Here is a 72,089-nt window from a genome sequence, read left to right as displayed (position 1 = left end):
GCTGTGTAACTGTGCTCTCTGCTGTGTAACTGACCTCTCTGCAGTATAACTGACCTCTCTGCAGTGTAACTGAGCTCTCTGCTGTGTAACTGTGCTCTCTGCTGTGAAACTGACCTCTCTGCAGTATAACTGAGCTCTCTGCTGTGTAACTGTGCTCTCTGCTGTGTAACTGACCTCTCTGCAGTGTAACTGAGCTCTCTGCTGTGTAACTGAGCTCTCTGCTGTGTAACTGAGCTCTCAGCTGTGTAACTGAGCTCTCTGCTGAGTAACTGTGCTCTCTGCTGTGTAACTGAGCTCTCTGCTGTGTAACTGTGCTCCCTGCTGTGTAACTGTGCTCTCTGCTGTGTAACTGACCTCTCTGCAGTGTAACTGAGCTCTCTGCTGTGTAACTGAGCTCTCTGCTGTGTAACTGAGCTCTCTGCTGTGTAACTGAGCTCTCTGCTGAGTAACTGTGCTCTCTGCTGTGTAACTGAGCTCTCTGCTCTGTAACTGTGCTCCCTGCTGTGTAACTGTGCTCTCTGCTGTGTAACTGACCTCTCTGCAGTGTAACTGAGCTCTCTGCCGTGTAACTGAGCTCGCTGCTATGTAACTGTGCTCCCTGCTGTGTAACTGAGCTGTCTGCTGTGTAACTGTGCTCTCTGCTGTGTAACTGAGCTCTCTGCAGTGTAACTGAGCTCTCTGCTGTGTAACTGTGCTCTCTGCTGTGTAACTGACCTCTCTGCAGTATAACTGAGCTCTCTGCTGTGTAACTGTGCTCTCTGCTGTGTAACTGACCTCTCTGCAGTGTAACTGAGCTCTCTGCTGTGTAACTGAGCTCTCTGCTGTGTAACTGAGCTCTCTGCTGTGTAACTGAGCTCTCTGCTGAGTAACTGTGCTCTCTGCTGTGTAACTGAGCTCTCTGCTGTGTAACTGTGCTCTCTGCTGTGTAACTGAGCTCTCTGCTGTGTAACTGAGCTCTCTGCTGTGTAACTGTGCTCTCTGCTTTGTAACTGAGCTCTCTGCTGTGTAACTGTGCTCTCTGCTGTGTAACTGAGCTCTCTGCTGTGTAACTGAGCTCTCTGCCGTGTAACTGAGCTCTCTGCTGTGTAACTGTGCTCTCCGCTGTGTAACTGAGCTCTCTGCTGTGTAACTGTTCTCTCTGCTGTGTAACTGAGCTCTCTGCTGTGTAACTGAGCTCTCTGCTGTGTAACTGAGCTCTCTGCTGTGTAACTGTGCTCTCTGCTGTGTAACTGAGCTCTCTGCTGTGTAACCGAGCTCTCTGCTGTGTAACTGTGCTTTCTGCTGTGTAACTGAGCTCTCTGCTGTGTAACTGAGCTCTCTCCTGTGTAACTGTGCTCTCTGCTGTGTAACTGTGCTCCCTGCTGTGTAACTGTGCTCTCTGCTGTGTAACAGAGCTCTCTGCTGTGTAACTGTGCTCTCTGCTGTCTGCTGTGTAACTGTGCTCTCTGCAGTGTAACTGAGCTCTCTGCTGTGTAACTGTGCTCTCTGCTGTGTAACTGAGCTCTCTGCTGTGTAACTAAGCTCTCTCCTGTGTAACTGTGCTCTCTGCTGTGTAACTGTGCTCCCTGCTGTGTAACTGTGCTCTCTGCTGTGTAACTGAGCTCTCTGCTGTGTAACTGTGCTCTCTGCTGTCTGCTGTGTAACTGAGCTCTCTGCAGTGTAACTGAGCTCTCTGCTGTGTAACTGTGCTCTCTGCTGTGTAACTGATCTCTCTGCTGTGTAACAGTGCTCTCTGCTGTGTAACTGAGCTGTCTGCTGTGTAACTGTGCTCTCTGCTGTGTAACGGACCTCTCTGCAGTGTAACTGAGCTCTCTGCTGTGTAACTGAGCTCTCTGCTGTGTAACTGTGCTCTCTGCTGTGGAACTGAGCTCTCTGCTGTGTAACTGTGCTCCCTGCTGTTTAACTGAGCTCTCTGCTGTGTAACTGGTCTCTCTGCAGTGTAACTGAGCTCTCTGCTGTGTAACTGAGCTCTCTGCTGTGTAACTGTGCTCTCTGCTGTGTAACTGTGCTCTCTGCTGTGTAACTGTGCTCCCTGCTGTTTAACTGAGCTCTCTGCTGTGTAACTGGTCTCTCTGCAGTGTAACTGAGCTCTCTGCTGTGTAACTGAGCTCTCTGCTGTGTAACTGAGCTCTCTGCTGTGTAACTGAGCTCTCTGCTGTGTAACTGAGCTCTCTGCTGTGTAACTGAGCTCTCCGCTGTGTAACTGTGCTCTCTGCTGTGTAACTGAGCTCTCTGCTGTGTAACTGTGCTCTCTGCTGTGTAACTGAGCTGTCTGCTGTGTAACTGTGCTCCCTGCTGTGTAACTGAGCTCTCTGCTGTGTAACTGATCTCTCTGCAGTGTAACTGTGCTCTCTGCTGTGTAAGTGAGCTCTCTGCTGTGTAAGTGAGCTATCTGCTGTGTAACTGAGCTCTCTGCTGTGTAACTGAGCTCTCTGCTGTGTAACTGTGCTCTCTGCTGTGTAACTGAGCTCTCTGCTGTGTAACTGTTCTCTCTGCTGTGTAACTGAGCTCTCTGCGGTGTAACTGAGCTCTCTGCTGTGTAACTGAGCTCTCTGCTGTGTAACTGTGCTCTCTGCTGTGTAACTGAGCTCTCTGCTGTGTAACCGAGCTCTCTGCTGTGTAACTGTGCTCTCTGCTGTGTAACTGAGCTCTCTGCTGTGTAACTGAGCTCTCTCCTGTGTAACTGTGCTCTCTGCTGTGTAACTGTGCTCCCTGCTGTGTAACTGTGCTCTCTGCTGTGTAACTGAGCTCTCTGCTGTGTAACTGTGCTCTCTGCTGTCTGCTGTGTAACTGAGCTCTCTGCAGTGTAACTGAGCTCTCTGCTGTGTAACTGAGCTCTCTGCTGTGTAACTGAGCTCTCTGCTGTGTAACTGTGCTCTCTGCTGTGTAACTGAGCTGTCTGCTGTGTAACTGTGCTCTCTGCTGTGTAACGGACCTCTCTGCAGTGTAACTGAGCTCTCTGCTGTGTAACTGAGCTCTCTGCTGTGTAACTGTGCTCTCTGCTGTGGAACTGAGCTCTCTGCTGTGTAACTGTGCTCTCTGCTGTGTAACTGTGCTCTCTGCTGTGTAACTGTGCTCTCTGCTGTGTAACTGAGCTGTCTGCTGTGTAACTGAGCTCTCTGCTGTGTAACCGTGCTCGCTGCTGTGTAACTGTGCTCTCTGCTGTGTAACTGAGCTCTCTGCTGTGTAACTGAGCTCTCTGCTGTGTAACTGAGCTCCCTGCTGTGTAACTGAGCTCTCTGCTGTGTAACTGTGCTCCCTGCTGTGTAACACGATGCGCGATGAACGGACATCGCGCAACAATCACCAGGCAGGAATGTTCCCTTCCAGTCGGGGAACACTTCAGCAGTCAAGGGCATTCAGCCTCTGATCTCCGGGTAAGCGTTCTCCAAGGCGGCCCACAGGACCCGCGACAACGCAGAATTGCCGAGCAGAAACTTATAGCCAAGTTCCGCACACATGAGTGCGGCCTCAACCGGGACCTGGGATTCATGTCACATTACATTCATCCCCCACCATCTGGCCTGCAAAATCCTACCAACTGTCCTGGCTTGAGACAATTCACACCTCTTTAACCTGGGGTTACCCCATCTCTGGATCTGTAAAGATTTAATCACCTGCTAATGATCGCATTCCTAGCATTGTTTGGCATCTTTGAATTTGTCTATATATGTGTTTCTGGAACAGACCTCTTCATTCACCTGAGGAAGGAGCAGCGCTCCGAAAGCTAGTGACATCGAAACAAACCTGTTGGACTTTAACCTGGTGTTGTAAGACTTCGTACTGTGCTCACCCCAGTCCAACGCCGGCATCTCCACATCATACATATTTGAGGAACGTAAATGACAAAGCCAGGAAGAAACCTTCTCGAGTTAGGAATAAACCGAAGTATCAAATGATTACTGAGCAGTGAAACCTTCGGTCACACATCTCTGACTGGACATGAGGCCTGGACACCAGCTGATGGATGATCTGAGTTCTCCACGGGACGTGTACTACATGATGGATATTTTAAGGGTCACGGCAGACAGCAGCGACTGACGAGGAACCCCCACAGTTTACGAGACAATAGTATTAAGACATTTTTGTTTGTTTGAGCTTGATGTTGCGGCGGGAAATTTACAACCAATGTATTAAACGAAGTTCCCTTGAGGCATCATGATAGTTATTTTTAAAAATGTTGTGTATCTTATTAAGAATTGTTATGTATGCATGAAAAATAATTTGATATGGCTTGAGATAACAGATGCCAACTGATAAGGAACAAATGCTGGATTTTGGTAGTTGATTTTAGTTAGAGGGAGACTTACAGCACTAAACTACAACAGGCGGCAGATAGCTGGGCAATAGAACAATTGGAACTAGGATAGCATTGGATGCTGTCAAAAGCATGAATTATTCTAAAGAACAAGTGACATCTACAGATACAATTGACATGCTTAGAACTAAACGCAACAGCACAGAATCTGACAGAGTTAATTAGAACTTGAGACAGGAGCACAACTTGTCATACAATAGCGAAAACCAGCAGGGAATCTCAGTATGTCTGATGATGACGGAGCTAAAGCTGCTCATCAGTTTAAACACATCTTGTTTACTCAACAATCACAAAGGGTGAGAGTTTTCTGTAAAATTGGACTGTTTTAATACAAATGAGTTAAACAAGGGTTCACTTAAAATGTAGTAAGGGTAATCTCGTGGGTAATTTACCAAAGTACCAGCACATATCATATCACGGGGAATATTGATGTTGCTAATACCATGTGTGATTCATATACTCACATTATTGGTCACAATTGCTGGCTTACAAAGCACTCTGTTAAACCAGGAAAGGATGTGTTGATATTATATTTTGTCTTTCAAATTGTGATTGCTAAAACATATGTAAAGCTGTAACACACAAACTGTTTGTGTGATTAGTTGCAATTCAAAGTGTTAAGATAAGGCTTCCTTCTGTAACTTTGTACTTGACAACAGGGAAGAATAATGTTTATATGGAAGCCGATAAAGTGATAATTCGATGTGAAGAAAGTGGGCTCAATTGAGTTGGACCCCCACCAGTTGGATGTATTAAATGTGTTGCTCCTTATAATAGAAACAGGGTTGCCAACTACTCTTGGCTGGTTAAGTGGCGACTGTTATAAGGGCAAATATACGCTTCATGTGTTTCAAGAGATGATATCGGAGGAAAGGGATTTTGAAGAGACATGGCAGTCAGTTACAATAGCATGTCTATATTAATGTTTCCGGACGTACTTGGTTCAGGGGCATGTTAGTTACCCATGGGAGAAAATCAGGGTTAGAAGTGGGGTCAAAGACACCTTTTAAATTGATGATGCACGGGAGTAAGTGGTTAATACATGATATAGTCGTTTACGATACCAATGAGGAACATAAATATATTAAGGTAAAAAATATTAAGGTAGATAAGTCCCCAGGGCCTGATGGGATCTACCACAGAATACGGAAGGAGGCTGGAGAGGAAATTGCTGAGGCCTTGACAGAAATCTTTGGATCCTCGCTGTCTTCAGGTGATGTCCCGGAGGACTGGAGAATAGCCAATGTTTTTCCTCTGTTTAAGAAGAGTAGCAAGGATAATCCAGGGAACTACAGGCCGGTGAGCCTTACTTCAGTGGTAGGGAAATTACTGGAGAGAATTCTTCGAGACAGGATCTACTCCCATTTGGAAGCAAATGGACGTATTAGAGAGAGGCAGCATGGTTTTGTGAAGGGGAGGTCGTGTCTCACTAACTTGATAGAGTTTTTCGAGGAGGTCACTAAGATGATTGATGCAGGTAGGGCAGTGGATGTTGTCTGTATGGACTTCAGTAAGGCCTTTGACAAGGTCCCTCATGGTAGACTAGTACAAAAGGTGAAGTCACACGGGATCAGGGGTGAGCTGGCAAGGTGGATACAGAACTGGCTAGGTCATAGAAGGCAGAGAGTAGCAATGGAAGGATGCTTTTCTAATTGGAGGGCTGTGAGCAGTGGGATCAATGCTGGGACCTTTGCTGTTTGTAGTATATATAAATGATTTGGAGGAAAATGTAACTGGTCTGATTAGTAAGTTTGCAGACGACACAAAGGTTGGTGGAATTGCGGATAGCGATGAGGACTGTCAGAGGATACAGCAGGATTTAGATTGTTTGGAGACTTGGGCGGAGAGATGGCAGATGGAGTTTAATCCGGACAAATGTGAGGTAATGCATTTTGGAAGGTCTAATGCAGGTAGGGAATATACAGTGAATGGTAGAACCCTCAAGAGTATTGAAAGTCAAAGAGATCTAGGAGTACAGGTCCACAGGTCACTGAAAGGGGCAACACAGGTGGAGAAGGTAGTCAAGAAGGCATACGGCATGCTTGCCTTCATTGGCCGGGGCATTGAGTATAAGAATTGGCAGGTCATGTTGCAGTTGTATAGAACCTTAGTTAGGCCACACTTGGAGTTCAATTCTGGTCGCCACACTACCAGAAGGATGTGGAGGCTTTAGAGAGGGTGCAGAAGAGATTTACCAGAATGTTGCCTGGTATGGAGGGCATTAGCTATGAGGAGCGGTTGAACAAACTCGGTTTGTTCTCACTGGAATGAAGGAGGTTGAGGGGCGACCTGATAGAGGTCTACAAAATTATGAGGGGCATAGACAGAGTGGATAGTCAGAGGCCTTTCCCCGGGGTAGAGGGGTCAATTACTAGGGGGCATAGGTTTAAGGTGAGAGGGGCAAGGTTTAGAGTAGATGTACAAGGCAAGTATTTTTATGCAGTGGGTGCCTGGAACTCGCTACCGGAGGAGGTGGTGGAAGCAGGGACGATAGGGACATTTAAGGGGCATCTTGACAAATACATGAATAGGATGGGAATAGAGGGATACGGACCCAGGAAGTGTAGAAGATTGTAGTTTAGTCGGGCAGCATGGTCGGCACGGGCTTGGAGGGTCGAAGGGCCTGTTCCTGTGCTGTACATTTCTTTGCTCTTTGTTCTTTGTTCTATAAGGCAATTTGGATGCAACAGGAATGGGACACTCGACTGCCAGTGACAGATAAACAACCTTTTTGGTTACTGATGTATTGAGTGGCTTACTGATCCTAAGGGACATGAGGCAGCTTGTACGGTGCTGCTATCCCAAGGAGATAAAATGCTTTGGAGATAGTGTAATACACGAAAAATAGCTATTGTGTTACCTTTCTGAACAGCTGCCACTATAGTCCACGGTGATTACAATTAAGGAATGACCTGTCTGTCAACAGTGGTATAAGCGATGGATAAAATCACACGATGGGGTTGGGACACGATTTGAAAACAGGAAAATTGAATATTGATAACAGAGATTATGGGATACGATGGTGTAACATGAGTTGGGTGATAATAATCAAAAGAATGGGGCCATGTTTCAAATGCCAAGAGGGGGTGTAATGCAAAAATTGAAAAATATGTCCCTTGAACCATGAAAGTAAGCCTGGAAAAGCCTGAGATTTTAAAAGAAAGGGAAAGGTCCGACAATGGGTTAACAGCCGCAGCTTGTTTGAAATACAGATAGCTTCACAGGCATTAAAGAACACAGCTAGGGCCAACTCATCCTGTTTTTCAAGTGAAAAAGACATTCAATCAATTTAAATGTTTAAGTTATCTAAAAGGGAACAGTATTTCACACTTCTTTAGAAGTGCATTATTTTACAGAACAATTCAAAAAGGAACAGCCAGGATCTTAGGTTTAAATTGAGGGGTAAATGTTAGGCGTGAAACCCTGCTGACGCCAGTTAAATATGAGACAACTGCTTTCCAGCACAAGAAACACATGAGGTGGCACGTTTATACCATAATTTACACATTTTTGACGGTAAAAACCTTTTAGCAAGTAATCAGCTATAGGGTATAGGTCCAAGACAGATAAGGTTAGAATTACAGAGGGCGGCCTGCCTTTGACACCAGCTGACCCGTAAAAGTGCAGAGGCGAACTGCTTCGTTGAACACGAGTTCATAACCAGTATTGAGACTGAGAAAAACATCACTGGAGACAAATATCAGAGTAGTTGCTGACGAAGAAACAAATAAATGTATTACCTGCCAAACAAATGTATTACCTGTCAAGCAAAATAAGCCTGGGAGCTTGCATTAGCTACCGTCGGCAAGCAGCAGTTACATTTCAATAAAGGTCATGTAGAAAGTTAGGCTGCGCAAAGGGCTCTATGAATGGTAATAATTCAGCATCCAGCGAGTCAGCTCTCAGAGCTGCCCTCGGTCATGGAAAGGACTGAACACGGAAACCGAGCAGAACAGCGACTCCATCAGGAGAAAACCAAATGTTAAAGAAGAAAGATTGTCAAGGCAGTCCTGAAGGCCTAACAACTGACCAGGACGGTCCAAAGAAAAGGTCTTATTACTTTTCTGTAAAACAGTGATTTTATCTTTTAATTTGAAATTAAAACGAACTTAAATTGAGAACGTGAAAGAGTGGTTATTAGAAAGGTTACTTTACTCCACTTAGAAAAGCCGGACCCGTGAGTGAAGCTACTGAATGGAAAGTAAACAGAATCTTCTCTGAAGACATGGGTTATACCGGCGGATAACTTGAAACCCTAGTTTGACCCGAATAACACCCAGCTAAGTCTGCACAGGATTCAGAGAGTGAGAATCCCTGTTCACCTGTTAGAATATCTTGACCCTTTTCTGGTATAGGGGGAATTCTAAGAATAGTGATGAGGTTTTCAGATCGCTCAGATCTTAGACTCTCAATATCTTCGTGTGAGGAACAGGTAGATCTGGAATTCGGTTCTCCTTGATTGGAGCAAACTGTCAATGCAGCAATGAGAAGCTCCTTAACCCCCAGAGGCTTGGCGAGGGATAGCACTCAGGTACAGGACTCTGGCTGGGGATTCAAAATAGGCAAAGCAAACCTTGTTTGAAATGAAATGACGATAAGATAGAATTTAAGTCGATTTGTGCACGGATCTTTTCTTCGACGCCAACGTGTTAGGGTGGCTGAGCGGTCTAAGGCGCTGCGCTCGGGGTTGTAGTCTCCTCTGCAGGCGTGGGTTCGATTCCCACTCCTGATATGAAGTTTTCCTCCACGAGGTTAAATTTCTGTAGCAAGATTTCCAACCCGAGGAAGATCCAATATCTTATATTCAATGTAAAAGCGTTGGGCTCAAGGACAGGAGATTCCTGCTCATATACGCACAGCAAGACCCCACAGGCAAAAGCCCAGTTAATGACTCGATAATCAGCCTCAGTGACTCTGATTGAGGAATTAATATTGATCCCAGGACTCCGGGGAAAATTCGTCTACTCTTGTTGTAAAAAGTCTGGCTGGTTGGATGGTTCACATCCGGCCGAGAGGGGAAGTTGGGAACTTGGTTTCTATTATGATTTATTGCTCGATAAAGTTTTATTTCCTTATTGGCCCCCTGTGAGGTATTACTGGATATCGTTATATATCTATATTGCCCCTCTGTGGGGTACTACTGGATAACGTTTCCAGTCCAGCTTTGACAAAGGGCCATCTGGACTCGAAACCTTAGCTCTTTTCTCTCCCTACAGATGCTGTCAGACCTGCTGAGATTTTACAGCATTTTCTCTGTGGTTCCTTACTTGTGAGCTTTACAATGTTGTAATGTGTCGTGCTGTCTCCTTCATTCCTGGGACAAATGTCGGGATGAGACTGCAAGAAATATTCTGATAGGTATTTGCTGCAAAGCAAACAGGAACGTACGTTATGTTTACTTTTGGTCTGAGGGAGAATGTAAATAGCAGAGAATACCCTCGATTCCTCGACCTGGGGGCAATGGCCCAGCACGCTTCCGCTGCGGCACTCTGCTCCTTAAACCAGGAGGTACGTCATTACTGCCCTGCGGGAACCACACAATTATTCACTTCCTCATTTTTCTTTCAACAAGAACACACGTTTGAGCTCACTGATTCTGGTCAGCATAGTTCAGATACTTTACTTTCGTGCTGAATGGTTGTCTTGTGAAGCTGGTGTGATTTCTTCTGTGACGTTGTTCTGATGGGAAAGTGGGGAGTGACTGGAATCACCTTTATTCGGGGCGGCAGTTTCACCTCTCTGGGAACATTGATCAACCTGTGTTATAAGCTGCCTGCTTACACTGTCATTAGACCCCATTAGGCTGGGGTCTAATGACAATCCCACAATCCTGTGGGTGTATGAGCTTCGCCAATGAGGGGGGGGGGGGGGGAAGAAGTCATTAGCAGACTCCCTGTATAAATAAAGCTGGCCAGTTTGGAACCATCAGGAAAAAGTAAGCAGCAAGCGAGGTTGCTGCTGTTGTGTATGTATATGTTATGTAAATAAATGTTATTTCTTTGTATCCTTGAAACTCGTGTTGGATTCTTCGTGGCCCTCACAAAACTGGCGACGAGCGTTAAAGTGAATAGCTGTCTACACTGCTGAAGCCACCTCCCTGGATTTTTGATGGATACAGGTTGGAAGTTGTTTTCTAATGCACCATGCCTCTGTGCGGACGTTTGGATGTTTTTGATGCTGCGCTGGAAAGCTGGAACCAGTACGCACAACGGATGCGTTACTCTTCCCGGGCAAACAACATCACCGAAAACGAGCGCCAGGTGGTCATTTTGCTCACCGCCTGCGGGCCGCATACGTTTGGGGTGATTAGGAGCCTTACGTACCCAGCTGCGCCGGACACCCAAACCGTTTGATGAACTTGTGAATTTAGTGGGGCAGCATTTTAAGCCAACCCCGTCCACGATAGTCCAACGTTACCGGTTTAATACCGCTGAGAGGACCCCAGGAGAATCCCTTGCCGACATTCTATCCATGCGATGCAGGATTGCGGAGTACTGTGACTATGGTGAGACCTTGTCCGAAATGTGACGCGACCGTTTGGTTTGCGGTATTAACAATGCGGCCACCCAGAGAAAGTTGTTAGCTCAGCCAACATTGACTTTTCAACAGGCCATTCAAATAGTATTGTCCCGAGAGAGCGCAGAACGAGGAGTGCAGGAGATACAGGGAATGGAAGTGCATGCCTTGGGGCGCAACACCTTCTGTCCAAAAACGTCCCCCTGCACTCCTGCCGTACCTTGGGCGAGACGACGTCCGGATCGACGCCAGTGGCCGTTGGACATTCCTCCCCGAAGGGAGCCTTCTCCAGAACCAATGGATGAGGAGCCATGTCCGTGTCAGACTTGTAGGCGCCAACGCCGTCGCGGATGCCGGTCCTGGGGGCACCAGAGGCGCCGTCGTTCTGACCGAAACTGGGACCAGCCCAGGGGACCTTCCATGTGGATGAACCTGTGGCGACTACTCCTGAGGACGTGGAGACAGAGGACCACTGCCTGCAGCTGCATTGTGTGGCAGCTCCCCGTGTGGCCCCCATTAAGGTGACAGTACGGGTCAATGGTCACCCGCTTGAGATGGAGTTGGACACTGGCGCAGCGGTCTCCTTGATCGCCCAGAGGACATTCGACTGCATCAAGCAGGGTATACAGACCCTTGCATTAACCGACACACAGGCCAGGTTGGCCACCTACACGGGGCAACCATTGGACATGGCAGGAACTACGATAACCCCTGTTGTTTATGGACGCCAGGATGGGCGTTTCCCACTTATCGCAGTGCACGGCAATGGGCCCAGCCTGTTGGGTCGGGACTGATTGCGCCATTTGCGGTTGCAGTGGCAGCACATCTTCCAAATAGTTTCTGGAGGGTTGACTGAGGTGCTAGGACGATACCCAGATGTATTCCAGCCCGGTTTGGGGAAAATAAAGGGGCCGTAGCCCATATCCAAGTCGAACCAGGAGCCACGCCACGCTATTTCCGGGCGCGCCCAGTGCCTTACGCCTTGCTCGAGAAGGGAGAAGGAGAGCTCACTCGTTTGGAAATTTTGAGTATTATCAGGCCCGTCCGTTTCTCTGACTGGGCAGCACCCATTGCGCTTGTAATGAAGCCAGATGCCACAGTTTGCTTGAGCGGCGACTATAAACTTACAGTAAATACGGCTTCCCGACTCGACCGATATCCAATGCCTCGCATAGAGGATCTCTACGCAAAGCTTACAGGTGGACTCTCGTTCACAAAATTAGATATGAGTCACGCCTACCTACAGTTCGAGCTGGACCCTGCCTCCCGACCATATGGAATGATTCATACGCACCGGGGCCTGTATGAATATACACATTTGCCCTCTGCCTTGGCTATTTTTCAACGCATTATGGAGGGAATTTTGAGAGGTTTACCGCGTGTCGCTGTCTACTTAGGTGACGTTTTGATCACAGGGACATCGGAGCACGAACATTTAGAAAATCTGGAGGCTGTCCTTAGACGCTTTTCGGAGGCTGGAGTCTGTTTACGTTGCACAAAGTGCGTCTGTCAGGTGAAGGAAGTAGTCTACCTGGGGTATCGGGTGGACTGCGAAGGTTTGCACCCCGTCACAGAGAAGGTACGCGCGATTCAACATGCCCCCACCCCGACTGACACTTCGCATCTTCGTTATTTTCTTGGCCTCGTAAACTATTACGGGAAGTTCCTCCCCAATCTGGCAACTACGCTGGCCCCTTTGCACCTTCTGCTAAAGAAAAATCACACCTGGGTTTGGGGTCAGCCACAAGAAACCGCTTTCCGGCGGGTAAAGCAACAATTGTCGTTGTCTGGGTTACTAACCCACTATGATCCTGGAAAGCCTTTGCTCGTCACATGTGATGCATCCCCGTAAGGTATTGGGGCCGCCCTGTCCCACAAGATGGAGAACGGGGCCGAGCAGCCAATAGCTTTCGCCTCCCGCACATTGACTGCAGCGGGAAAAAAGTATGCGCAGATCGAGAAGGAGGGCCTGGCAATGGTCTTCGCGGTGAAACGTTTCCACCAGTACCTGTATGGCCGCCACTTCACTATCGTGACAGATCATAAGCCTCTGCTGGGACTTTTCAGAGAGGATAAGCAAATACCGCCCATTGCTTCCGCACAGATCCAGCGCTGGGCTTTGTTGCTCACTGCATACGAGTATTCACTGGAGCACAAACCAGGTACGCAGATAGCGAATGCCGACGCACTGAGCCGATTGGCGTTATCGACCGGCCCCATGTCGACCCCCACAACCGGTGAGGTGGTTGCAACCCTAAATTTTATGGACACCTTGCATCACAGATCCGCGAGAGGACCCAGACGGAGCCAGTCCTGTCAAAGGTTTGACACATAGTCCTGTATGGTGGGCAGCATAGACAGCTCCCAGGCGAATGTCAGAATTCAGCGTGGAAGACGGCATCCTCTTGTGGGGGACGCGTGTGATTGTCCCGGAAAAAGGACAGGAGCTGATACTAAGAGACTTGCACAATGGGCATCCAGGTGTGACCAAAATGAAAATGTTGGCACGGAGTTATGTTTGGTGGCCAGGCCTCGATGCCGACATTGAGAAGGTGGCCCAGAACTGCTCCATTTGCCAGGAGCATCAGAAGCTTCCGCCGGCCGCGCCCCTACATCACTGGGAATGGCCAGGGCAGCATTGGGCGTGCTTGCATGCGGATTTCGCCGGCCCTTTTCAAGGATCCATGTTCCTTTTATTAATCGACGCCCAGTCTAAATGGCTAGAGGTGCATAACATGCTAGGCACAACGTCCTGCACAACAATTGATAAGATGCGTTTGTCTTTTAGTTCACATGCCTCCCCGAGGTGCTGGTCAGGGATAATGGCACTCCATTCACGAGTGAGGAGTTTGCTAGGTTTACAAAGATGAATGGCATCCGCCATATCCGCACTGCCCCTTACCACCCGGCTTCAAATGGGTTGGCGGAGCGCGCAGTGCAGACGTTCAAAAGAGGCCTAAAGAAGCAGTCTTCCGGATCAATGGACACGAGACTCGCTCGCTTTTCGTTTTCGTATAGGACCACCCCCCATGCGGTGACTGGGGTAGCTTCCGCAGAACTCCTAATGGGCCGGAGACTTCGCACCCACCTTAGTATGGTTTTCCCGGACATTGGCGCAAAAGTATGCTGCACAACAAGAACGGCAGGGACAGGGTTTTTCTCAGCATCGGCCGATTTGGCAGTTTGCGCCCGGTGACCCAGTGTTCATTCGGAATTTTGCTGGCGGTGCCCAGTGGGTCCCTGGTGTAATCTTTCACCAAACGGGCCCTATATCTTACCAGGTGCAAGCCCAGGGTCGACTCCAGTGCAAACATGTAGACCACGTTCGGTCCAGAAGACTATACCTTCCAAAGAGCCTCTACAGCCTCAGAGACCAGACGCAGTGGAAAGTATTCCTCACAATCTTCCTCTGGTGCCTCACTCAAACCCTGCACAGGTCGTTACAGAACCGCGTGGAGATAGAGACGCCGAGATGACAGAGGCAGCAGGCTCTGACTCCGTGATGGAGACACAGGACGCATCAGAGGGGGAATCCTCGGGCCCACGGGCCGTGGATGTACAACCGTTACGTCATTCATCACGGAATCGCCGGTCTCTGCCTCGTTACACGCTGCCCGATCCAGCGCCTCGAGCAAATCGTGTACGGCCTGGTGCAAAACGAGTCCGACGCCCTCCTTCACCAGGGTCTTCGGTGGATTCCTTGGACTTTGGGGGTGAGGGATGTTATAACCTGCCTGCTTACCATTGGCTGGGGGCTAATGACAATCCCACAATCCTGTGGGAGTATGTCCTTCCCCAATGAGGGGGGCGGAGAAATCATTAGCAGACTCCCTGTATAAATAAAGCTGGCCAGTTTGCAACCAGCAGGAAGCTGTAAGCAGCAAGCGAGGTTGCTGCTGTTGTGTATATATATGTTATTGTAAATAAATGTTATTTCTTTGTATCCTTGAAACTCGTGCTGGATTCTTCGTGGCCCTCACAAAAACCTGTTACTGATTTTGCCTCACATCCGACCCCGGTGGTCACTGAAAGCTTTGTGATGATTCTGATATGCAGACGTTTTAAACGAAACTGTGAAACAACATAATGATTTGATCCACTCAATAACAATAGCTGAGATTGGGGCATTGTATGTGTGTGTCAGTTGTCTGCCAGTGTCCGTTAAAATGTCTGCATGTCAGAATCAACACAAACCTTTCAGTGGCATTGTGCATTGTCTGTGTGTGGAGGAGAGGGTGCATTTCGGCGTTTGGGTGTAAATAAATCTTCAACTGTCAGTCTCTGGTGTGACATGTGAATATTGGATTAATTCTCTATCTGCAGTCTCTGTTGCTGTGTGTGGCTGTGTTGTATCATTCTGTGAATCTCACCCTGGTGCTCTCTGTGAATTTAAGGTTGCTTTATTTGGTGTACGATAAATTCAGAGACACACGGCACGGTCAAACAATCTTTCAATCTCGTGTTCGTTTCTTCACGTGTGCTGTAGTGAGATATTCTCTGAATTAATTTCTCTGGAGCTCCAAACGCCTCCCAATTTAAGTCAATGTCACCATCTCGATCGCACAGATTTTTAAAATGGTGCTTTGCGAAGCTTGCCCGGGATTTGGATCCGGGACCTCCCTCACTTTAGAGAAATGAAATCTTCTAAGCGAGAGTTACACCCCGAGACCAACAATCGACTCGATGGTTGCATTTCACTCCATGCAAATTATCATTGCCTCCCAAAGGCCAACGTCCATATGTTCCCCACACAATTATAAATCAGAAATGTGAATGAACAATGTGACATTTATCTCTTTGTTCTGGTGACGATCAGAAGCAGTGATGTCTGTTTGCACCACTCGACAAGTCGGTCTGTGGTTGCGCGTCGGCAATATCGTGTTTATGTAATTCTGCCAGTCAGTGGGTTCAGTTGTCATTTTAGGAGAAATTCGAAGTCATCATGACTTCACCAGTGGCCTCATGGTTAAGGTGTGAGTGATATTAATCATGATGTGATCGAATGAGTGTCTATTTCAGTCTTTCCGCCCTGCGTTTTCATACTGCGGAGAAACGTGTTGGACATGGTCTGGGAATGTTTCACACCGGTCCATTCCCAACATTCCCTCACCTGATGGCATGGGCTTTTCCTTCCAAACGTTGCGGCACACTTTATTAATGTTGATTCATTATCAGTTATCAAGAATTGTTTTAGATATTTAATTTAGTTTATTTTTAAAATGATAATTATCATACGGGAGAAATGTTTTCTTTCATTCCCCAAACAGCCAAATTAGGGGGAAACTATCAATGAGAGGCAAAAGGAGAACCGTGGTCAGTGGTTTGTTTATGGAACTGAGTAAATATTCTGGATCAGAGCCACTGCGAGGGGGGTTCGAAACTGCACAGGGAAACCCGGTGCGACTTTTGGGTGGAACACGTTACCCACTCGGCCGTCACCGTCTTTTTACCTCCTCCCTTCTCAATATCCAAGGCCCCAAACACTCTTTCCAAGTGAAACAGTAACACACTAGTTTTTTTTCAGTTGAATCCACTGTATTTGCTCCTACATTTTGGTCTCATCTACTTCAGCACACCAAATCGCAGACTGGCTGCCCGCTTGGAGACATCTTGTTTAGTCCGTAAGCCTGACTCCGAACTTCCTCCCACTTGTCATTTCAAATCTCCATTGCTCCCACTCTGCCATTTCTGTCCTTGATCTGTTACAGTGTTCCAGGAAGGTTACGTCATCTGTAACTCAGCACGCCAGAGATTTCTAGACACAACATCGAGTTCAATAGTTTATTGAATCGTATTGCATTCCTTCCCTTTTCAGTTGGTCGGCGGAGAGGTATTTGGAGATGTTTCGGAAATGAATTGAAGATCTAAAGTCTCAGCCAACTTGAAACGTGGCCGCCATTGGCGGAGAAATTAAAGTGTAACTGAGCAATAGGACAGGGGTGGATGCAGAAAGAGAAAGGGAAATGTCTGGGAATGGAACCGGAACTCCAGTCTGGTAAGTGAGAAATCTCCCCCTGAACTACTGACAATTACACAGCCGCTCATTCCATGTGTCCAGTCGGAAACCTGTCTGAAGGAACATGCAGTTTAACAGAGCGCCTGTGATAACCCTCCACTGCCATGTGCTGTTCATTAAAGCTGTGATAAACGTGTTGGTGTTAGCATTGAGTGGTGAAGATTCACATCATCCTTGTTTGCAGCTGTCTATCAGAAACAGTCTGGAAACTTGACTGAACAGTCAAGCTGATGTGTGTGTCCAGTTTGCAATCTGTCAGGTCAACAGCTTTCAAAGATTTTATTTTTGTCCTGAATGGGTGTTCCGAGAAGGTGATGAGTTTTCTTCTGTGACGTCATTCTGATGGGAAAGTGAAAAGTGACTGGAGCCACATTTACAGAAGGGGTTCGACTGGAATGTCTGTCGCTCTTTTCACCACAGGACGGCCCAAACATTTACAGACAATAAAGTACGTTTACAGTGCACAGGTTAATGTCCAACAGTTTTTTTTCAAATCACCACAGAACATAGAACATTACAGCGCAGTACAGGTCCTTCAACCCTCGATGTTGCGCCGACCTGTGAAACCACTCTAAAGCCCATCTACACTATTCTCTTATCATCCATATGTCTATCCAATGACCATTTGAATGCCCTTAGTGTTGGTGAGTCCACTGCTGTTGCAGGCAGGGCATTCCACGCCCTTACTACTCTCTGAGTAAAGAACCTACCTCTGACATCTGTCCTATATCGATCGCCCTTCACTTTAAGGCTACGTCCCCTCGTGCTAGACATCACCATCTGAGGAAAAAGGCTCTCACTGTCCACCCTATCCAATCCTCTGATCATCTTGTATGCCTCAATTAAGTCATCTCTTAACCTTCTTATCTCTAACGAAAACAGCTTCAAGTCCCTCAGCCTTTCCTCATAAGATTTTCCCTCCATACCAGGCAACATTCTGGTAAATCCCCTCTGCACCCTTTCCAGTGCTTCCACATCCTTCCTTTAATGCGGCGACCAGAATTGCATGCAATACTCCAAATGCGGCCGCACCAGAGTTTTGTACAGCTTCAACATGACCTCATGGCTCCGAAACTCAATCCCTCTACAAATAAAAGCTAACACACCGTACACCTTCTTAACAACCGTCTCAACCTGGGTGGCAACTTTCAGGGATCTATGTACATGGACACAGATATCCCTCTGCTCATCCACACTGCCAAGAATCTTACCATTAGTCCAGTACTCTGTCTTCCTGTTATTCCTTCCAAAATGAATCACCTCACACTTTTCTGCATTAAACTCCATTTGCCACCTGTCAGCCCAGCGCTGCAGCTTATCTATGTCCCTCTGGAACTTGTAACATCCTTCCGCACTGTCCACAACTCCACCGACTTTAGTGTCATCTGCAAATTTACTCACCCATCCTTCTACGTCCTCTTCCAGGTCATTTATAAAAATGACAAACAGCAGTGGCCCCAAATGGTTCCCTACCGGGCAGAATGAGAGCATTCGGTCCAAAACGTCTGCACCAAACCTCCGACGGAGCACCACAGCTCGGCCCTATCCATGCCCTACCCCCAAAGCTCTAACTAATGTTTGGAAAATAAGGGTCAATTAAACATGGCCCATCCACTTAACCTGCAGATAGTTGGACTGTGGGAGAAATCCGGTGCAGTACCGAGGTCCAACTGCCTGATCGCTTCCCATTCTACTCATCCTTCAGCCTCTGATTTGAGCAATAAAGTAATATCCAGGAATTTTACTCATTACTTGTCTGCAGGACAGAGCTCCAGGCACAGCTTTTCTGTGGTCTTCTCACAGACAAGTCCACTCTTCACTTTTTCACAAGGAAAATCCAGGTGATCTGTTGCATAGCGGAAGATAGCTTCGATCCATTGACTTCTGGATCATGCGATCAGTCCGCTCCGCTGCGCTATTCTGCTCAGGACCAAGTTGCTACAGTCGGTACTGCTGTACGGTAGCCAGGCAACAAAGACAAGACATACCTGTTGCCGAAGCAGTGGCACCCATGTGAAACTCCAGTGAAAGCACGACTGGATTATACTTCGTGTGAGTGTAAATGATTCACTCTGTATCAGTCATTCTCTGCTGTGTGAAGGTTGGATTACTTGCTAATTGTGTCGGTCGGTTTCTTCAAACCAGCCCCTCCACCCGCCCACCAAGGTCTCAGGTAGTTTAAGTGTTTCTCTCGAATTCGCAAGAAGAGGATCACAGTGTCTGTGAGGGCATATAAGGGTTTAATCCACACTCACATACAGACTGATAATGAGGGACTGACACACAAACACACACACACACATCCCGCCACGGCAGATGGTGAAATATGAAATCAATAAAAATATCTGGAATTAAAAGTTTGATGACCATGAACCGATTGTCCGAAAGCCCAACTGGTTAACGGATGTCCTTTAGGCAGAGAAATCTTACCTGGTCTGGCTGTACATGTGACTTCCCAAGCCGCTCAGTTCACGGCAATTTGTGATGGGCAATAATTTCTGGCCAAGCCATAAATGAATTTAAAAGTTCGGAAATGCAGAACGAGGAGATACAGAAACTCGTTTCCAGTACCAGAGATTGACATATACAAAATTAATTCCAAACTAATTTACAGTCCGGAATCTGGCAATCAGAACAAATCGCTTGTACATGCACGGTTCCACCGACACAATTAGCAAGTGATCCAACCTTCACACAGCAGCGGGAAATGCAAAAACAGTCTGAATATTACACAGATATATTGAACCAGAGAATGACTGATACAGAGTGAATCATTTACACTCACACGAAGTATAATCCAGTCGTGCTTTCACTGGAGTTTCACATGGGTGCCACTGCTTCGGCAACAGGTATGTCTTGTCTTTGTTGCCTGGCTACCGTACAGCAGTACCGACTGTAGCAACTTGGTCCTGAGCAGAATAGCGCAGCGGAGCGGACTGGTCGCATGATCCAGAAGTCAATGGATCGAAGCTATCTTCCGCTATGCAACAGATCACCTGGATTTTCCTTGTGGTAAATGTTTATCAGACTCCCCTCAATCGACTAACAATCTCCAGAGTCATTTTTATTAACAAATTGACGCGAGCAGTAAGTGCTTCAAAAGCACACCCGCCGAGGATTTCCCCTTTCAGCCCATTTCAGGCCATACTCAGAATTACATGGAGCATGGAGTGCCGCAGGAGGCCACTCGGCTGATCGAATCTGCACCCACCCACTTCCACCCTGCCCCCGTAATCCAACAGCCCGTCCTAACCTTTTTGGACACGAAGGGCAATTTATCATGGACAATCCATCTCACCTGCATGTCTTTGGACTGTGGGTGTAAACCGGAGCACCTGGACGAAACCAACGCAGACAGGGGGGGACGTGCAGACTCCGCACAGACAGTGACCCAGCAGGGAATCGAACCTGGGACCCTGGCGCTGTGAAGCCACAGTGCTTGTGCTACCGTGCACCCTAAGGCTATTGGCCAAGTGCTGGGACATTGGATTCGGTCGCCAGGTCACGTGTTTTTCATGCGTGGTGTGGATTCGATGAGCCAAAGAGCCTCTTCTGCATGTATAATTCTGTGATTCAGTGACATCGAGAAGGAGAAGAGGGTCAGCACAGCGGAAACAGCATCACTTTAAATACACAATTAATAAGTATTTGACGACTTCCGGGTGCGGCGATGACCAGCTAAGTCGCACGTTTCGGCAGCTCCCGGTGGAACGGACTTTTGGGCTCTTGAAAGGAGCCCCAACGGCAATTTTAACGGCTGAAAACACCGTGCGGTAAACCAGAAGGGTGTTCCCCCTGGACACGGATGGAAAAAGGAGAGGAAAGTGGCCGGATTGCAGCGGATCCTTTGGAACAACGGCAAGGAAGGCAAGCAGAAACCAAGATGGCGTCGGAAGGTGGCAGTTTCATATGGGGCCCTGAACAACAAGAGTTTTTGAAACGCTGTGTGGAGGAGATAAAAAAGGAAATGAAGAAAGAGTTGTTGGCCCCGATATTACAGGCGATTGAAGGGCTGAAAGAGGAACAAAAGACCCAGGAGCAGGAGCTTCGGGTCGTGAAGGCGAAAGCAGCAGAGAATGAAAACGATATACAGGGCCTGGTGGTGAAGTCGGAGATACAGGAGGCACACCAGAAACGATCTGTGGAGAGATTGGAGGCACTGGAAAACAACGCAAGGAGGAACAACTTGAGGATTCTTGGCCTTCCTGAAGGTGTGGAGGGGGCGGACGTCGGGGCATATGTGAGCACGATGCTGCACTCGTTAATGGGAGTGGAGGCCCCGACGGGTCCGTTGGAGGTGGAGGGAGCATACCGAGTTATGGTGCGAGGATTGAGAGCAGGAGAAGCTCCCAGAGCCATAGTGGTGAGATTTCTCCGTTTTAAGGATAGAGAAATGGTCCTTAGATGGGCGAAGAAAACTCGGTGTAGTAAATGGGAGAACGCGGTGATCCGCGTCTATCAAGATTGGAGTGCGGAGGTGGCGAGAAGGAGGGCGAGCTTTAATCGGGCCAAAGCGGTACTTCACAAAAAAAAGATAAAATTTGGAATGCTGCAACCGGCAAGACTGTGGGTCACATATCAAGGGAGGCACCACTACTTTGAGACGGCGGATGAAGCGTGGACTTTTATTGTAGAAGAAAAATTGGAATGATTGGACTACGAAAATGAACGTTTGGACAAAGTGGTGGGACGAGTGGGGGGGGGGGGGGCGAAGAGGGATTGTATGATTAATCCTGCGGTATGGTAACTTTTCTTTCTCCCACAGGTGGTGATGGGGGAGGTGGGGAGGGAGAGGAGATGGGGCGTTGGCCATGGGAGGCGGGGCCGAGGGAGAGGCGCGGGCTTGGTTCCCGCGCTATGATAATTATGGCGGGAATAGAGAAGCAGGAAGGAGGGGGCGCCGCACGGGGCGAGCCGTGATCACGGGGGGAAGCCGAGGTCAACCAGAGTTTGCTGACTTCTGGGAGCAACATGGGGGGAGTAATTACGCTAGCGGGGGGTCTAGCGGGGGGGGGGGGGGGGAGGGGGGAATTACTGGGTTGCTGCTGCTGGGGAAAGGGGGGAGTGGGTACGGGAAAGGATGGGCGGGGGGGGGCACCGTCTGGGAGAAATACAGCTGCGTGGGAACTGGGCGAGAAGCTGGGAAAAGATGATGGCTAACCGGCAAGGGGGGGGGGGTGGGAAGCCCCCCAACTCGGCTGATCACGTGGAACGTGAGGGGGCTTAACGGGCCGATAAAGAGGGCACGAGTACTCGCACACCTTAAGAAACTTAAAGCAGATGTGGTCATGTTACAGGAAACGCACCTGAAACTGATAGATCAGGTTAGGTTGCGCAAAGGATGGGTAGGGCAGGTGTTCCATTCGGGGCTGGATGCGAAAAACAGGGGGGTGGCTATATTAGTGGGGAAGCGGGTAATGTTCGAGGCAAAGACTATAGTGGCGGATAACGGGGGCAGATACGTGATGGTGAGTGGCAAATTACAGGGAGAGATGGTGGTGTTGGTAAACGTGTATGCCCCGAATTGGGACGATGCCAATTTTATGAGGCGAATGCTAGGACGCATCCCAGACCTAGAGACCGGAAAGCTGATAATGGGGGGAGACTTCAACACGGTGTTGGAACCAAGGCTGGATAGGTCGAAGTCCAGGACTGGTAGGAGGCCGGCAGCAGCCAAGGTGCTGAAGGATTTTATGGAGCAGATGGGAGGGGTGGACCCGTGGAGATTCAGTAGACCTAGGAGTAAGGAGTTCTCGTTTTTCTCCTATGTCCATAAAGTCTATTCACGCATAGACTTTTTTGTGTTGGGTAGGGCATTGATCCCGAGGGTGAGGGGAACGAAATATACGGCTATAGCCATTTCGGATCATGCCCCACACTGGGTAGACTTGGAGATAGGGGAGGAAACAAGAGGGCGTCCACCCTGGAGAATGGACATGGGACTAATGGCGGATGAGGGGGTGTGCTTAAGGGTGAGGGGATGCATTGAAAAGTACTTGGAACTCAATGACAATGGGGAGGTTCAGGTGGGAGTGGTCTGGGAGGCGTTGAAGGCGGTGGTTAGGGGGGAGCTGATATCAATAAGGACACATAAAGGGAAGCAGGAGAGTAAGGAACGGGAGCGGTTGCTGCAAGAACTTTTGAGGGTGGACAGACAGTATGCGGAAACACCGGAGGAGGGACTGTATAGGGAAAGGCAAAGGCTGCATGTGGAATTTGACTTGCTGACCACAGGCACTGCAGAGGCACAATGGAGGAAGGCGCAGGGTGTACAGTATGAATATGGAGAGAAGGCGAGCAGATTGCTGGCACACCAATTGAGGAAAAGGGGAGCAGCGAGGGAAATAGGGGGGGTGAGAGACGAAGATGGAGAGACGGAGCGGGGAGCGGAGAGAGTGAATGAAGTGTTCAAGACATTTTATAAAAAATTGTATGAAGCTCAACCCCCGGATGGGAGGGAGAGAATGATGGAGTTTTTGGGTCGGCTGGAAATTCCCAAGGTGGAAGAGCAGGAAAGGATGGGATTGGGAGCACAGATCACGGTAGAAGAAGTGGTGAAAGGAATTAGGAACATGCAGACGGGAAAGGCCCCGGTACCGGACGGATTCCCAGTTGAATTTTACAGAAAATATTTGGACTTGCTCGCCCCGCTACTGACGAGGACCTTTAACGAGGCAAAGGAAAGGGGACAACTGCCCCCGACTATGTCAGAAGCAACGATATCGCTTCTTTTAAAGAAGGAAAAGGATCCGCTACAATGCGGGTCCTACAGACCAATCTCCCTCCTCAATGTAGATGCCAAGGTCCTGGCCAAGGTAATGGCAATGAGAATAGAGGAATGTGTTCCGGGGGTGGTTCATGAGGACCAAACTGGGTTTGTGAAGGGGAGACAGCTGAACACGAACATACGGAGGTTGTTAGGGGTAATGATGATGGCCCCACCAGAGGGTGAAACGGAGATAGTAGTGGCGATGGATGCCGAGAAAGCATTTGATAGAGTGGAGTGGGATTATCTGTGGGAGGTGTTGAGGAGATTTGGGTTCGGAGAGGGGTATGTTAGATGGGTGCAGCTGTTGTATAGGGCCCCAGTGGCGAGTGTGGTCACGAATGGACGGGGATCGGCATATTTTCGGCTCCATCGAGGGACAAGGCAGGGATGTCCTCTGTCCCCATTACTGTTTGCACTGGCGATTGAGCCCCTGGCGATAGCGCTGAGAGGTTCCAAGAGATGGAGGGGAATACTTAGGGGAGGAGAAGAACACCGGGTATCTTTATATGCGGATGATCTGTTACTATATGTGGCGGATCCAGCGGAGGGGATGCGAGAAATAATGCGGATACTTGGGGAGTTTGGGGATTTTTCAGGGTATAAATTGAACATGGGGAAGAGTGAGCTGTTTGTGGTGCATCCAGGGGAGCAGAGTAGAGAAATAGAAGACCTACCGTTGAGGAAGGTAACAAGAGACTTTCGTTACCTGGGGATCCAGATAGCTAAGAATTGGGGCACATTGCACAGGCTAAATTTGACGCGGTTGGTGGAACAGATGGAGGAAGATTTCAAGAGATGGGATATGGTAGCATTGTCAATGGCAGGGAGGGTGCAGGCGGTTAAGATGGTGGTCCTCCCGAGATTCCTCTTTGTGTTTCAGTGTCTCCCGGTGGTGATCACGAAGGCTTTTTTCAAAAGGATAGAAAAGAGTATCATGGGTTTTGTTTGGGCCGGGAAGACTCCGAGAGTGAGGAAGGGATTCTTACAGCGTAGTAGGGATAGGGGGGGGGGGCTGGCACTACCGAGCCTAAGTGAGTATTATTGGGCCGCTAATATTTCAATGGTGAGTAAGTGGATGGGAGAGGAGGAAGGAGCGGCGTGGAAGAGATTAGAGAGGGCGTCCTGTAGGGGGACCAGCCTGCAGGCTATGGTGACAGCCCCATTGCCGTTCTCACCAAGGAACTATACCACGAGTCCGGTGGTGGTAGCTACACTGAAGATTTGGGGACAGTGGAGACGACATAGGGGAAAGACCGGAGCACTGGGGGGGTCCCCGATAAGAAACAACCATAGGTTTGCCCCGGGGGGAATGGATGGGGGATATGGAATGTGGCAAAGAGCAGGTATAACGCAATTGAAAGATCTATTTGTGGATGGGAAGTTTGCGAGTCTGGGAGCGCTGACCGAGAAATATGGGTTGCCCCAAGGAAATGCATTCAGGTACATGCAATTGAGGGCTTTTGCGAGGCAACAGGTGAGGGAATTCCCGCAGCTCCCGACACAAGAGGTGCAGGACAGAGTCATCTCAAAGAAATGGGTGGGGGACGGTAAGGTGTCGGATATATATAGGGAAATGAGAGACGAAGGGGAGACTATGATGGACGAACTAAAAGGGAAATGGGAAGAAGAGCGAGGGGAGGAGATTGAGGAGAGGATGTGGGTAGATGCCCTAAACAGGGTAAACTCGTCGTCCTCGTGCGCCAGGCTAAGCCTGATTTAGTTTAAGGTATTACACAGGGCACATATGACTGGAACACGGCTCAGTAAATTTTTTGGGGTGGAGGATAGGTGTGCGAGATGCTCGAGAAGCCCAGCGAATCATACCCATATGTTTTGGTCATGCCCGGCACTACAGGGGTTTTGGATGGGGGTGACAAAGGTGCTTTCGAAAGTAGTAGGAGTCCGGGTCGAACCAAGCTGGGGGTTGGCTATATTTGGGGTTGCACAAGAGCCGGGAGTGCAGGAGGCGAAAGAGGCCGATGTTTTGGCCTTTGCGTCCCTAGTAGCCCGGCGCAGAATATTGCTAATGTGGAAAGAAGCCAAGCCTCCGGGGGTGGAGACCTGGATAAATGATATGGCGGGGTTCATAAAGTGAGAGCGGATTAAGTTCGTCCAAAGGGGGTCGGCTCAAGGGTTTACTAGGCGGTGGCAACCGTTCGTCGAATATCTTGCGGAAAGATAGATGGGGGAGAACAAAGAAGGCAGCAGCAGCGGCCCAGGACTTGGGGGGTGGGGGGGGGGAGGGATGGGGGGGGGATGGGGGGGGGGTGTGTGGCCTGAGACAAGGCAGTTGCCAATTAGGGCTAGTTTTTTTTTTCTTCTTATTTAATATTTATTTATTTGTTGTTGTTTTTGTTTAAATTAAAAAAGGTCATTATTATCTGTATTGTTACAATGTTGTGTAAAGGATGCACAATGTACTGTGTTGGTTGACCAAAAATTTTCAATAAAATATTATTTAAAAAAAAAAAATAAGTATTTGACAAATATGATCGTTCCTCTCAATCACTGGTTTAAATTTGGAAATAAATCTCCAAGTTCACCATGAGCAATTTTCGTATCTTGAGGTTTACATGAGAAACATATATTAAATCATTCTGTGGGTGTTTCTGGTTGATGAACTGATGATGCTCGGAGTTCCCAGCGTTTACTCATTGATCCTTATAACAGTTCATCCAGTTTTAATTTTGACTTGTTCTCGGGCAGAGGATAGTAACACATGTCAGTGAGCATCCACATTTATGGATGATGCCTCAAAACCCTTCACGGCTCACGGAGTGAAGAATATTATCGACATGGAAAATGACCAAGTTTGGCAGCTGGAGCTCCCCTTGTATTTTCTGGGATCTGGGTGACAGCGGATCATGAAAACTGAAAAAGCGTTGCAGCCGTTGGCCGCGCGGCCGAATGGATAAGGCGTCTGACTTCGATGATGTCAGAAGGTTGCAAATTCAAGTCTTGCCGCGGTTGCTTTGTACCGAAATCCAGTCCACCTTGCTGAAGTTTTTCCTCGTCAGCTCAAAGTTCCGCCTTTCCTTCCAAACATTGCAGGGCTTTTCTCAGAATGTATTTCCTTGTTATTTTGTGCATTCAATTCTCTTTACTCGTTGTACTTTGTTTGGCTCCGAACGAATCCACAATATATGTTTCACCCGGATAAAGTATTGATGCTGCCAACTAGAACAAAATGCTTTGTCTCAATCGATTTAATAAAATCCTGTGGAGGGAATTCCTTTCTCCTCAGGAACGAGCTGAATTACCTGTTTATTTGTTCACGGGGGTGAAAGCTTATGTCACCGCTTATCATCGTTGTTGCTTTTTGATTGTTATTTCACATGCAGCTGTTATTTTTTTAATAGTTTTAAATCCTGCTCTCGTGGCAGCGGCCTGTGGAGCAGGTGGCTGTGGCCCCAGCAGAATATTCAATCCCCAACTCATTGGTAAAGGTTTCACATGCACATTTCTCCCTAAGATTTTCGAGATTGCCAAACAAGATTGTATTTTTTCATCTGTTCTTTGGTTTGTCAAGTGAAACACGTGTCTGTTGAGTTTAAGATTCTTCACCGGAAGACAAATATTTTCTTGCTTTTTTTGAATTACTTCTGGGGTCCACTTTCTCCGCCTCCATTTGAAAAACAAACGATCCAAACTTCTGGCTGCCATCGGAACCCGCTAAGTTTAGAAATGTGACAACTTGTATCTTTATTGACTTGTCAGAGACACCACAGTAAATACGCCACTCCTGCACGAACTGCACCTAACTGTACGCAATGTGGTGGTCAGACACAAGTGGGTCATGTGGGGAAGTCCTTGTGCCGTACATCCCACTCCTGACACCATGTAGATCAGCTAATTTCACAAAGACTGGCGACCAAGGACTTGTAAGAAACAACAATGCGCGGCAGGAGCACAGTGGTTAGCACTGTTGCTCCACAGCGCCAGGGTCCCAGATTTGATTCCCCGCTGGGTCACTGTCTGTGCGGAGTCTGCACGTTCTCTCCGTGTTTGCGTGGGTTTCCTCCGGGTGCTCCGGTTCCACCCCACAAGCCCCGAAAGATGTGCTTTTAGGTGAATTGGACATTCAGAATTGTCCTTTAGTGAACCCGAACAGGCGCTGGAGTGTGGCGACTAGTGGTTATTCGCACTAACATTATAACAGTGCTAATGTAGGCATGCTTGTGGCACTAAAGAAAAGGGCAGCACAGTGGCGCAGTGGGTTAGTTCTGTTGCCTCAGGGCGCCGAGATCCCAGGTTCGATCCCGGCTCTGGGATCCCGTCTGCGTGGAATTTTCACAACCTAAAGTGGTGCAGGGTAGGTGGATTGGACATGCTGAATTGACCCTTAATATAAAAAAATATAATTGGGTACTCTAAATTTCAAAAAAGGAAAAGTGGCTGAAAGCGAGTTGTGCAACAAGGCAACGATGTATTCATAACCCGTTTGAATTGCATTGAAAAAACATCAACTTAATAATCATCTTTATCAGTGTCGTAATTCCGATTCCGTGATGATGCTGTGAAAATCCCCTAGTCGTCACACTCCGGCGCCTGTTCGGGATAACTGAGGGGAATTCAGAATGTCCAATTTGCCTAACAAGTACATCTTTTGGGAGGAAACCGAAGCAGCGAGAGGAACCCCACGCAGACACGGGGAGAACGTGCAGACTGCGCACAGTCAGGGAATCGAGCCCAGGTCCCTGGCACTGTGCAGGAACAGTGCCAGTCAATGTGGTACAGTGCCGCCCAACATGGCTTTTAGCGGTTAACATTATTGTAAAATACCAATTAATCATTATTAAAGCCCCAGACATCTGCTTTCTGACTGAGCGAACCTGCTCATCCCGGTCTGTCAGAAAATGTAAGACTTCCATTCCAGCCATATTGTTGCAAAACAATCTAATCTCTGATTTAATCCATTATCCCGGTTCATTGCTTGTGTATTCGTTTTATAAATACAGAGGGGGTGACATAGCCTGGTGAAGGATTATGGTAAAGTGGTGTCTGTCCGAACATTTGCCACAGGTTCAGTTCCTGGCTATCACAGTGGTGAATTATTGAATTAGATATCGCAGGTCAGGACAGAAAATGAGGGGACAGTCCTCAAATAAAATTCATAAAATATTCTCATCATCTAATTTAATCTATCCAGTTACCATTTGTTTTCCGTAGAAACTTTAGTAAACAATAGTAAATAGAAAATTGAAACATTAGTAAAAGGGTGGGTTAATCGGGTCAAAAAAATGACACAATCAAAGTTCAATTTACAAACTGTGTTATGGATACTCCTGGGGCCAGATTAAATTAGCAACTAAATTATTTACATAATAAACAATAATAAAACATATATGATCCGTGGCTCTATGGAGCAAGTAATACAGTGTAGGACTTGTATTTCGTGTTCTGCTGAGACGTTCTGACGTTATTGGTACGAATTCCGCCAGAGTCGGCTTTTTAAAATAAATTTAGAGTACCCAATTCACTTTTTCCAATTAAGGGGCAATTTAGCGTCGACAATCCACCTAGCTTACACATTTATTTTGGGTTGTGGGGGCGAAACACACGCAGTCACGGGGAGAATGTGCAAACTCCACACGGACAGTGACATAAAGCCGAGGTCGAACCTGGGACGCGTGGTTAGCGCGTGAGACCACAGTGCTAACCACTGCGCAAGAGTGCTGCCCAGTGGAGTCGGCTTTTGGGTGGGACCCAGGCACAGTGGTTAGCACTGCTGCATCACAGAGCCAGGGATCCGGGTTCAATTCCAGCATTGGGTGACTGTGTGCGGAGTTTGCACGTTCTCGCCATGTCTGCGTGGGTGTTCTCTGGGTACCCTGGTTTCCTGTCACAGTTCCCTCCGCTTACTCAATTCCTGAGATTGACTGGCCCGGCTAAATTGCCTCAGGTGAGGTTCCAGGGGGAGGTTAGGGTTTTGGACCAAGGTACAGTGCTCATTCCGAGGGTCGGTGCCGATTCGAAGACCCGTGTTACCCCGGAATTGAACCCGGGTCCCTGTCTCTGTGAGGCAGCAGTGCTAACCCCTGTGCCACGGTGCCGCCCAAGAGCAGACTCTTGTGGAATTCGAACCGATAACGTCAGAATCCACTGGAGGGACTGTAGATTACTGAATAATGGTGAAATACACAGGATCAGGACAAGGTTCGGTCTCAGGCCGGAGTAAGAGTCCTATGTCAGAACACACAGAACATCGGAATTCAATTGCATAAATATATTTATTGCGGACTCGGCAATTCTTCTGGCTGAGCGGGAGCCGTGCGACAAGGACACTTTCATTCAGGAGCATATTAAATTGGAGTAAAATAACAGAAGCCTCGTACGACTTTTTTACATGATGTGGAGATGCCGGCGTTGGACTGGGGTGAGCACAGTACGAAGTCTTACAACACCAGGTTAAAGTCCAACAGGTTTGTTTCGATTCAAAACAAACCTGTTGGACTTTAACCTGGTGTTGTAAGACTTCGTACTGGACTTTTTTACAAACAGTTTATCAAACAAATGCCAGGTACCAAAAGGACTCAGGCAGTGAGCGGCGGTGGTACAGTGGTGAGCATAGCTGCCTTATAAGCAGTTCAACCGAGATTGAATGCCGGCCATCGCAGTAAAAATGTAATCGTAAGCTTTTGCGCGACATTGTGGGTTTCAAAGTGAAGAAGAGAAACAGTTTCTAACTGTGACGTTTTACGCTGATATCTACTTGAGGTGTATAAACTGCAAAACGGTCAGGATCAAGTATATGTGGAGATAATGCTTCCTCTTTTGCGGCATTCTCAAACCAGAGTTCTTAAGCTTAGAGTAAGAGATAGCAAATTTAAAAAACATTTGAGGAAAAACTACTTGTCCCATCGCAGTAATAGTTGTAACGGATGTTTTTGCGCGACATTGTGAGTTTCAAACTGAGGAAGACTGGCCAACAGTTTCTCATTCAGAATTGATGCGCAATTCTGTAATTGAGGTGTATAAGATGTCAAACGGTATGGATAAAGTAAACGTGGAGTTGGTGCTTCCTCTTGTGGGGCATTCTAAATTGCGAGGTCAGAATCTTACAATAAGAGATCTCAAATTTAAAAAAGATTTGAGGAAAAATATACTTTTCCCAAAGGCTTGTGATTCTGTGGAATTCGCTACCCCAGAGTGCTGTGGATGCAGGGACAGTGAATAAATTTAAGGAAGAGTTAGAGAGATTTTTATTGGTATTGAGTGGAAGGGTTATGGAGAACGGGTGGAGTTGAGGCCAGGATGGGATCAGCCAAGATCTCATGGAAGGTGTTAGGCTCAGGAGGCTAAATACCTCCCGCTCCTAGGTCATGTGTTATAGTGAGGACGTATTCTAGCTGAGATCAAACACCCTCTTCATCTGTAACATTGTAGGTAGCAGATGAGGAATACATCAGCCATGATAGAATGGCAGGGTAGACTCGATGGGTCTAATGGCTTAATTCTGAACTTATCTTTTGCGCGACTTTGTGAGTTTCAAACTGAGAGGAAGGAACAGTTTCCAACTCAGAATTTATGCGCAATTAGGGCAGGGAGTGAAAAGTAACTTTCTCACCTTTTTATAGTTTGGTTTCACCATGGACAGTGTTCGACTATTCACCGCCCGCCAATCCCTTTAACAAAAGCTAAAAATCACAGCCTTTTTCTATATCCTCATGAAGTGGACGAAACAGAGATACAACAGACACGTTACAGACAAGAATGGGATTTGAATCCACGTGCGCAGAGTACAATGGAGTATTGTGCCTGACCTTAACCACGTGGGTACAACCCCTTTACGTCATGGAACTTTAATATCTGATCTTGTCACAGACAAGTAGCCGAAGCACCCCACCAATGTACAATCAGGAGGACGTTCATCCACGAGAGGTGGCAGAAGGTAATAATGGGAGAAGTGAACCCGGTAACCTCGATTGCACAGTGGGGAGCCGAAGAAGACGTGGTGGCAATGTGGGGTTAAGCCCCAAACACGTCTGCCTCCGTTCGTCCCTCCTCTAACCCAACTCGATGCAACTGGCTTGGCAACTTTGTCACAGCAGTGATTGCAGATCCATCGTGGAAAAATGAGTCCAACTTCCGAGAAACAGTGAACGAAAAATCGACGAGGATGGGATTCGAACCCACGTGTGCAGAGCACAATGGATTAGCAGTCCATCGCCTTAACCACTCGGCCACCTCGTCGCACAAGTTTTCGCATCAATACGTTTCAATTCGCTTTGCATCCATGAACTGATGGAAATTATCTGCCTCTTTCTATTCAACCCCGTGTTCAACGGGGGAAGCGCAGCGATGGTGGTACAGTGGTGAGCATCGCTGCATTTAAAACCGTTGATTCCGGTTCGATTCGCGGCCATCGCAGTAATAGTTGAATCGGATATTTTTGCGCGACATCCTGAGTTTCAAACTGAGGAAGACTGGTCAACTGTTTCTCATTCAGAATTTATGCGCAATTCATAGAATCATAGAAGTTTACAGCATGGAAACAGGCCCTTCGGCCCAACCAGTCCATGCCGCCCAGTTTTTACCATTAAGCTAGTCTAAGTTAACTAAGTGAGGTGTATAAGATGCGAAAAGGTGTAGATATAGTAGACGTGGAGCTGATGTTATCTGTTGTGGGGCAGTCTAAAACGAGAGGTCATCATCTTAGAATATGAGGAGGCAAATTTAAAAAAGATTTAAAGAAAAACTACTTCTCGCAAAGGGTTGTAATTCTGTGGAATTCACTTCCTCAGAGTGTGGTGGATGCAGGGACAGTGAGAAAGTTAAGGAGGACTTAGAGAGACTTTTATTGGTAATGAGTTGAAGGGTTCTGGAGAACGGGCAGGACGGTGCAGTTGAGGCCATTATGTTTGATCAGGCAAGATCACATGGAAGGTTTTACGCCCAGAGTGAGAGTCAGACTGCAGTCACCTCGTTCTCTCTCAATCCCTTTATCCCAGAACCACCTCACAACCAGGAATGGAACTTCTCACAGAGCCAAGAAAGGAATAGTTTGTCGATTCTTCCACTGATTCAGGCCCGTCCATCGCCAGGACGTATTCGTCCAAAAGAGTTGGGATGAGATGGGGCTGAGTTTCACTGTGTATCCAATCAGTCCCCGGAGAAGCACAAAAACAGTGAGGGAGGGAGAGGGAAAGAAACAACGAAACAGATAGAGAGACAAAATATGTTCCATTTCTACCACGATCTTTTTACACAGAAATCCGTTCACCTGAATGAAAGCAAACCACGTTTCCATTCGCTGCCGTTGCTGCTTCTCCTTCCAAACGTTGCAGGAAACCTTATTATTTATTGATTGTTGTTTTGAGTGCGAGCTTCTTTCTGTTTCGTTCAGTTTCCAAAAAGAATGTTAAATATCTGACTGAACTCGATATAGGTTCATACCATTCATTCACAAACATCCCGGTTCAGTCTCGAGTCAGCGGCTTGCGCGGGGAGGTCAGCAAACATTTCGAATCACAGTCGCTGCGAGCAGGGCTCGGACCCGCGCGGGTAAACCCCATTGCATTGCAAGTCCAACGCCTTAACCACTCGGCCATCGCAGCTGTGTCTAGTGTGTCATTTATTAGTGATTTGGTCGATAGAATACATTCTAAAACCAGCCTGGAATCAGTCCAGGAAGTTATCGCATTCAAACGATCAACAGAGCTTTGGGGTTTATGTGAGGAGGGGTTGAATCTTCGTGGCAAATGACCATTGGATTTGGAGAGAAGCCTTGAGAGACTCGAAATTTTCAGCTCCCTAAATGCACAATTCCACTGATTAAATAGTTTGTGTAACAGCATCAGTTACATTGGAAACATATTAGAAATTCTGGAAGAAAATTAAAATGATGAAATCTAGAAATTACAGCACAGAAGGAGACCTGTGCAGGCCGAACGGTCACATGATGACCTGGTGACGCAACTAAAATGGTCACGTGTCGGGATTCCGGCGGTTCTCCCCGGATCGCGGTCAGAGCACAAGCCAGGTGGAGCTGCTCAATTATTAAGTCAGTGATTTTTTATTACATGTCCTTGGTCGCCAGTCATTGAGAGACCAGCATTTCTACATGGTGTCAGGAGTGGGCAGTATGGCAGAAGGACTTCACCGCATCAACATGCTTGTATCACAGAATCGTAGAATCTCCAGCTCAGAAGGAGGCCATTCGGCCCCACGAGTCAGCACTGAGCCTCCGAATGAGCACCGCAGCAATTCTCTTCAAGAAGAGGTTTACCAGCTAGCGTACCAGCAGCCCGGCTAGCTCAGTCGTCGAGCATGGGACTCTTAATCCTAGGGTCGTGGGTTCGAGCCCCACGTTGGGCGCTTTCTTGTTATTATCTGAATATATTGATGCTGAATGAACTGTCTTCATAACAGGAACCTTGACTGGGAATCCAGAGGTCTAAACTAATCTTTCGTGACAAATTTTAATAAATATGGAATTAAAATTTCGTCTCAGTAACGGCGCAGAAAGGTTCTGCTTCAGACGGAATCTTATTTCCACAACTGGGAACACATTACACAACAGGGAATAATTTGACACAACGACAGTGAAGATCTGTTCCACGACAGAGAGAACAGTTACATAACAGAGAGCTCAGTTACACAGCAGGATATACATTTACAAACAGGGCCTCTCTGTGTGCAGCAGAAGATGTGCAGGTTAGGTGGATTGGCCATGACAAATTGCACTTAGTGTCCAAAATTGCTCTTAGTGTTGGGTGAGGTTACTGGGTTATGGGGACAGGGTGGAGGTGTTGACCTTGGGTAGGGTGCTCTTTCCAAGAGCCGGTGCAGACTCGATGGGCCGAATGGCCTCCTTCTGCACTGTAAATTCTATATTAAAAATCTATGATAAAATCTAAGACACATTTTCCCAAATAACCAGTTTCTCTATCTCGGCACCTTTTCTGAGTTGTCATTGTGTGTGTGTCCTGGTAGTCTCTTCTTGATTTTTTTTGTGTGTCTTTCTCTGTCTGTTACAGCAGTGCTGATGTTATGTATTAATCTCACTTTTCCCAAACCGTAATTGTGATTGATAGATACAGAAAGATTTCCACACTGACATTCAGTACCAATGTCTGATAGAGACTGAAACCCACCCTCATATACAGTACCAGACATTGACTCATAATGAAGGAATCTTGCTCTCACAAACTGTCCCAGAGACTGAGGTGCAGAGTGTTCCCTCCACTCGCGAACACTACCTGTGATTTACAGATACAGAACAAATCTCAGTCAGGTGAGTAGCAGAGTTTGATGGGTACGACATGTATTCCACAATTACCTTCTCTGCGCCAGATAATCAGATGCAGACGACATGCGGCGTCTGTGTTGGTTTAACAAGGGTTTTACCCAAGAACAGGAACACATTTACACAATATCAGGGTATAAGAGGTAGGAGCAGAAGTATGCCATTCAGCCCATCGAATATGCTCCGTATTTCAATGAGATCATGCTTGATCTGATATATGGCGTGTTATGACCTCATACGGTGGCACGTTGTCACAGTGGTTACCTCACAGAGCCAGTGATCCGGGTTCAATTCCAGCCTTTGGTCACTGACTGTGTGGAGTTTGCACTTTCTCTCCGTGTATGTGTGGGTTTCCTCCGGGTGCTGTGATTTCCTCGCACAGTCCAAATGTGTGCGGGTTAGGTGGACTGTCCATGCTAAATTGACTCTTAGTGTTCAGAAAGTTGGGTGGTGTTACAGGTATGTGGTGGGGACACAGGGGCTGTTTCAGAATATCGTTGCAGAGTCGATTGGCAGAATGGCCTCCTTTTACATTTTAATGATTTCATGATAATCCCCATGTCCACTTTCCCGGCTTTTTATCTCTAGATTTCATGATGAACCTTTAAAACCAACATTCCAACCAAGCCTCAGGTAGCGGTAACTCCTCAATGGTCGTTAATTTCCCGGCTGTCAATCATTTGGTCATCTGAGGGAAGTCACATCCTGGAAATGTCATACATTGATCCAGTTCTAAAGTAAATTACGTCGCTCTAGTCCCTGATGACCAGAGGCCCTTTGAGGGTAAGATCTGACTGGTGGTGATTTAACCTGAGGATCACCATACCTCAGGCGAGGAGCAATAATAATAATACTAATAATCTCTTATTGTCACAAGTAGGCTTCAATGAAGTTACTGTGAAAAGCCCTGTAGCCATGTAAAATGGCTAACTCCCGATTAGAATTGCCAAACCCCGATTTAGAATGGCGAACGGAAGCTACATAGAATTTACAGTGCAGAAGGAGGCCATTCGGCCCATCGTGTCTGCACCGGCTCTTGGAAAGAGCGCCCTACCCAAGGTCAACACCTCCACCCTATCCCCATAACCCAGTAAACCCCACCCAACACTAAGGGCAATTTTGGACACTAAGGGCAATTTACCATGGCCAATCCACCTAACCTGCACATCTTTGGACTGTGGGAGGAAAACGGAGCACCCGGAGGAAACCCACACACACACGGGGAGGATGTGCAGGCTCCGCACAGACAGAGACCCAAGTCGGAATCGAACCTGGGACCCTGGCACTGTAAAGCAATTGTGCTATCCACAATGCTACCGTGCTGCCCTAATGGGGTCCTAACGATGGCAAATCAGCCAACAGGACTCAGACAGACATCTGCAGGTAAAACAGTGTATTCGTCTCTGGGGAAGCCAGACCGAATCGATACCTGCAGCGATGAACATAACAACACCCCAGCCATCTGCATATTAATCAGCAATCCCCGGGAACAATTGATACAAAATAGACACACAAAGCCAACCCAGACCTTTCGGCGCCAGCAGGAGCTGACACAAAGAGAGGTAAACGACCACCCCCCGATCAAGGAATCGCTCCAGTATTGGAGAATATCGAACCAAGTGATTGGGACCAAGTCCAATCACTTGGAACCAGGAACAAGGCCCGCCCGAGAGGCGGGAAGCCCCTGGGGACTATAAGAATAGGGGCCAAGTTCAAATCGACCCTTCTTCTCCTCCCCGCACCCTTCAAGACCCTTCTGCAAGAGAACGTATGTTTTACTCCAACGATCGCTACCAGATAGACACTCCTGACTATCGACCTGTACCAGCTTTTGAATCCCGCAGGCTCAGAACCCATTCGAAAGGCCATTTGTTTCCCTGACCTGGTGGGCCATTTCCAAAGTTAAGTATTGGCCTGTTAGTTATAGGAAGTAGCTTAGAAGTAGAATTAATGTATAAGTATTAATTGCTGTATATAATAAATGAGCGTTGATTTAACTCTTACTAAGCGGTGTGTTGGATTATTAATCATTACTCGGACTTGAACCACATGGTGGTATCAGAAAGATACCTGGCGACTCAAGAGCGAAGGTGACAGAATAAGTGCAATTAAACTAAGGATAAAACGAGCATCATGTTGGCGACATCCTGATGGGAACCGATCTAGAAGTGGAAAACCACTCCGGGAGAACCCCAGAAATTTGAATTAGAAACCCAATTGGAAACAGAAAACCACAAGCGTTCAAGCAGTTCTGATCAATAGTCATAATTCGGAAGTGTGTGTATGCATGCGTAACGAACAGGGCTATAAGGTAAAACTGATAGATTTTTGTTGCGTCAAAACTGTCGGAAGTCTGTATTTTCGGAAAATAGCGAAAGCCGTACCCGCATCTACAACACCGCCTTAGCCACCAGTCCCCAATTTAAACAAAGCAGTCGGATAGGAGAGATGGCCATGCAGGCAATGCAGCGCCTCATGAACCCTGAGGAATTTGCGGTTGCAGCGACCAGCAGCAGTAGAGTGGGACAGTTTCCCATTTGGGAGGAGGAAATCCGGAAATTTCTCAAAGGCAAAGGATGGCCCCTGTGGAATGATTTCTGCGGTAACGACGAATCAGGTCCCGGAAGTATAGGGCATACTTGGTGGGAGAACGTGAGCGAGATACACAAAAAGAGCTTGGGAAGCCCTGTGTCCTGTTTGGCACAATTGCAAGGCACAGAGGAGGTCGTCAGGACGCGCCACAAAGAAGTTGAGGGCATACATCGGATGAGTAAAGTCGATGTAAGCGAAGTTGAGAAAGAGAATTTAGAGTTAAGGAGGAAATTGGCAGCAAAGGATGAAATAGTGGCTGACGCCAAACGGGGTCACCAGTCTTGTCTGGCGCATTTAAGCAGTTTCCAGTCACAGTATGAAAAGGCCTAGCACGACACGCAACGTGCATTCCTGGTAAGAGAAGAGACAGAGAAACAGGTAGAGACGCTACAGAAACAGTGTAGTGATCTCAACGCAGCCTCAAGAGCACTCCACGCTGCCACCACAGAACAAAGACAGAGCACCATAAATCATGCAAAGTGCTGGAAGCAGATTGCAGAGCTGCAATCACTGCTTTCTGTTCAGAAAGGATTTCAGGAAACCTTTGGGGAAAAATTAGACCAGGAAGACCGCCCTGATTGGGAAGAGTTACAAGGAACAGCGCAGAGATATGTTCAGGGAACATGTGCGCAGGGGAAAGCCCCAAAGGAGAAAGGCAGCCCAACCCCCCCTCCCCCCCCCCCCCCCCCCCCCCCCCCCACACACACACACACACACAGCAGGTTGTTCAGGCTCCAATGAACCCTGTAACCACCCTCCGCACAGCCACACCAGACGATGCGGAATATCTATATTCCACGCCCTTAACAGTGACCCAATTACGGGACGCATGCGAGAAGATCACACCGTTCCTCCCCAGCTCAGGCCCCCACCATTTCTTTGCCACAGTTAGACATCAGGCGAACATGTACGGCCTGGATGAGAGAGAGCATGTAAAGCTCATGGTTTTAAGTTTAGATCCATCGGTAGCAGCAGCCCTTCCTGACCCACAGAACATAGGAGGAGGCACCCTTGCAGAAATGCATACCGCGATCCTGGATGTGATCGGGTATAACCGGGGTGACCCCGTAGATGGCCTAAATAAATGTAGGCAGAAGAAATCTGAGCACCCCATAGCATTCGCTGGACGCCTGTGGATTCACTTCGCAGCAGTCTTCGGAGATGTAGACTGTGCCCATTTGTCCCCAGACAACATGGCCAAATGGACCCGCACCCTTATCTCCCATGTCAGAGATGCAGGACAGGAAGCCTGTACTAGTTATGATCCCTCAGAGGAGGCCCATAACGAGAAGTGGGTAGTTAAAAGATTGTCTCGCGTTTGGGAGCAATCCGTTCAGAGTAAACCCACAGTTAAAAACACAGAAGAAAAGCAGGCCACCGCAGACATGCAGGCAGTAAAAGCATCACAACCCCGCCTGGGTAAATGAGGGAAAGAACAGTCCCCCACCCAAGTCACTAGAGTGTTACAACTGCGGACATTTGGGACATTTCGCGAAAGAGTGCAATGCCCCTAAAAAGCCACAGAGAGCCCAACAAACAGGCACTCTGATTAAGAAAAAGACAGAGCCCATCCATAGCGTTAGCGCCCTTTCGGATCAGATGGACTTGACCGGAACGGACTGACTGTGTACGGGCTCCCCCAGTTGGGTCTGTGACACCCTTTGGGAGCAGGACAGGACGACCCGTAGTCGCAGCGAAAATTCGGGGACAGCCTATCGAATTTCTTTGGGACACAGGAGGGTCCCGCACCACCATAAATTCCTCCACCTTATTTCAAAAAGACACGTGGCCCACTACAGCCACTATCACCCTCAGCGGCTTTACAGGCCACTCACAGCAGGGACAGATCACAGCCCCTGTACCCATTCAAATCGGAACCATCACCACCAAACACCCCGTAGTTTTAGTAGACCTGCCCCACACAGCAGAACACATTCTGGGAATTGACTTCATGAATTCCCACCACCTTTCATTCGATCCAGTCAACCAGTGTGTCTGGAAGATGGCAAAATCCGCTAGAGCCCCCGCCACGCTCAACGTAGGCGAATATATGAACAAAATTAGCGCAGTAGGCGAATTTTGGTTCAACCCGACCACACTTAGTACGGACAAGCAGGTTAGGACAGTCCTGCAAAAGGACAGGGCAGCATTCGCGACCCACAAGCACGACTGTGGACGGATGACTGGCTCCGTACAAGTGACAGGACCTGACCCTAAATCCCCAAAACAGTACGGATTTCCCCTAGAGGCAGAGGGAGAAATCTCAAAAGTAATAGAGAGCTTATTAGAGTAGGGCGTACTTAGATCAGTAGCCTCCACTAATAAAGCCCCGATTTGGCCAGTGAGAAAGCCCGATGGATCATGGCGACTGACCATCGATTACCGGGAGCTCAACAAAGTCACCCCCGCAGCAGCCCCCACCGTAGCAACAAGTCCCGAGACCATGCTCAAGCAAGGACTCAATTCCCGCTCCTTCACGGTTTTGGACATCAGTAATGGATTCTGGTCCATTCCATTGGCAAAGGCGTGCCAGTACAAATTTGCCTTCACCTTTAAAGCACAGCAGTACACGTGGACATGTCTGCCACAAGGATTCCACAACTCCCCCTCCATTTTCCACCGACAGCTGGCAAATGGATTAGCAAAATTTTCTCGCCCGGAATGTCTGGTACAGTATGTAGACGATCTACTACTGCAGACAGACACTAAGATAGAGCACATTGAGCTTCTGTCCGAACTCCTGGAATTGTTACATTCAATTGGTTGTAAAGTCAACCCCAAAAGGGCCCAGATTTTGGAAGAAAAAGTGGTATATATGGGAACAATTATCACGCACAGTAAACGCGAGATCGAGCATAAAATAATTGACTTGATCGCTAAATTTCCCCTTCCCCAGAATGTTTCAGCCCTCCGGTCGTTTTTAGGACTGGTCGGCTACTGCCGAAACCACATTGACGGTTTCGCCAGCAAGGCAGCGCCCCTCTCAGACCTCCTAAAGAAGGGAGCCCCCTGGGAATGGCTTCTGCAGCATACGGATGCTGTGGAATCGTTAAAACAGACACTCATAGACGCCCCCGCACTACAAGTTCCTAACCCGCTTTCCCCTTACGCCATAGAGGTAGCGACCACGGACTGCACCCTTTCAGCCATGCTCCTCCAGGAACGGCACGACCAGCTAAGGCCCATAGCTTATGCCTCCAGACTTTTAGATGCTGTGGAGCAGGGATTTTCGGCCTGTGAGAGGCATCTGCTCGCAGTTTTCTGGGCAGCCCAGTACTTTTCATACATTACCAGACTGAACCGCATCACAATTCTGATCGAACACACCCCCACCCAACTTTTACTGGACGGACGAATCAAGGACGGTACAGTAAGCCAAATAAGAGCAGCCAGATGGACCCTTCTCTTGCAGGGACGGGACATCACAGTAAAAAGGACAAAGACACACACCTACTTAGCCAATAATTTACAGTACCCCTTTACAGTACCCCGGAACCCCCCATGAATGTGAGATTATCTCTCCACACCACATTATCCTTTATCGCTAACCCCCCCCCCCCCCCAGAAAGATAGGAAATTCATCTCAGAGCCCCTGCACACGGACACGTGTGAGCTCATGAAGATTTATGTGGATGGATCATCCACAGTCTTAGATGGGAAGCGCATAACAGGTTGCGGGATCTATGTCGAGGACGCGCAGGGACGCGCCCTTGAGGAAATAGCGTTGAAACTACCCGGACACTTAGGCGCGTAGGCAGCAGAGCTTGCGGCCATTGCATACATAGTTGAGCACCCAAATTCCTTCCCCAGCCCAGCAGACATATACTCGGACAGCCTCTATGTATGTAACAGCCTCACGGAACTCCTGCCCCTGTGGGAAGCAAGAGGATTTGTTTCCGCAGATGGGAAACCCCTCCCCTCAGCCCCATTACTCCGCCATATTTTAGAAAAATCCCAGAACAGGACTTTTGGGATCATAAAAGTCCGCAGCCACCATCGTTCCTCCCCCCCCTGGAAATGTAAAAGCCGACGCACTGGCTAAGGCAGGTTCCAGACATGGGTATTTTTGGAAACCCCCCGAAAGCGTGCCAGTGAGTGCAGTTCAGGTCACACAGACTAGAATAGAGGATCTAGTAGAGGCCCAGAAGCAGAGATTGTAAAAGGAAAGTATCCCGTCTTCTACGAGAGGTTTAGAAATACACTGACCACGCATGACGGTGTGGTGTTAAAGGACACCCTTTATGTGGTTCCTGAACAGGACAGGAACCAATTGATTTGTTTGTTCCATGACGGTCATGGACATCAGGGAATCGATCCCACTACAGCCCATCTCAAACAGCTTTGTTGGTGGCCAGATTTGAAGGAAGATGTAAGCCATTACAAAGAAAATTGTCTTATCTGTGTGCAGAATAACCCCGACAGCTATGCCAAAAAGGCCCAACTCAGCCACACCCGACCAGTTAATGGCCCCTGGACTAACCTCCAGATTGATTTTATAGGTCCATTGCCCCCTTGCAGGAATGACTATAAATATTTACTTGTGGTCATAGGCACATGTACAAAATGGATGGGAGCATTTCCAACCCGCACAAACACTGGAAAAACCACAGCCGAGATCCGAACCCACCACATCTTTACAAGATGGGGTCTCCCCCGCAGTCTTGGATCGGACCAAGGTTCTCATTTTACGGGACGTGTCATGCAGAACGTCCTCACGATATTTGGCATCACCCAAAAATTCCACATTGCACACCACCCTCAGTCGAGTGGTATCGTGGAGCGCATGAATCGGACACTAAAAACCACCCTCAGAAAAATGGTCCAGCAGAACAACACCAAAGAACAAACAAAGAAAAAGAAATGTACAGCACAGGAACAGGCCCTTCGGCCCTCCAAGCCCGTGCCGTCCATGCTGCCCGACTAAACTACAATCTTCTACACTTCCTGGGTCCGTATCCCTCTATTCCCATCCTATTCATGTATTTGTCAAGATGCACCTTAAATGTCACTATCGTCCCTGCTTCCACCACCTCCTCCGGCAGCGAGTTCCAGGCACACACTACCCTCTGCGTACAAAACTTGCCTCGTACATCTACTCTAAACCTTGCCCCTCTCACCTTAAACCTATGCCCCCTAGTAATTGACCCCTCTATCCCGGGGGAAAGCCTCTGACTATCCAATGACTTGCCAATTCTTATACTCAATGCCCCGGCCAATGAAGGCAAGCATGCCGTATGCCTTCTTGACTACCTTCTCCACCTGTGTTGCCCCTTTCAATGACCTGTGGACCTGTACTCCTAGATCTCTTTGACTTTCAATACTCTTGAGGGTTCTACCATTCACTGTATATTCCCCACCTGTATTAGACCTTCCAAAATGCATTACCTCACATTTGTCCGGATTAAACTCCATCTGCCATCTCTCCGCCCAAGTCTCCAAACAATCTAAATCCTGCTGTATCCTCTGACAGTCCTCATCGCTATCCGCAATTCCACCAACCTTTGTGTCATCTGCAAACTTACTAATCAGACCAGTTACATTTTCCTCCAAATCATTTATATATACTACAAAGAGCAAAGGTCCCAGCACTGATCCCTGTGGAACACCACTGGTCACAGCCCTCCAATTAGAAAAGCATCCTTCCATTGCTACTCTCTGCCTTCTATGACCTAGCCAGTTCTGTATCCACCTTGCCAGCTCACCCCTGATCCCGTGTGACTTCACCTGTTGTACTAGTCTACCATGAGGGACCTTGTCAAAGGCCTTACTGAAGTCCAGATACACAACATCCACTGCCCTACCTGCATCAATCTTCTTAGTGACCTCCTCGAAAAACTCTATCAAGTTAGTGAGACACGACCTCCCCTTCACAAAACCATGCTGCCTCTCACTAATACGTCCACTTGCTTCCAAATGGGAGTATATCCTGTCTCGAAGAATTCTCTGCAGTAATTTCCCTACCACTGAAATAAGGCTCACCGGCCTGTAGTTCCCTGGATTATCCTTGCTACCCTTCTTAAATAGAGGAGCAACATTGGCTATTCTCCAGTCGTCCGGAACATTACCTGAAGATAGTGAGGATCCAAAGATTTCTGTCAAGGCCTCTCAGCAATTTCCTCTCCAGCCTCCTTCAGTATTCTGGGGTAGATCCAATCAGGCCCTGGGGACTTATCTACCTTACTATTTTTTAAGACACCCAACACCTCGTCTTTTTGGATCTCAATGTGACCCAGGCTATCTACACACCCTTCTCCAGACTCAACATCTACCAATTTCTTCTCTTTGGTGAATATTGATGCAAAGTATTCATTTAATACCTCGCCCACTTCCTCTGGCTCCGCACATAGATTCCCTTGCCTATCCTTCAGTGGGCCAACCCTTTCCCTGGCTACCCTCTTGCTTTTTATGTACGTGTAAAAAGCCTTGGGATTTTCCTTAACCCTATTTGCCAATGACTTTTCGTGACCCCTTCTAGCCCTCCTGATTCCTTGCTTACGTTCCTTCCTACTTTCCTTATATTCCACGCAGGCTTCGTCTGTTCCCAGCCTTTTAGCCCTGACAAATGCCTCCTTTTTCTTTTTGACGAGGCCTACAATATCTCTCGTTATCCAAGGTTCCCGAAAATTGCCGTATTTATCCTTCTTCTTCACAGGAACATGCCGGTCCTGAATTCCTTTCAACTGACATTTGAAAGCCTCCCACATGTCAGATGTTGATTTACCATCAAACATCCGCCCCCAATCTAGGTTCTTCAGTTTCCATCTAATATTGTTATCATTTGCCTTCCCCCAATTTAACACATTCACCCTAGGACCACTCTTTTCCTTGTCCACCAGCACATTTAAACTTACATTTAAACAGTGTGGTCACTGTTCCCGAAATGCTCCCCTACTGAATCTTCTACCACTTGGCCGGGCTCATTCCCTAATACCAGGTCCAGTACAGTCCCTTCCCTAGTTGGACTGCCTACATATTGTTTTAAGAAGCCCTCCTGGATGCTTCTTCTAAACTCTGCCCTGTCAAATCACGTAGCACTAAATGAGTGCCAGTCAATATTGGGGAAGTTGAAGTCTCCCATCACAACAACCCTGTTTTTTTTACTCGTGTCCAAAATCTGTCTACCTATCTGCTCCTCTATCTCCCGCTGGTTGTTGGGAGGCCTGTAGTAAATCCCCAAAATTGTGACTGCACCCTTCTTATTGCTGATCTCTGCCCATATAGCCTCGCTGCCCTCTGAGGTGTCCTCCCATAGTACAGCTGTGATATTCTCCCTAACCAGTAGCGCAACTCCGCAACCCCTTTTACATCCCCCTCTATCCCGCCTGAAACATCTAAATCTTAGAACGTTTAGCTGCCAATCATGTCCTTCCCTCAACCAGGTCTCTGTAATGGCAACAACTTCATAGTTCCAAGTACTAATCCAAGCTCTAAGTTCATCTACCTTACCCGTAATACAGATTGCATTAAAACATGTGCACTTCAGGCCACCAGACCCGCTGTTTTCAGCAACATCTTCCTGTCTGCTCTTCCTCAGAGCCATACTGGCCCTATTCCCTAGTTCTCCCGCAATGCTTTCACCTTCTGACCTATTGCTCCGGTACCCACCCCCCTGCCATACTAGTTTAAACCCTCCCGTGTAACATGAGCAAACTTCGCGGCCAGGATATTTATGCCTCTCCAGTTTAGATGCAACCCGTCCTTCTTATACAGGTCACACCTGCCCCAGTGGTCCAGATAATGGAAATCCTCCCACCTACACCAGCTGGCTAGCCACGTGTTGAGACATTCTGGATCCTGGCACCAGGGAAGCAAACTACCATCCTGGAGTCTCTTTCACCTCTACAGAATCGACTATCTGTGCCCCTGACTATAGAGTCCCTATGACTATTGCTCTTCTGCGCTTTGACCCTCCCTGGTTAACATCAGAGCCAGCCGTGGTGCCACTGCACTGGATGCTGCTGTTTTCACCTGATAGGCTATCCCCCCGACAGTGTCCAAAGAGGTAAACCTGTTCGAGTGGAGGACAACCACAGGGGATTCCTGAGCTGACTGCCTGCCCCTTCTGGTGGTCACCCATTTCTCTCCCTGCACCTTGGGTGTGACCACATTTATATAACTGCTATCTATGACGCTTTCCGCCACCTGCATGCTCCTAAGTGCATCCACCTGCTGCTCCAACCAAACAATGCGTTCTGTGAGGAGCTCTAGTTGGGTGCACATTCTGCAGATGAAGCCATCCGGGACGTTGGAAGCCTCCCGGACCTGCCACATCTCACAGTCAGAGCACTGAACCCCTCTAATTGATATTGCGTCAAATAATTATTAAATTAAATTAAATTTAAACATTTTTTTAAAAAAAGGTTACTGTTAACTATATGTTTCCTGGAATTAGATTTCTACTATAAATGTGAAAGGTAAATACAGTACTCTCCGATCTCTGGCTTAGATACCCCTCTAAATCATAATTAAGTAATTATGTAATTAAGTAATTATGTTTAATTAGTTTATCAATGCTTAATTTTTAAATTTAGTGTAGATTCCCAACCAGCCAATCAGGTCACACGTTTACTGTGATGTCACTTCAGTTTTCCCCTCCCTGCCCCACACAATTTGAAAAGGTAATAAAAAGAAAAATAAATAACAATCACTTACCTTCCCAGGTCCTCAGATACTCTCTAATTCTCTCCCTGTAGATTAAAGGTTACAGGCCAGAAGACAGAGATAGAACAAAACAGGAGGGAAAAACACCTTCTCCCGCTCTGCACCGAATAACCTCACTGCACCAAGTTACCAAGTTCCAATTCCCCATCTGGGTATGTCTCACTCACGCAGGATGTGTCTCCTTGACCTGAGCAAAGCTTACTGAGTGCGCTTTCTGTCTGTCTTTTATACAGATGTCAGCTAACCAGGGTGACTCACACTCCTTCAACTTCAAAGAGAAGAATACAATGTGCACCTTTGTGCCACTAAACAGGCCTCAGGTGACTGACAGATGACTGCCTCTCAGCAAGTAGGATGGGGGCAGCTTCAGCAAGTCATATGCTAAGCTAAACATTGCACCTTTAACTGAGAAACAGCAGAATTTGACTTACCACTTACCTTTCCTGATGTCCTCACTGCACAAAATTACGAAGTTCCAATTCCCACTCTGGATGTGTTTCACTCACGAAGGATGTGTCTCCTTGACCTATGCAAAGTCAGATGTGCATTTCCTATTTTTCAACTTCAGCCAGAGTCCGGTATCTGAGTGCCATACTTCTCCAAGCCGCTGGGGGTTAAGGATCTTCTCATTGATACATTGATCAGTTTGCTGCAAACAACAAAGTCCGAACTGCCGCCGACCTGTTCCTCACACGAAGGTATTGAGAGTCTAAAATCTGAGCGGCGTGAAGGATCCAATTAGACAGTTGCATCCTGGCGACTGGAATCTCTCCCAACAGCTGCTTCTACTGTTGCTTTCACAGACAAGTAGCCAAAGAACCCCTGTAGTGTCCAAACAGGAGGAAGTCCATCCAGTAAAGGCTGCAGAAGAAGATTCTGGGAGAGGTCAACTGAGTTACCTCGACAATCCAACCAGCCAAACTATTCACAGCAAGAGAAGAGGAAATTTACCCGGAGTCCAGGGATCATTATTAATTTATCAACCAGAGTCACTGAGCATATTATCCAGTCATTAAATGGGCTTTTGCCAGTGGGGTTTTACTGTGCCAATTTAAGCAGGAATCCCACGTCCTGAGGACACCGATTCCCCATTGAATGGGAGATATTGGATGTTTTGTCGTTGAACATTTTGCTGGAGAAATGTCACCTTGTGGAGGAAAAGTTAATGTTAGAAGTGGGATTCGAACGCGGGTCTCCAGAGAAGACTGCGTCCGCGACCTTAACGCAGCGCCTTCGACCGTTCGGCCATCCTGACGCGCTCTGTCAAAACGCATGCTCCGTGCTCAAACCGATTTAAATTCTATCTTCATCGTCATTTCCTTTCAAACAAGATATGCTTTTCCTATTTTTGAACCCCAGCCAGAGTCCTGCATCTGAGTGCGATTCTTCTCCAAGCCGCTGGGGGCGAAGGAACTTCTCATTGCTGCATTGATCAGTTTGCACCAATGAACAAAGTCCGAACTGCCGCCTACCTGTTCCTCACACGAAGGTATTGAGAGTCTAAGATCTGAGCGGCGTGAAGGATCCACTTAGACAGTTCCATCCTTGCGACTGGAATCTCTCTCCACAGCTGGTTCTCGTGCTGCTTTCACAGACAAGTCGTCAAAGAACCCCTTCAGTGTCCACATAGGAGGAAGTTTATCCATTAAAGACGGCAGAAGAGGATTCAGGGAGAGGTCAACTAAGTCACCTCAACAATCCACCAAGACAGGTTCTTTACAACAAGAGAAGATGAATCTTACCCGGCGTCCTGGAATCAATATTAATTCCTCAACCAGACTTCTTGCGCAGTTCATCCAGTCATGAACTGGGCTTCTGCTGTGGGTCTTGCTGTGCGGGTTTAAGCAAGAATCTCATGCCCTGAGGCCACCAATTCCCCATTGAACCAGAAGTATTGGGCCTTCCTGGGGTTGAACGTTTTGCTGGAGAAACGTAACCTGGTGGAAGAAGAGGCAATGCCAGAAGTGGGATTCGAACACACGTTTCCAGAGAAGACTGCGACCACGTCGCAGCGCATTCGACCGCTCGGCCATCCTAACGCTTTGTGACAATATGTGCGCTCCGTGCACAAATCGATTAAAATTCTATCTTCATCGAAATTTCGTTTCAAACTTGATGTGCTTTTCCTATTTTTGAATCCCTGCCAGAGTCCTGTATCTGAGTGCCATTCTTCTCCAAGCCGCTGGTTTAACGAGCATCTCATTGCTGCATTGATCAGTTTGCTACAATCAACAGAGAGAGATTCCAGTCGTCAGGATGCAACTGTCGAATTGGATACTTCACGCCGCTCAGATCTTAGATTCTCAATACCTTCGTGTGAGGAAAAGGTAAGCGTCAGTTTGGTCTTTGTTGATTGGAGCAAACAAATTAATGCAGCAATGAGAAGCTCCTTAAACCCCAAGTGCTTGGAGAAGGATGGCACTCAGACACAGGACTCTGGCTGGGTTACAGAATTAGGAAAAGCACATCAAGTTTGAAAAGAAATGCAAACCAAGGTAGAATTTCAATCGATTTGTGCACGGGGCATATCTTCTGCCAGATCGCGGCGGGATGGCCGAGTGGCCGAAGGCGCTACGTTCAGATCAGAGTCTCCTATGGAGGCGTGGCTCCGAATCCCACTTCTGACATTAACTTTTCCTCCACGAGGTTACGTTTCTTCAGCAAAACGTTCAACTCCAGGAAGATGCAATACCACCGATTCAATGGGGAATTGGTGGCCTCAGACCTCCAGATTAAACCTCCTTAAATTGGCACAGCAAAACCCCACAGGCAATAGCCCAGTTAATGACTGGATAGATAATCTGCTCAGTGACTCTGGTTAAGGAATTAATAATGATCCCAGGACCCCGGGTAGATTTCGTCTTCTCTTGTTGTAAATAGTCTGGCTGGTTGAATTGTCGTGTTGACTCAGTTGACTTCTCCCAGAATCCTCTTCTGCCGCCTTTATTGGATGAACTTTCTCCTGTTTGCGCACTCGAGGGGTTATTCGGCTACTTGTCTGTGAATGTGCACCTGAAGCAGCTGTGGAGAGAGATTCCAGTCGCCAGGATGCAACTGTCTTATTGGAACCTTCACGTCGCTCAGAACTTAGTCTCTCAATACCTTCGTGTGATGAACAGGTATGCGGGAATTCGGTCTTTGTTGATTGGAGCAAACTGATCAATGCAGCAATGAGAAGCTCCTGAAACCCCAGCGGCTTGGAGAAGGATAGCACTCAGATACAGGACTCTGGCTGCGGTTCAAAAATAGGAAAATCACATCAAGTTTGAAAAGAAATGACGATGAATATGGAATTTAAATCGATTTTTGCACGGAGCATATCTTTGCCGCAACGCGTCAGGATGGTGGAGCAGTCGAAGTCGCTGCGTTAAAATCGCAGTCTCCTTTGTTGGCGTGGGTTCGAATCCCACTTCTGGCATTAACCTTTCCTCCACGAGGTTACGTTTCTCCAGCAAAATGTTCAACCGAAGGAAGATCCAATACCTCCCATTCAATGGGGAAGCGGTGGCCTCAGGACATGAGATTCCTACATAAATTCGCATAGCAAGGCCCCACAGGCAGAAGCCCAGTTCATGACTGGATGACCTGCTCAGTGAGTCTGGTTGAGGAATTAATATTGATCTCACGACTCCGTGTAAAATTCATCTTCTCATGATGGTTTCCGCTGCGGCACTCTGCTAGTGGATGCATCTCTCCGGGTCGTACTTGAGGCAAAGTTTGAAGAAATCAGTCACAAGTTGATCAATGTTCCCAGAGAGATGAATCTGCCGCCCCGAATTTCCTTCTATAAAGCTGATTCCAGTCAGTCCGCACTTCCCATCAGAAAAACGTCACAAAAGAAATCACATCACCTTCACAGAACAACCATTCAGCACGAAAGTAAAGTATCTGAACGATGCTGACCAGAATCAGTGAGCTCAAACGTGTACTCTTGTTGAAAGAAAAAAATGAGGCAGTGAATAGTTGTGTGGCTACCGCAGGGCAGTCATGTCGTTGCTCCTGGTTTAAGGAGCAGAGTGCCGCAGCGGAAGCGTGCTGGGCCATTAGCCCGAGGTCGAGGAATCGAGGCGCTTCTCTGTAATTTACATTCTCCCTAACACCAAAAGTAAACATAACGCACGTTCCTGTTTGCTGTGCACCAAATACCTGTCAGAATGTTTCTTGCAGTCTCATCCCGACATTAGTCCCAAGAATGAAGCAGACAGCATGACACATTACAACATTGTAAAGCTCACACATAGGGAACCACAGAGAAAATGCTTTAAAGTCTCAGCAGGTCTGACAGCATCTGTCGCGAACGAAAAGAGCAAACGTTTCGAGTGCAGGTGACCCTTTGTCAAACCGGAAACGTTATCCAGCAGTACCCCACAGAGGGGCAATATAGATATATAACGATATCCAGTAATAACTCACAGGGGGCCAATAAGGAAATAAATCCAATTGGAGAGTTGCATCCTGGCGACTGCAATCTCGCTCCACAACTGCTTCCGGTGCAGCTTTCACAGACAAGTAGCCGAAGAACCCCCTCAGTGTCCAAACAGGAGAACGTTCATCCAGTAGAGGCGGCAGAAGAGTGTTCTGGGAGAAGACAACTTAGTCACCTCGACTGTACTGTGGCTAGCTGAAGAACAGGTGTCAAAGAGCGGATCAGACTGAAAGCAAAACATTTATACGAATAAAGAAAAAGGCAGATGTGCTGCTGGGTGACAGCGACTTGTTCGCTTTTGGTGTGCGTGAGAAAATAAATAGCAGAGGATGGTGTAGATCCATCGACATCTGTGTTATGGCCCCAGCACGATTCCGCTGCGCCACTCTGCTCGTGGTTGACGTTCTCAGGGGTCGGACTTGAGGCAAAGTTTGAAGAAATCAGTAACAGGTTGATCAATGTTCCCAGAGAGGTGAAACTGCCGCCCCGAACTTCCTTCCATGAAGGTGATTCCAGTCACTCCCCACGTTCCCATCAGAACAACGTCACAGAAGAAATCACATCACCTTCACAGAACAACCATTCAGAACGAAAGTAAAATATCTGAACTATGCTGACCAAAAGCAGTTGAGTCGGGTTCGATTCCCAGCCATCGCAGTAATAGTTGTATCGCATGTTTTTGCGCGACATCGTGAGTTTCAAACTGAGGAAGACTGGCCAACAGTTTCTCACTCAGAATTTATGCGCAATTATCTAATTGAGGTGTATCAGATGCCAAAAGGTCAGGATAGAGTTGACACGGAGCTAATGCTTGCTCTGGTGGGGCATTCTGAAACGCGAGGTCATGATCTAAGAATAAGAGATTGCAAATATAAAAAAGATTTGACGAAAAAACACTTCTCCCAAGGGGTTATGATTCTGTGGAATTCCCTACCCCAGGTGCGCTGAATGCAGGGAGAGTGAATGAATTCAAGGAGGAGTTAGATAGATTTTTATTGGTAAGGAGTTGAAGGGTTATGGAGAACGCGCAGGTGGAGATGGGGCCAGGATGGGATCAGCCAAGATCACATGGAAGGTGTTAGGCTCAGGAGACGAAATTGCCTACTCCAGCTCCGAGGTCATGTGTTCTCGGTAGGAGGTGCTCTGGCTGATATCGCAATCGATGTCTTAGTCTGTAACATTGTCGGAAGCAGATGAGGAACATATTAGCCATGATAGAATGGCTGGGCAGACACTTTGGGTCCAACGGCTTGATTCTGTTCCTATATCTAATGTACTTATCTTTTGCGCGAATTCGTGCGTTTCCAACTGAGGGAAAGAAACAGTTTCCAACTCAGAATCTATGCGCAATGAGGGCAGCGAGTGAAATAATCAACTTTCTCACCTTTTTATAATGTGGTTACAATATGGACAGCGTTCGATTATTCACCACCCCCAAGCCCTTAAACAAAAGCTAGAAATCACAGACGTCTTAATTTATTTTGCACATATGAACTGATGGAAATTATCTGCCTCTTTCCATTCAACCCGGTGTTCAAGGTGGGAAATGCAGCGATGGTGGTATAGTGTTGAGCATGGTTGCCTTCCAAGCAGTTGACCCGGGTTCGATTACCAGCCAGCGCAGTAATAGTTGAATCGGATGTTTTTGCGAGACATCGTGGGTTTCAACTGAGGATGACTGGCCAACAGTTTCTCACTCAGAATTTAACAATTATCTAATTGAGGTGTATAAGATGACAACAAGTATCGAAAAAGTGGACGTGGAGCTATTTCCTTCCTCGTGTGGGGCATTCTAAAACGCGAGGTCATAAGAGATTGCAAATTTAAAAAAGATTTGAGGACAAACTACTTCTCCCAAAGGGTTGTGCTTCTGTGGAATTCGCTACCCAGAGTGCGGTGGATGCAGCGAGAGTGAGTAAATTTAAGGAGGAGTTAGAGAGATTTTTATTGGTAAGATGTTCAAGGGTTATGGAGAAGGGGCAGCACGGTGGAGTTGAGGCTAAGATTACATGGAAGGTGTTAGACTCAGGAGGCTAAATTGCCTACTCCCACTCCGAGGTCATGTATTCTTGGGAGAAGGTGTTCTGGCTGATATCATAATCGATCTCTTGGTCTGTAACATTCTAAGTAGCAACTGAGGAACTGTTCAGCCATGATGGAATGGCGGGCAGATTCGATGGGTCGACTGGCTTAATTTTGCTTCTATACCTGATGAACTTATCTTTTTGGCGCGACTTCATGCCTTTCAAACTGAGGGAAAGAAATAGTTTCCAACACAGAATTTATGCGCTATTAGGGCGGGGAGTGAATAAAGTCAATTCCTCGTCATTTTCTAATGTGGTTTCACTATGGAAAGTGTTCGAGTATTCACCACCTCCAGCCCTTAAACAAAACTAAAAATCACAGCATTTTTACTTCACCCTCATCAAGTGGACCAAAGAGAGACGCAACAAACACGTTACGTACCCACGAGCGCAGAGCACAAAGGGTTATTGTGCATCCCCTTAACCACGTGGTACAACGCCGTCACTTCATGGAACTTTAATATTTGATCTTCTCACAGACAAGGAACCGAGGCACCCCTCCAGTGCACAAACAGAAGGAATTCCATCTGGGAGAGGTGGCAGAACTTAATTACAGGAGAGGTCAACACGGAAACCTCGACTATACTGTGTTTGGCCGAAGAAGAACTTGTGTCAACGGGCGGTTAAGCCCCAACACGTCTGCCTCCGTTCCTCCCTCCACTAACCCAACTCGAAGCAATCTGGCCTGAAAACCTGGAATAGATTGTCACATCAGTGATTGCAGGTCCATCTTGGAAAAAGGAACCACACTTCCGAGAAACAGTGGATGAAAGTTCGACGAGGATGGGATTCGAACCCGCACGCGCAGAGCGCAATAAATCAGCAGTCAATTGCCTTAACCACTCGGCCACCACGTACTCATACGCCGATACGTCTAAATGCGGTTCGCATCAAGTGTCAGTTGAAAGGAATTCAGGACCGGCATGTTCCTGTGAGGAAGAACGATAAATACCGCAATTTTCGGGAACTTGGATAACGAGAGATATTGTGGGCCTCGTCAAAAAGAAAAAGGAGGCATCTGTCAGGGCTAAAAGGCTGGGAACAGACGAAGCCTGTGTGGAATATAAGGAAAGTAGGAAGGAACTTAAGCAAGGAGTCAGGAGGGCTAGAAGGGGTCACGAAAAGGCATTGGCAAATAGGGTTAAGGAAAATCCCAAGGCTTTTTACACGTACATAAATAGCAAGAGGGTAGCCAGGGAAAGGGTTGGCCCACTGAAGGATAGGCAAGGGAATCTATGTGTGGAGCCAGAGGAAATTGGCAAGGTACTAAACGAATACTTTGCATCAGTATTCACCAAAGAGAAGAAATTGGTAGATGTTGAGTCTGGAGAAGGGTGCGTAGATAGCCTGGGTCACATTGAGATCGAAAAAGACGAGGTGTTGGTTGTCTTAAAAAATATTAAGGTAGATAAGTCCCCAGGGCCTGATGGGATCTACCCCAGAATACTGAAGGAGGCTGGAGAGGAAATTGCTGAGGCCTTAACAGAAATCTTTGGATCCTCACTGTCTTCAGGGGATGTCCCGGAGGACTGGAGAATAGCCAATGTTGTTCCTCTGTTTAAGAAGGGTAGCAAGGATAATCCAGGGATCTACAGGCTGGTGAGCCTTACTTCAGTGGTAGGGAAATTACTGGAGAGAATTCTTCGAGACAGGATATACTCCCATTTGGAAGCAAATGGACGTATTAGTGAGAGGCAGCATGGTTTTGTGAAGGGGAGGTCGTGTCTCACTAACTTGATAGAGTTTTTCGAGGAGGTCACTAAGATGATTGATGCAGGTAGGGCAGTGGATGTTGTCTATATGGACTTCAGTAAGGCCTTTGACAAGGTCCCTCATGGTAGACTAGTACAAAAGGTGAAGTCACACGGGATCAGGGGTGAGCTGGCAAGGTGGATAAAGAACTGGCTAGGTCATAGAAGGCAGAGAGTAGTAATGGCAGGATGTTTTTCCAATTGGAGGGCTGTGACCAGTGGTGTTCCACTGGGATCAGTGCTGGGACCTTTGCTGTTTGTATTATATATAAATGATTTGGAGGAAAATGTAACTGGTCTGATTAGTAAGTTTGCAGACGACACAAAGGTTGGTGGAATTGTGGATAGCGATGAGGACTGTCAGAGGATACAGCAGGATTTAGATTGTTTGGAGACTTGGGCGGAGAGATGGCCGATGGAGTTTAATCCGGACAAATGTGAGGTAATGCATTTTGGAAGGTCTAATGCAGGTAGGGAATATATAGTGAATGGTAGAACCCTCAAGAGTATTGAAAGTCAAAGAGATCTAGGAGTACAGGTCCACAGGTCACTAAAAGGGGCAACACAGGTGGAGAAGGTAGTCAAGAAGGCATATGGCATGCTTGCCTTCATTGGCCGGGGCATTGAGTATAAGAATTGGCAAGTCATGTTGCAGCTGTATAGAACCTTAGTTAGGCCACACTTGGAGTATCGTGTTCAATTTTGGTTGCCACACTACCAGAAGGATGTGGAGGCTTTAGAGAGGGTGCAGAAGAGATTTACCAGAATGTTGCCTGGTATGGAGGGCATTAGCTATGAAGAGCGGTTGAATAAACTTGGTTTGTTCTCACTGGAACGAAGGAGGTTGAGGGTCGACCTGATAGAGGTCTACAAAATTATGAGGGGCATAGACAGAGTGGATAGTCAGAGGCTTTCCCCCGGGGTAGAGGGGTCAATTACTAGGGGGCATAGGTTTAAGGTGAGAGGGGCAAGGTTTAGAGTAGATGTACGAGGCAAGTTTTGTACGCAGAGGGTAGTGGGTGCCTGGAACTCGCTACCGGAGGAGGTGGTGGAAGCAGGGACGATAGTGACATTTAAGGGGCATCTTGACAAATACATGAATAGGATGGGAATAGAGGGATACGGACCCAGGAAGTGTAGAAGATTGTAGTTTATTCGGGCAGCATGGTCGGCACGGGCTTGGAGGGCCGAAGGGCCTGTTCCTGTGCTGTACATTTCTTTGGTCTTTGTTCTTTGCATCCATGAACTGATGGAAATTATCTGCGACATTCTATTCAACCTGGTCCCAAAGCTAAAAATGGAGCGATGGTGGTACAGTGGTGAGCAGAGCTGCCTACCAAGCAGTTGACCGGGGATCGGTTCCCGGCCATCGCAGTAATAGTTGTATTGGATGTTTTTGCGCCACATCGTGAGTTTCAAACTGAGGAACACTGGCCAACAGTTTTTCACTCAGAATTTATGCGCCATTATCTAATTGAGATGTATAAGATGTCAGAAGGTATGGATAAAGTAGACGTGGAGTTGATGCTTCCTCTTGTGGGCATTCTAAAACCAGAGGTCATGATCTTATAATAAGAGATCGCAAATTTAACAAAGATTTGAGGAATAACCACTTCTCCCAAAGGGTTGTGATTCTTGTGGAATTGGCAACCCCACAGTGCGTTGGATGCAGCGAGAGTGAGTAAATTTAAGGAGGAGTTAGAGAGAGTTTTATTGGAAAGGAGTTGAAGGTTTATGGAGAGCGGGCAGGATGGTGGAGTTGAGGCCACAATGGGATCAGCCAAGATCACATGGAAGGTGTTAGGCTCAGGGGGCTAAATTGACTACTCCCGCTCTGAGGTCATGTGTTCTCGGGAGGAGGTGCTCTGGCTGATATCGCAATCGACCTCTTCATCTGTAACATTGTAGATAGCAGATGAGGAACATATCAGCCAGGAGTGAGACAGCAAAGATTGAGTTTGGGAATTTGAATCGAGTTGGGAATTCGAAGCTGGGTGGAGGGGAAGTGCGTTTTATCCCTGGTAAGTAGTGTTTCTGTTTTTCTGTTTCTTTTCATTGGTATATTTATTTATTCTTTTCCTTCGTTGTTTATTTATTTATTTAAATTTTTTTGGGGGGAAATTGAAATTGTTGAAGTTAACCGAAGGTTTAAGACATGGCAGGAGATCTCAGACCCGTGTCATGCTCCTCGTGTGCGATGTGGGAGCTCAGGGACACGTCCACTGTCCCTGGCTCTTTCACGTGCAAGAAGTGTGTCCAGTTGCAGCTCCTGTTAGACCGCTTGACGGCTCTGGAGCTGCGGATGGACTCACTTTGGAGCATCCGCGATGCTGAGGACGTCGTGGATAGCACGTTTAGCGAGTTGGTCACACCGCAGGTGAAAGGTACTGAGGGAGATAGTGAATGGGTGACCAAAAGACAGAGCAAGAGTAGGAAGGCAGTGCAGGTGTCCTCTGCAGTCATCTCCCTGCAAAACAGATATACCGCTTTGGATACTGTTGAGGGAGATGGCTCACCAGGGGAAGGCAGCAGCAACCAGGTCCATGGCACCGTGGCTGGCTCTGCTGCGCAGCTGGGCAGGAAGAAGAATGGCAGGGCTATAGTGATAGGGGACTCAATTGTAAGGGGAATAGACAGGCGGTTCTGCGGACGCAATCGAAACTCCAGGATGGTATGTTGCCTCCCTGGTGCAAGGGTCAAGGATGTCTCGGAGCGGCTGCAGGACATTCTGGGGGGGGGGGGGGGAGGGTGAACAGCCAGCTGTCGTGGTGCACATAGGCACCAACGATATAGGTAAAAAACGGGACGAGGTCCTACAAGCTGAATTTAGGGAGCTAGGAGTTAAACTAAAATGTAGGACCTCAAAGGTAGTAATCTCAGGATTGCTACCAGTGCCACGAGCTAGTCAGAGTAGGAATGTCAGGATACGTGGCTCGAGAGATGGAGCAAGAGGGAGGGATTCAAATTCCTGGGACATTGGAACCGGTTCTGGGGAGGTGGGACCAGTACAAACCGGACGGTCTGCACCTGGGCGGGACTGGAACCGACGTCCTAGGGGGGGGGGGCGGGGGGGGGGGGGTGTTTGCTAGAGTTGTTGGGGAGAGTTTAAACTAATGTAGAAGGGGGATGGGAACCGATGCAGGAAATTGGAAGGTAGTAAAACAGGGCCAGAAATAAAAGACAGTCAGGGGGAAAGTGTAAGGCAGAGAAGCCATAGTCAAAAATCAAAAAGGGCGATAGTACATGGTACAGTGACTGAGGGGAGCTCAGTGAATAGGACCAGGAATACTAAAAGAAATAAAACGGGAAGTGAAAACATTAATGGTAAGCGACGCGGCAGGTTGTTACAGGAAGATATGGGTTCGACGACAAGGAAAATTAGGAGAAAGGTTAAGAGGAAATATAACTTCGGAGAGGTTAATGATCGAGGTGTTAAGATTAAGAACAGAGGTAAAAAAGCCAACATAAGTACTTTACCTGAATGCTCATAGTATTCGGAATAAGATAAATGAGTTGATGGCGAAAATCATCGTGAATGACTATGATTTAGTGGCCATTACTGAAACATGGTTAAAGGATGGTCACGACTGGGAGTTAAATATCCGAGGGTATCAAACTTTTCGGAAGGACAGAGTGGATGGTAATGGAGGTGGTGTAGCTCTGTTATTTAAGGATGACATCTGGGCAACAGTAAGGGATGACATCGGTGCTATGGAGGATGAAGTTGAATCTATTTGGGTGGAAATCAGGAATAGTAAGGCGAAAAAGTCACTGATAGGAGTAATCTATAGGCCACCATATAGTAACATTATGGTGGGGCAGGCAATAAACGAAGAAATAACAGATGCATGTAGAAATGGTACAGCAGTTATCATGGGGGACTTCAATCTACATGTTGATTGGTTTAACCAGGTCGGTCAAGGCAGCCTTGAGGAGTTCATAGAATGTATCCGCGATAGTTTCCTCGAACAGTATGTAATGGAACCTACGAGGGAACAAGCGGTCCTAGATCTGGTCCTGTGTAATGAGACAGGATTGATTCAGGATCTCATAGTTAGGGATCCTCTCGGAAGGAGCGATCACAATATGGTGGAATTTAAAATACAGATGGAGGGTGAGAAGGTAAAATCAAGCACTAGTGTTTTGTGCTTAAACAAAGGAGATTACAATGGGATGAGAGAAGAACTAGCTAAGGTAGACTGGGAACAAAGATTTTATGGTGAAACAGTTGAGGAACAGTGGAGAACCTTCCAAGTGATTTTTCACAGTGCCCAGCAAAGGTTTATACTAACAAAAAGGAAGGACGGTAAAACGAGGGAAAATCGACCGTGGATATCTAAGGAAATAAGTGAGAGTATCAAATTGAAGGAAAAAACATACAAAGTAGCAAAGATCAGTGGGAGACTAGAGGACTGGGAAATCTTTAGGGGGCAACAGAAAGCTACTAAAAAAGCTATAAAGAAGAGTAAGATAGATTATGAGAGTAAACTTGCTCAGAATATAAAAACAGATAGTAAAGGTTTCTACAAATACATAAAACAAAAAAGAGTGGCTAAGGTAAATATTGGTCCTTTAGAGGATGAGAAGGGAGATTTAATAATGCGAGATGAGGAAATGGCTGAGGAACTGAACAGTTTTTTTGGGTCGGTCTTCACAGTGGAAGACACAAATAACATGCCAGTGACTGATGGAAATGAGGCTATGGCAGGTGAGGACCTTGAGAGGATTGATATCACCAAGGAGGTAGTGATGGGCAAGCTAATGGGGCTAAAGGTAGACAAGTCTCCTGGACCTGATGGAATGCACCCCAGAGTGCTAAAAGAGATGGCTAGGGAAATTGCAAATGCACTAGTGATAATTTACCAAAATTCACTAGACTCTGGGGTGGTCCCGGCGGATTGGAAATTAGCAAACGTGACACCACTGTTTAAAAAAGGAGGTAGGCAGAAAGCGGGTAATTATAGGCCAGTGAGCTTAACTTCGGTAGTAGGGAAGATGCTGGAATCTATCATCAAGGAAGAAATAGCGAGGCATCTGGATAGAAATTGTCCCATTGGACAGACACAGCATGGGTTCATAAAGGGCAGGTCATGCCTAACTAATTTAGTGGAATTTTTTGAGGACATTAACAGTGCGGTAGATAACGGGGAGCCAATGGATGTGGTATATCTGGATTTCCAGAAAGCCTTTGACAAGGTGCCACACAAAAGGTTGTTGCATAAGATAAAGATGCATGGCATTAAGGGGAAAGTAGTAGCATGGATAGAGGATTCGTTAATTAATAGAAAGCAAAGAGTGGGGATGAATGGGTGTTTCTCTGGTTGGCAATCAGTAGCTAGTGGTGTCCCTCAGGGATCAGGTTAGGTGGATTGCCTATGCAAAAGTGTGTCAGGATGGCCGAGCGGTCGAAGGCGCTGCGTTGAGATCACTGTTTACTCTGGGTTCGAATCCCACTTCTGGCATTGACCTTTCCTCCACGAGGTTATGTTTCTCCAACAAAATGTTCAACCCGAGGACGATCCAATACCTCCCATTCAATGGGGAAGCGGTGGCCTCGGGATGTGAGATTCCTCCTTAAATTCCCACAGGCAGTAGCCCAGTTCATGACTGGATGGTCTGGTTGAGGAATTAATATTGATCGCAGGACGCGTGGTAAAATTTCTCTTCTCTTGTTGTAAATTGTCTGGTTGGATTGTCGAGGTGACTCAGTTGACCCCTCCCAGAATCCTCTTCTGCCGCCTTTACTGGATGAACTTCCCCCTATTTGGACACTGAAGGGGTTCTTTGGCTCCTTGTCTGTGAAAGCAGCACCAGAAGCAGCTGTGGAGAGAGACTCCAGTCGCCAGGATGCAACTGTCTAATTGGATCCTAACGCGGCCCTGATCTTAGACTCTCAATACCTTCGTGTGAAGAACAGGTAGGCGGTAGTTCGGTCTTTGTTGATTGAAGCAAACTGATCATTGCAGCAATGAGAACCCCAGCAGCTTGGAGATGGATGGCACTCAAATACAGGGTTCAGAAATATTAAAAGCACATCAAGTTTGAAATGAAATGACGATGAATATAGAATTTAAATCGCTTTGTGCATTCCGCTGAAATAATCTTACCATTTCCTCCCAAGCAAAGCTTATTTTATCAATTCAATGGGCTTGTTAATTCCTGTTGAATTTTGTTTCGTTGTTGATGTAAAATCATAAGAAACTATTTTTGTCCCTTGCTTTTATAACGGGATCCCTGGGTCAATTTGATTCTTTCTGGTTTGTTGGCCTCCACTGGGACCAGAACAATAGACAGAAGGGACAAGTCTTTGTAAATAGAAGCGTCGGGCACAAGGGCAATGCCGCTATGGAGATTCTTCATAAAATCCTGAAAGACAAATAGAAATTGCTGGATAAATCGGCTGGTCTGACAACATCTGTGGAGAGAGAAAGACAGTTACAGTTCCGAATTCAGTATGACCCTGCTTCCCATTCTATGTTTCGCTATCCACAGCTGCTGCCAGGCCTGTTGAGATTTTCCAGCATTTTCTGTTTGTATCACGGTACTATACGCCAGCTCTAGGCGATTGTCATGGACACGGTGGGCGGAATGGACTCACCCTGATCTGTTACCATTTAATGATTCTCTGAACGAGAGTGAGCAACGTGAAATATCCAATTGGAGAGTTGCATCCTGGCGATTGGAATCTCTCTCCCCCGCTGCTTACGGTGCTGCTTTCACAGATACTTCGCCAAAGAACCCTTCCAGTGGACAATCAGGAGAAAATTCATCCAGTGGAGGCGGCAGAGGAGGGTTCTGGGAGTGGTCAACTGAGTCACCTCGACTGCACTGTGGGCAGCCAAAGAACTGGTGTCAAGAAGCGGTTAAGCCCCCAAATGACCCTCGCTCCCTCTCCTCCAAACTGCTCCTTCGTTCAGTCAATGGCACCATATCGTTCGCACAGATATTTAAAAGAGCTTTACAGGGCTCGTCCATGACTTGAACCCGGGACCTCCCGCACTTTATCGCAGCAGGAGACCCTAAGCGAGAATCATACCGCTAGACCAACGAAACAGGTGTGGTCAGTGTCCCGCCGAAACCATCTTACCATTACCTCCCAAGCAAAGTTTATTTTATCAACTCAATGGATTTCTTAATTCCTGTTGAATTTGGTTTGGTTGTGAAAGTAAAATCAAAAGACACTCTTCTTTGTCCCTTGCTTTTCTTATCGGGATCATTGGGCCAATTTGGTTCTTTCTGGTTCGTTGTCCTCCACTGCGAACAGAACAATAGACATACGGGACCAGTTTTTATAATTAGAAGCGCCGAGCACAAGGGCAATGCCGCTATGGCGATTCTTCATAAAACCCTGAAACAGCAATAGAAAATGGTGGATAACTCGGATGGCCGGGCAACACCTGTGGCGGGAGAAAGAGAGTTACAGTTCCGAATCCCGTATGACTCTGCTTCCCATTCTCTGTTTCCCTCTCCACATCTGCTGCCAGCCTGTTGAGATTGTCCAGCATTTTCTGTTTTTATCACGGGACTACACGCCAGCTCTAGGCGACTGACATGGACACGGTGGGCGGAATGGACTCACCCTGATCTGTAACCATTCTATGATTCTCTGAACGAGAGTGAGCAACGTGAAATATCCAATTGGAGAGTTGCATCCTGGCGATTGGCATCTCTCTCACCCGCTGCTTACGGTACGGCCTTCACAGATACTTAGCCAAAGAACCCTTCCAGTGGACAATCAGGAGGAAATTCATCCAGTGGAGGCGGCAGAGGAGGGTTCTGGGAGTGGTTAACTGAGTCACCTCGACTGCACTGTGGGCAGGCAAAGAACCGGTATGATTTTCTAAACGAGAGTCTAAGATCTGAGCACCGTGAAGTATCCAATTGGAGAGTTGCATCCTGGCGACTGGAGTCTCTCTCCCCCGCTGCTTCCGGTGCTGCGTTCACAGACAAGTAGCCGAAGAACCCCTGCAGTAGACAAACAGGAGGAAATTCATCCAGTGGAGGGGGCAGAGGAGGATTCTGGAAGAGGTCAACTGAGTCACCTCGAATGAACTGTGGGCAGCCGAAGAAGTGGCGTCAAGAAGCAGTTAAGCTCCAAACATGACCCTCGCTCCCTCCCGACTTTTCATCCAAACAGCTCACGAATTTAGTCAATGGCACCAGATCGATCGCACAGATGTTAAAAAGCGCTTTGGAGGGCTCGTCCGGCATTTGAACCCAGGACCTCTCGCATTTTATCGAGCAGCAGACCCTAAGCGAGAGTCAAACCCCTAGACCAACGAGCCACCTGGTGATGAACGTCCCTCTGAAACCATCTTACCATTACCTCCCAAGCAAAGCTTATTGTATCAACTCAATGGGCTTCTTATTTCCTGTTGAATTTGGTTTGGTTGTTAAAGTAAAATTTTAAAACACTCTTTTCTGCCCCTTGCTTTTCTTATCGGGGTGATTGGGTCAATTTGGTTCTTTCTGGTTTGTTGGCCTCCGCTGCGAACAGAACAATAGACATCCGGGACCAATCTTTATAAATAGAAGCGTCGAGCACAAGGGCAATTCCGGTATGGAGATTCTTCATAAAATCCTGAAAGGGCAATACAATATATTGGATAACTCGGCTGGTCTGGCAACATATGTGGAGAGAGAAAGACAGTTACTGTTCCGAATCCCGTACGATCCTGCCTCCCATTCTATGTTTCCCTCTCCACAGCTGCCGTCAGGCCTGTTGAGATTTTCCAGCATTTTCTGTTTTCATCACAGGACTACACGACAGCTCCAGGCGACTGACATGGAGACGGTGGGCGGAATGGACTCACCCTGAACTGTCGCCATTTTATGATTCTCTAAACGAGAGTGAGCAACGTGAAGTATCCAATTGTAGAGCAGCAACCTGGCGATTGGAATCTCTCTCCCACGCTGCTTCCGGTGCTGCTTTCACAGACAAGTGAAGAACCCCTCCAGTGGCCAAACAGGAGGAAATTAATCCATTGGAGGCGGCAGAGGAGGATTCTGGAAGTGGTCAACTGAATTACCTCGACTGTACTGTGGGCAGCCGAAGAACAGGTGTCAATGAGCGGTTAAGCCCCAAACACGCCCCTCTCTCCTTTCTCTCAAAACTGCTCCCGAGTTCAGTCAATGGCACCATATCGATCGCACAGGTGTTAAAAAGTGCTTTGCGCGGCTCGTCCGGATTTTGAACTCAGGACCACTCGAATTTTATCGCAGCAGGAGACCCTAAGTGAGAATCATACCCCTATACCAACGATCCAGCCGGTGGTCAGCGTCCGCTGAAACCATCTTACCATTACCTCCCAAGCAATGCTTATTTTATCAACTCAATGTCTTCTTAATTCCTGTTGAATTTGGTTTGGTTGTTAAAGTAAAGTCAAAATAAACTCTTTTTTGTCCCTTGCTTTTCTTATCGGGATCATTGGGTCCATTGGGTTCTATCTGGGTTGTTGGCCTCCACTGCGAACAGAACAATAGACACACGGGACCTGTCTTTATAAATAGAAGCGTCGGGCACAAGGGCAATGCCGCAATGGAGATTCTTCATCACATTCTTTAAGAGCAATAAAAAATGTTGGTATTGTGCAATGAGAGAGGATTAATTCGCATTTACTTATTCTAGCATGGATAGAGGATTGGCTAACTGGCAGAACGCAGAGTGTGGGGATAATGGGTTATATTTCAGGATGGCAGCCGGTGACTAGTGGTATGCGTCACGGGTCTGTGCTGGGACCACAATATTTCACAATATTCATTAATAATCTGGAAGAAGGAACATAAGGCACTGCGGCTAAGTTTGCAGATGATACACACATCTGTAATGGGACAGGTAGTATTGGAGAAGCGCGCGGGCAGGAAGGACTTGCGCAGATGAGGAGAGTGGGTAAGGAAGTGGCAGATGGAAAACAATGTGGAAAACTGTGATGTTATGCACTTTGGAAGGAGAAATGGAGGCACAGATTATTTTCTAAATGGGCAAATACTTTGGAAATCAGAAGCACAAAGGGACCTGAGAGTCCTTGTTCACGATTCTCTTAAGGTTAACGTGCAGATTCAGTCGGCAGTTGGGAAGGAAAATACGTTTGCACTCATGTCGAGAGGGCTAGAATACAAGAGCAGGGATGTACTTCTGAGGCTGTATAAGGGTCTGGTCAGACCCCATTTGGAGTCTAGTGAGCAGTTTTGGGTCCCGTATCTAAGGAAGGATGTGCTGTTCTTGGAAAGGGTTCAGAGGAGGTTCGCCAGAATGATCCCTGGAACGAAGAGCTTGGCGGATGAGGAACAATTGAGGATTTTAGGACTGTCCTCGTTGGAGTTTAGAAGGATGAGGGGGAATCTTATTGAAACTTACAGAATACAGCGAAGCTTGGATAGAGTGGAAATGGTGAGGATATTTCCACTTGCAGGAAAAACTAGAACCAGAGAACATAATCTCAGAATAAAGGGGCGATCCTCTTAAAGAGAGGTGAGGGAGAATTTCTCTCGTCAGAGGGTGATGAATCTGTGAGACTCTTTGCTGCAGAAGGCAGTGGAGACCACATGACTAAGTGTCTTTTAAACGTACAGTGCAGAAGGAGGTCATTCGGCCCATAGAGTCTGCACTGACCCACTTAAGCCTTCACTTCCACCCTGTCCCAATAACCCATCCTCATCTTCTGTGCACTGAGGGCAATTTATCATGGCCAATCCATCTAACATGCACGTCTTTGGAAAGAAACCAGAGTACCCGGAGGAACCCCACGTAAACACGGGGAGAATGTGCAGACTCCGCACAGACAGTGACCCAGCAGGGAATCGAACCTGGGACCCTTGCGCTGTGAAGCCACAGTGCTCGCCACTTGTGCTACCGTGCTACTCGACAGAGATCGATAGTTTCTTGATTAATAAGGGGAACAGGGGTTATGGAGAGAAGGCAGGAGAATGGGGATGAGAACATGTCAGCCATGATTGAGTGGCAGAGCAGAATCGATGGGTCCAGTGGCCTAATGCTGCTTCTAGGTCTTATGGTCTTATCTGGTTCCATGGGTTGGAACTCCACTGTGGCAGTATATATAGACAAAGTCAAACATGAAAGACAATACTTCGAATGCGAGCCTTTGCAGGTAATTAAGTCTTTACAATCCAGAGAGAGGGGTAAACACAGGTTAAAGAGGTGAGAATTGTCTCAAGCCAGGACAGTTGGGAGGATTTCGCAAGCCCAGGCCAGATGTTGGGGGGGGGGGGGGGGTGAATGTAATGCAACATGAATCCAAGGTTGCGGTTGAGGCCGTACTCATGTGTGCACAACTTGGCTATAAGTTTCTGCTCGGCGATTCTGCGTTGTCGCGCGCCCTGAAGGCTGCCGTGGAGAACGCTTTCCCGACCATCAGAGGCTGAATGCCCTTGACGGCTGAATTGTTCCCCTACTGAAAGGGAACATTCCTGCCTGGCGACTGTAATTCACGTGAGGAAGGAGCAGTGCTCCGAAAGCTAGTGATTCGAAACAAACCTGTTGGACTTTAAACTGGTGTTGTAAGACTTGTTACTGTGTAAGATCCCAATTCACAATCCTACCAATTGTCCTGCCTTGAGACAATTCACAATTCTTTAACCTGTGATTACCCATCTCCTTGGATCTGTAAAGACGTAATTACCTGCAAAGGCTCGCATTCAAAGTATCGAGTTTCATGTTTCACTTTGTCTATATATTTTTTTCTGGAATCGACCTCTTCATTCACCTGAGGAAGGAGCAATGCTCCGAAAGCTAGTGATTTGAAACAAACCTGTTGGACTTTAACCTGGTGTTGTAAGACTTCTTACTGTGCTCACCCCAGTCCAATGCTGGCATCTCCACATCAGGTTTAGATCGATTAGGGAAACTGTATTGATTGGAAAGAATATATTGGTTTGATGACCTGAAACTGATGGATGGACAGTGTCTGATCGAGGGGCTGCATACATTTGAATGATTGTGCCAAACAGAGTGCCTTTATCGGTTGGATAGACTTCATCATTTGTGATATTGTTTCCATCGGAGAGACCTCATTGACTGCAGAGGCGCAATCGTTTTTAGGATATAGCTGTGACGCGATGTGACTTTGAAGGGCTCTGCAGGTTTGAGTGTTTTGGGACAGTTTATGCTGGATGGACAGTATTGTTAGAAGAATTTTATTCGTTGACATGTTCGCATCAGTTTAAGAGATTTTATCTGTTGAAGTGCATATATTGGGTAAAAGGTGATATTTTTCAGTGGATGGGATGTATTTTGTTGAAGGGCTTGTATCAATTGGAGTTGTTCTACTACTTGAAGGGGGTTATTAGTTGGAAGTGTGTAGTTGTGGAAGATGTTTCTTGGGTAGGATATGTGGACAGGCTAGGTCATGTTGACATCGAAAAGGAGGGGGAATTGGGTGTTTTAAAATACATTAAGGTAGATCCGTCTTCTGGGCCGGATGGGATTTACCCCAGAATACTGAGGGAAGCAAGGGAAGAAATTTCTGGGGCCTTAACTGATGTCTTTGTATCCTTATTGGCTGCAGGTGAGATCAAGTAAGACTTGGGAATTGCTAATGTGGTACCACTGTTTCGGAAAGGTAGCAGGGATCATCCAACAATCTCTAGGTCAGTTAGCCTCATGTCGGTAGCAGGTAAATTATTGGAGATGATTCTCAGGGACAGGATTTATATCCATTTGGAAACAAATGGACTCATTAGCGATAGACAGCAGGATTTTTGAAGGGGAGGTCGTCCCTCACTCCCTGATCGAGTATTTTGAGGAGGTGACAAGATAATTAATGACGGGGGGGGGGGGGGCGGGGGCTGTGGGTGTTGTTTACACGGAATTCAGTAAAGCCTTTGACAAGCGTGCCTAATGGCAGACTGGTGCAAAAGGGGAAGTCACACGGGGTCAGAGGTAAGGTGGCAAAATGGATACAGAGCTAGCTCGGTCACAGAAGGCAGAGGTTAGAAGTAAAAGTGTGTCTTTTCTGAACGAAAGGTTGTGAGCCGTGGTGTTCCACGGGGATCTGTGCCGGGACCTCTGTTGTTTGTAGTATACATAAAATATTTGGAGGAAATGTCGCTGGTCCGAATAGTAATTTCGTGGATGACACCATGGCTGTCGAAGTGGCAGATAGTGTTGAGGATTGTCAGGGGATATGCAATACATAGATAGGTTGGAGACTTGGCAGGGAAATGGATTTCATCCAGACAAATATGAGGTATTGGATTTTGGTAGGTCTAACATAGAGGGCAATTATACGGTAAATGACAAAACTCTTAGAACTAAAGAAAGTCAGAGAGATCTGGGCGTGCAGGTCCGCTAATCTTTGAAAGTGGCAACACAAGTGGACAAGGTATTCAAGAACGCATACATAATGCTTGCCGTCATTGGACGAGACATCGAGAATGAAAACTGGCAGGCATGCTACAGTTGTATAGAACCTTGGTAAGGCCGCACTTGGAATATTACGCAAATTTCTGGTAGCCACACTACCAAATGGACGTGGAGCATCCGTGGAGGCTGCAGGCAAATTAACGAGCATGTTGCCTGGTCTGGAGGGTGGTAGCTATGCGGAGCGGCTGGGTAAACTCGGATTTCTCTCATTTGAAGGACGGAACTTGAGGGGTAACCTGATATATGTCTGCAAGACCATAAAAGGCATGGATAGAGTGGATGGGAAAACAGTCTTCTCCAGGGTGGAGGGGTCACCCACCAAGGGCATAGGGTAAGGTCCGTAGGGAAACGTTTAGTGGAGATGTGCGAGGCAGGCTTTTGACACAGAGGGTGGTGAGTGCCTGGAACGTGCTGCCAACGGAGGTTGTGGAAGCAGATATATTGACGGCGTTCAAAAGGCATCTCTACAAATACATGGATAGGGTGAGTGTAGAGGGATACAGCACTAGGAAGTGCCGAGGGCTTTGACCAAGCGTGATATCATGACCGGTACAAGCTTGGAGGGCCGAAGGACCTGTTCCTGTGCTGTATTGTTCTTTGTTCTTTGACTGTATTGTTCGAGTGGCTGTATCATCTGAAGGGGATGTGTTGGACGAAGCACGTGCACTGCATGAGTGCTGCATTATTTAACGTGGTGCTTTTATTCACAGATTCGAACAAACCTGGATAGAGATCAGAATAAAATAATGGGCAGCACGGTGTATTATGGTTAGCACAGTTGCTTTACAGTTCCAGGGCCCCAGATTCGATTCCCGGCTTGGTCACTGTCTGTGCGGAGTTTGCACGTACTCCCCGTGTCTGCGTGGGTTTCCTCCGGGTGTTCCGGTTTCCTCCCACAATCCAACGATGTGCATGTTAGGTGGAGTGGCCCTGCTAAATTGTCCTTAGTGGCCAAAGAGGTTAAGTGGGGTTGCAGGGTTACGGGGATAGGGTAGAGGCGTGGGCTTGAGTAAGATGCTCTTTCCAAGGCCCGGTGCAGACTCGATGGGACGAATGGTCTCCTTCTGCACTGTAAATTTTATGATTCTAATCATCGTGTCTGTGAATATGAGGGAGCTGAAACCTGTCATTTGGAATAAACTGCCCTGGAAGATTGAAATGTGTCAAATATAGTTGTGGAGAAGAATGGAGATGTTCATTTAGATAGAAAAAAGAACAATGCAGAATTTGATAGGATTGTTGAGGAAGATGCATGCTGAGTGAAGGAAACGCGGCATGCCTGGATTGAATATCTTCTACCGACTTGCTGAAGGGCTGATTGTTGGAGACTATTGAGAACAACTTAAAAGTTGGAACTTACATAAAAAATGAACCAGGAGGAGGCCATTCTGCCTTTCGAGCCTGCTCAACTATTCTTTATGACCATGGCGCATCAATAAATACAATACGCTGATACAGCCTTCAACCCTCCCCCCCCCCCCCCCCCCCCCCAGTATCTCTTAAGCCAGAAGAGCTCTATCTAATTCCTTCTTGAACAGTGTCCCTGTCCTTTGGTAGATCAGTACCCCATTTCCTGGGTCTAGTTGCGCTAGATTGAGATGTTATATTGGTGTCTGAAGTTACATTATTTTATGATGCTGCATTAGCCGAAATCAGCAATGCGGAGTCACAAATCAGCAACTTGAGAACATTTACTAATTGGACACAGTTAAGTATGGTAGTCACATAGCTGAGTTATTAGCATTAATATTGATTATTATCTTTATTACCAATAATAATGCTATCGTCATCATCATTGCCAACATCAGCATCGTCATTATCTATCGTTCGCTAGCAAGTATGATTGTCTTCCATGAGTCCAAAGATGGTTAATGTGGCCGATTCGGACCCACAGGCCTCAGGTAGGAAATGCCTTTTCTGACAATTGGGATGTCTGAACGTGTATTATCAGTTCGGATCATGCCATCGCCTTCTAACGGCTGTTCTCTGAATTTTGTCGCCTTTGGGTCTCAAATGCCTGCATCCATCTCATGGCCTCTGCTGCCACCTGGCTCAGTCTATGGCGAGGTTGCGCAGGGGTTGGAGTAAATGCTGCAGCTCTTAATATTGGCTTTAAGAGGATCCTTGAAGCGCTTCTTCTGTCATCCTCTGGTGTGTCTGCCCTCACTGAGCTGGCCGAAGAATACCAGCTTTGGGACGATGAACCTGACAACGGACATATATGACCACCCCAATGAAACTGATGATGGATAATCATCGCCTCGATTTTTGGGGTGCATTTTTGTGCGAGGACATTGTTGTGGATGCTTCTGTCCTCCCACTTAATATGTAAGTCATTCTGCAGGCATCTTGAATGGTTTTACTCCAGTGCTTTCAGGATGTTCCTCCAATTTATCCATGCCTCTTGTTGGTATTTTAAGGAAGGAACCGCAATAACATGGTAGGCCATCAACTTGGTTTTAGTTTTGATGTCGAGATCATCACACATTCACGTCATCAGGTGGCCAAAGGCTGTGCCGGCGCCGGCGCTGTTAAACGCAATTTAATATTTTGTACGTGATTTATGAATGATCAATTACCGAGCGCACCACTTCACAAGTGCAGGAAACAGCCCTGAGAGCGAGATTTTATTAGTTGAACTTTAACTACTGTATTGTCACAACAACGTTAACGACGCCAACAAAGCCATGTGAGATATAGCGAGCAGCCTATTTTATTGGAATAGCCACACCATTACATACTTTTAACCTGAGGTTATTTAATTAATTACATCAACATTTTCCAATTCAGTCTCAGCTCTAAATATAATCAATCCCACCCGGTAATTTACGTGTCGTGAGCAGCTTTTTTGCGATGAGAAAAACATAAATTGAAGATGTTGCAACATTGTATCCCTCAAGAGATCCCACGTGGTATAAATTAAAGAATCAGGGAACGCACCAACTCAGAGTTTGATACAGATACGCCTGCAGCGCGAAGCGACAGTTCACTTCACACAGAAAATGCATCGACCAATAGACAGTATCGAGAAAATATACTACACAATCATTGCCGCTATTGGTGTTCCCGGTAAGTGATTGGAGCCGCTGAGAGTGATGGAAACTTTTTTCATAGAATCATAGAATTTACAGTGCAGAAGGAGGCCATTCGGCCCATCGAGTTGGAAAGAGCACCCTACTCAAGCCCACACTTCCATCCTATCCCCATAACCCAGTAACCCCACCCAGCACCAAGGGCAATTTTGAACTCTAAGGGCAATTTATCATGGCCAATCCACCGAGCCTGCACATCTTTGGACTGTGGGAGGAAACCGGAGCACCCGGAGGAAACCCTGTTGTGATGTATTGCTGGGGCTTTATTTCCCTGAATTGAATGTAGACCGCTTGTTCTAATGAAACACCTCAACCCAATGTCTTTGCAGTTGTGAAAAAAAACCTTCAAAATAAAATTGTACTTCGTGTATGTCACTACCAGAAGTGGAACACTTCATCCCAGTATATGTACAGTACTAGAAATATCTGTCATTATAAAATTGCCCTTAGTGTGTGTCACCAACAGGAGTGGACTACTTCCGCCTAGAATATGTCCAGCACTGGGAGGATCTGGCATTGTAGAATTGCACTTAGTGTATTTCACTAACTGGGGTGGAACACTTCAGTCATGTTTCTTTGCAGCACTGGGGGATTCTACCATTATAGACTGGTGCTTAGGTATCTCACTAACTGAAGTGGAGCACTTCAGCCCAGTGTCTCTATAGCACTCAGAGAACATGTCATTACAGACTTGTACTTAATGTGGATGAAAAACTAGGGTGGGAATGTCAAGTTCGGTGGCTATGTATTAGTGGACGAAACTGTCATTGTGGAATTGTAATGAGTGAGGATCACGAACTGGATTCAAGCTAGCCGATATTATTTTAACCATTGGTTATGTGACTGATACCGTAACTTCCTGCTTACGGCTCTGTATTTTGCCAATTAAATACATGTCAAAGAGGAATATTTTAGCCCATGTTTGCCAATGCATAATGTGAAATGTGAAATTATTCCCTCTTCTATTTTACTGATCAGGAAAAGACACAAGCATATTCACTGGCAATCATTTTTAGCATTTACATTATTTATATAATGCCGTTTTCTGAGTCTCAAAATCGTTACCGAACACGTTGCCGAGAGTCTCTGAACAAGGAGTGATAAAACCTACAGTCTGTCACTGACAGACAATTCGCACTGCCTGCAAATGTTGAATTTGTGCATCTGCCTCCGGAGTCGATATCATTTGTGTGGAACCGTGAACAGAATTGGTTCAGGCGATTCTGACAATCGGA

General features: G+C 47.1%; 3 non-coding genes across 3 annotated transcripts; 1 reads left to right on the top strand and 2 right to left on the bottom strand.

Moving 5' to 3' along the window:
* Positions 1-31,730: 31,730 nt before the first annotated feature.
* On the bottom strand, positions 31,731-31,812 carry trnas-gcu (transfer RNA serine (anticodon GCU)). Its single transcript has one exon. It is a non-coding gene; the product is annotated as a tRNA-Ser (tRNA).
* A 1,282-nt stretch (positions 31,813-33,094) lies between these two features.
* trnaa-ugc (transfer RNA alanine (anticodon UGC)) lies at positions 33,095-33,176 on the bottom strand. Its single transcript has one exon. It is a non-coding gene; the product is annotated as a tRNA-Ala (tRNA).
* Positions 33,177-33,864: 688 nt separating this feature from the next.
* Positions 33,865-33,936, top strand: trnak-cuu (transfer RNA lysine (anticodon CUU)). Its single transcript has one exon. It is a non-coding gene; the product is annotated as a tRNA-Lys (tRNA).
* The last annotated feature ends 38,153 nt before the right edge of the window (positions 33,937-72,089 follow it).

The sequence above is a fragment of the Scyliorhinus torazame genome, chromosome 24 (genome assembly GCF_047496885.1).
Source record: "Scyliorhinus torazame isolate Kashiwa2021f chromosome 24, sScyTor2.1, whole genome shotgun sequence".
NCBI lineage: Eukaryota > Metazoa > Chordata > Chondrichthyes > Carcharhiniformes > Scyliorhinidae > Scyliorhinus > Scyliorhinus torazame.
Note: the sequence above shows the minus strand (reverse complement) of the source record. Positions and strands in the feature narration are given on the sequence as shown.